Source organism: Girardinichthys multiradiatus, chromosome Y, assembly GCF_021462225.1.
Source record: "Girardinichthys multiradiatus isolate DD_20200921_A chromosome Y, DD_fGirMul_XY1, whole genome shotgun sequence".
Classification (NCBI taxonomy): Eukaryota; Metazoa; Chordata; class Actinopteri; order Cyprinodontiformes; family Goodeidae; genus Girardinichthys; species Girardinichthys multiradiatus.
Window position 1 is genome coordinate 16,490,350 of NC_061818.1, and position 72,089 is coordinate 16,562,438.

The 72,089-nt window shown below is 40.6% G+C and overlaps 3 protein-coding genes across 3 annotated transcripts; 2 read left to right on the top strand and 1 right to left on the bottom strand.

The window, feature by feature from the left end:
* The first annotated feature begins 6,033 nt into the window (after positions 1-6,033).
* Positions 6,034-9,187, top strand: LOC124863824 (cyclic AMP-dependent transcription factor ATF-4-like). Its single transcript, XM_047358327.1, has 3 exons — positions 6,034-6,199; positions 7,371-7,829; positions 7,901-9,187. Exons 2-3 carry the CDS (start codon positions 7,475-7,477, stop codon positions 8,878-8,880), a joined length of 1,335 nt encoding a protein of 444 aa, XP_047214283.1. The 5' UTR covers positions 6,034-6,199; positions 7,371-7,474; the 3' UTR covers positions 8,881-9,187.
* Positions 9,188-12,713: 3,526 nt separating this feature from the next.
* On the bottom strand, positions 12,714-24,267 carry LOC124863699 (GTPase IMAP family member 8-like). Its single transcript, XM_047358134.1, has 6 exons — positions 23,760-24,267; positions 20,606-21,161; positions 19,024-19,121; positions 18,697-18,828; positions 17,925-18,515; positions 12,714-14,532 (listed from the first exon to the last, which is right to left on the bottom strand). The coding sequence occupies exons 1-6, from the start codon at positions 23,788-23,790 to the stop codon at positions 14,459-14,461; spliced, it is 1,482 nt and encodes a 493-aa protein (XP_047214090.1). The 5' UTR covers positions 23,791-24,267; the 3' UTR covers positions 12,714-14,458.
* Positions 24,268-25,333: 1,066 nt separating this feature from the next.
* Positions 25,334-39,320, top strand: adsl (adenylosuccinate lyase). The gene is made up of 12 exons (XM_047358527.1): positions 25,334-25,597; positions 31,635-31,838; positions 31,945-31,989; positions 32,203-32,282; positions 32,391-32,562; positions 32,657-32,703; positions 35,930-36,020; positions 37,376-37,445; positions 37,561-37,708; positions 37,847-38,027; positions 38,860-39,036; positions 39,149-39,320. The coding sequence occupies exons 1-12, from the start codon at positions 25,454-25,456 to the stop codon at positions 39,233-39,235; spliced, it is 1,446 nt and encodes a 481-aa protein (XP_047214483.1). The 5' UTR covers positions 25,334-25,453; the 3' UTR covers positions 39,236-39,320.
* Positions 39,321-72,089: the final 32,769 nt, after the last annotated feature.

Genomic DNA, 72,089 nt, shown 5'->3' on the forward strand with positions numbered 1-72,089 from the left:
GCCTATAGGTGTATTTTTTACCTCTTCTTTATTGTTTTGGTCCGATTACTCTTTCACCAATAACTCCTGAAATCAGAAGTCTTGAAATCAGTCTGTTTGTCAAACACAATAACTGTCTTTTTAAAATCTAGACCAGAGACATCACAAGCAGACCTAGAGCTCCACCTTTACCTCCACCTCGTATCTATCAAAGTAGATCAATGCTGGACCAGCCAAGCTCAGAGGTAACACATCCTTTGCAGAGCAGACAGCCCTTTCCTAGACAGATACAATAGGAACTGGTTCAGAAATGCTTTCTCTGCATCCAAACAGTAGTTGAATGTTTATTTTAAAAGGTATAGCTTCTGAACCTAAACTCACCACCTGAGTGAAGCTTGACTTTTTGATTGGCCAACACAAATAAATAATTGTAAAATGCAATTACAGCTCCAGGCCCTTTAGGGTATATCTTTGTCAGATTTATACATCCAGAGACTGTAACTTATTTCCATTTTTCTTTGCAGAAAAACTCAAAATCAGTCAGACAGTATTGTCTGTGTACATCAATTTTCACCTGTGAGCACAGATTTCTTAGTAAATTTAAATTTGGATTTGACTGAGCTATACACACACAAGACAATGTTTAAATCTAAACCATTCCTATGTAGCGCTGGCTGTATATTTAGGACCGTTGCTGGAAGGTGATCCTCTGCCCCAGTCTCAAGTCTTTAGCAGCCTCCAGCTGGTATTCTACCAGGATTACCTTAACTTCATATTCCCATCAACTCTGCCCAGCTTCCTTGACCCTTAAAGAAAAGCATTACCAAACTCTGATGCTGCCACCATTACATTTTACATTGGGGGTGGTGTGTTCATGGTGTCAAGTCTTCCATAACAGCATTTATGCCAAAAGGTTGAAATTTGACCAGAGCATCTTTTATCACATTTATGCATCCTGTATTGGTTTATGACAAACTGCCAATGGGACTACAAGGGCTTTCTGCCATCCGTAAAGACTCTTTGGAGTCAATGACTTATACTTCTCTTGTCGACAGATTTTTCCCACTTGAGTTGTGGGTCTCTGCAGCTCCTCCAGTGTTACCATTGGCCTCTTGGCTTCTTCTCTGATTAATGATCTTCTAGCCTGTCCAGCCTGGCAGTTTGTGTGGGCTGATATGTCTTATTAGGTTTGCAGTTGTGCCATACGCTAACCATTTTCACATTATGAATTGCTCTGTTATCCTTGACCTGTCTTCCTTGGTCTTTATGATGCTGTTTGTTCACTCATGTTCTCTAACAAACCTCTGAGGCCATCACAGAAGAAAGATATTTATACTGAGATTAAATCACACACAAGTGGACTCTATTTACTTGTTGGGTGACTTTTATTTATTAAAGTTTATTTGATAGGGACAGACACACATTGACATAGACCAACTGAACAAAACAGCAGTCCCATGTTTGCGTCATAGTGCAATAGCAACAGCTAATTTGCAGTACTTGTCCCTAGATGGGCTTTTTTATTCTGAATGTTTATTTTTTTTTTAAATCTTTGAAAACCATGGATAATTTTTCTTCCATTCCACAACTACAGTGTGTGCTACTTTTGGTTGATGTATCACAACAAATCCCAATAAAATGTACTGAGGATTGTGGTGTGAAAAATGTTGAAAACATTTAAAGGGCATGAATTCTTTGACATGGTACCGTAATGCCGAAAGAGTTAAAATTATTATTACCTTTTCTTTTCTTTTCATGTCAAGTAGAGGTTGAGGAATAAACATGAGCCAAGCTTCTTGTCCTTAAAACTCATTAGCATGTAAACATATTACAGAATATCCAGTGGTTCTGATTTGGTCATATTTCCTGAACATAACAACAATATCATTACTAACCTACAGTTGCTTTACGAACAATCAAATAAATACCATTTACTTTGTACAATGAAATCACATTTCAAATACCTATAATCCCTTGAGTTTAAAATATTGTATAGTGTACACGGCTTTATAAACATTACTGGGAACAGAATACTAATTACTTTGACAAATGTAGAAGTTTTTATCTCACAATCAAGACATTTGCATTGGTCTATTACAGAGCAGAGGAACATCACCAGAATTCAACTCTGAAGAGGAACATTATTATAGCCCAGGTTCATTTCAGTACACCAACAATGTGAACCCTCGACACCTTGACATTGTACCTGATAATGATTTTTACCAGGTAAGACGCTGTTTTCACTGGACTCACAAAGGCGTTGGTTGTAAAACTCGGACAGAAACATATTTTAGTACCAATTTGTCATCCACTTGTTAATATAAAAACGCTTTCAGGCACAGGCACATGGTTATGAAGCAGATGACCAGAGCACCAATGGCAGCATGTATCAGCTCTCTCAAGATGTAAGGTTTTTTTAAGTAGATTATTGTGCTGCAGCTGAACTGAGACATGATTTAATCAGCTATCACTCATCATTGTTTTTGACTTAAATGATAATCGGTTTCTTTTAGGACATCTCATAGCTGCTACAGTGGTTAAAAAGAGTATCTAGTAAGTACATTTTTACAGACAATTGTTATGTCATGCTGCAGCAACAGGAGGCAAACTGTGTTGTTTCCCTAATTGATTTAAATATACATCTGCATTTGTGTTTGGCATGATGATGTTACAGAAAACTTTATCATTATAAACCAATAAATCTCACACTATATTAAAATTAATTATTAGTGTTGTCAACCTGTTCCTCATTCTGGATTTAGAACGACTCCCTTGAAAAAAGTTAGGCCTGTCATTCTTTCCTTTTGAACAAAGCCAAGGCATGGAGAAAAAATCAACAACCTTTACAAAATATTGCATAAACGCTACTTAGCATACAATCCAAACAAACAAAACAAATACAATTAATACAACCAAATCTGAAAGGGCGATCAGTCCTGCTTCTGACCCAGTTGCTGGGAATCTTTACTGTGTTTTTTATTGCTGAGTTGTAGTCACAACACAGCTCATGGTCCTCGGCAGCCTGTGCTTCTGTGGGAGGAGACGTGAAGGGCTGATCAGCCAATCAGAGGGTAACTTGGGGTAACATAAGTCAAATTAAACAACAATCATAAATCAGATTGCTGTTATTTTTCTAAACATGTTGTTTAGTCTAGAGAGAGAGACCATATAATCACAAGTAATAAGTCCACATTCCAGAATGATTGCACATACATAGATGTGCCAACTGGGACCATCAGTTGTGTTGTGCAGGAGGTGGATACAGTACACAGATGATAGTCCTACTGAATAGACTGTTAGAATTTGCATTATGGCAAGAAAAAAGCAGCTAAGTAAAGAAAAACGAGTGGCCATCATTACTTTAAGAAATGAAGGTCAGTCAGTCCGAACAATTGGGAAAACTTTGAAAGTGTCCTCAAGTGCAGTCGCAAAAACCATCAAGCGCTACAAAGAAACTGGCTCACATGAGGACCGCCCCAGGAAAGGAAGACCAAGAGTCACCTCTGCTGCGGACGATAAGTTCATCCGAGTCACCAGCCTCAGAAATCGCAGGTTAACAGCAGCTCAGACTAGAGAACTGGTCAATGCCACACAGAGACACCAGCAGACACATCTCTAGAACAACTGTTAAGAGGAGACTGTGTGAATCAGGCCTTCAAGGTAAAATAGCCACTAGGAAACCACTGCTGAGGACAGGCAACAAGCAGAAGAGACTTGTTTGGGCTAAAGAACACAAGGAATGGACATTAGACCAGTGGAAATCTGTACTGTGGTCTGATGAGTCCAAGTTTGAGATCTTTGGTTCCAACCACCGTGTCTTTGTGCGGTGCAGAAGAGGTGAACGGATGGACTCTACATGCCTGGTTCCCACCGTGAAGCATGGAGGAGGTGTGATGGTGTGGGGGTGCTTTGCTGGTGACACTGTGGATTTATTCAAAATTGAAGGCATACTGAACCAGCATGGCTACCACAGCATCTTGCAGCAGCATGCTATTCCATCCAGTTTGCGTTTAGTTGGACCATCATTTATTTTTCAACAGGACAATGACCCCAAACACACCTCCAGGCTGTGTAAGGGCTATTTGACCAAGAAGGAGAGTGATGGGGTGCTGCGCCAGATGACCTGGCCTCCACAGTCACCGGACCTGAACCCAATCGAGATGGTTTGGGTTGAGCTGGACCGCAGAGTGCTAAACATCTCTGGGAACTCCTTCAAGACTGTTGGATAACCATTTCAGGTGACTACCTCTTGAAGCTCATCAACAGAATGCCAAGAGTGTGCGGAGCAGTAATCAAAGCAAAAGGTGGCTACTTTGAAGAACCTAGAATATAAGACATATTTTCAGTTGTTTTACACTTTTTTGTTCAGTATATAATTCAACATGTGTTAATTCATAGTTTTGATGCCTTCAGTGTGAAGCTACAATATTCATAGTCATGAAAATAAAGAAAACCCTTTGAATGAGAAGGTGTGTCCAAACTTTTGGTCTTTACTGTACATAAACGTTTTGTATATTTTTTTAAATCACCCCACTTATTTGCACATTTCTTTTAATATGAGTGTGCAATTTTGAATAGCTATACAGTATTTTTCCTTATGTGGTAATTTTTCCCTTACTGTACAATCATATTCTTTAGTTTTTTTTCATCTTCTTCTTAGTTTGTCTCTACCTTTTGCCATTTGCCTTCCTCTTTGCTGCTAATATACACTACCAGTCAAAGGATTTAGAACGCCTGTCTCATTTAATGGTTTTCTTCATGTTTATGACTGTTTACACTGCACGTAGACTCTCACTGAAGGCATCAAAACTGAATGAACACATATGCAATTATGTAGCAAACAAAAAATTGTAAAATAACTTTAAATATGTTTTATATTTTAGAATCCTTACAGTGGCCGCTCTTTGCAGTGATGACTGAAATATTAACCTCTGACCGTCTTTCAATGAACCTCTGGGAAGTTCCTTCAAGACTCTTTGGAAAACCATTTCAGGTGACCACCTCATGAAGCTCATGGAGAGAACGCTTAGAGAGCAAAGCAGTCATCAAAGCAAAGGGTGGCTATTTGGAAAAATCTAGAATATAAATATGTTTAGAGTTATTTCACACTTTTTTGTTTACTACATAATTTCACGTGTGTTCATTCACAGTTTTGTTGCCTTTGGTGAGAATCTACAATTTAAATAGTCATGAAAATAAAGAGACCCATTAAGTGAGAAAGTCTATCTAAAGGTTTTGACCGGTAGTGTACCTGAATTTTCCAACTGTGGGACAATAATGGATATTTCTATTTCTACTTTCTCTATTTTGGGCTGTCAAGGCAGGTATATACTGTTCCTCTGGAAGTTACAAATTGATGAATGGTTGGTATTAAACGTTCAGTGGAAGAAGACTACTTTCATACCAGAAAAACTCTTGTTTTATCTTTCATGATAAAATGGTTATCCATGGCATGCAAAAGAACATCATAAAGGAGGTTCTAAAACCCAAGACTGAAAAATAAAAACAATCTGTGTTTTGAACACTGAGAATCTTCAAAGACTCTTCTCCATAAGCCCGAAGAAGAGCTGTTGCTCATTACCATTTGATGGGTTTTAGTCTTCGGATTATTGTCCATGAGGTTCATTATTTTTTAAGCAGATACGTCGGGCTCTATTTTTACACCTGTTGCCAAACGATTAAAAACCTTCCTAACAGTAACAAATTGCTTCAAATTTGATCAATTTCATACCAATTGGTTGGTGATAGAAACTTGAAAGCCTAGTCTTGCAACTATTTCCAGAATTATTAAGCACTGAAAAAAAGTATGGTCAGTAGTTTTAATTACAGTTTGGCAAACATTGCAGTGGTTGTATGAAATCTCAATCTCTGGAATCGTAAACATAACATAACAAACAAAAAAATAATAATTAAGTTAATTTCATTGGATAAATAGGACAAGTTTTCATTTTTCCACTAGAGCTACTGAGTGGCGTAGGGATATGGGGATGGTCTGCGGAAGGATATCACCACCCCCTCCATGCTTCAGCTCTATATCCCCACCGCCCTACAGCCGGTGCCATTTTCCATTGTGAAGAACTACACCCTAAAGCAACGTCGTTGTTAGACATCAGTGTCTTTGCCGAAATGGCAGTGTAAAAGTGTGCCGCCACCCAGCAGCAACCAACAAAACAGTGCATCCAGCCAGTGCACTGAGTCGCTTCTAACTCAGCAACATGTCGTAAGTATTATTTTTTGTTACTTTTGTCGATGACAGCTGTTCCTGCCTACAGTGGCCGCCTGTCTGATAAGGCTGCCGGGGTTTTATAGGAACAGTAGAATCATTTAAAGGGCAAATTTATGATTATTTGTTACACTTTAAGATAAATTATAAAAAGCTTAGCGTCATAAATGATGACTTTGTAACATTCATTTTCTAAAAATTGTATTAACTCGACTGGTATTATTATTATCATTATTATTATAGGGAAAGCACATCATTACTTCCGTTATATCCGATATAGTTTTCCCCTTTCAAATGTCTGCCATGGTCGAGTGCCAGCGTGGCAGAAAATGGGTCATGTGCTGTTTTTTGTTTTTTTTAAATCAAAATGGCGGCTTTCTGTGGGTGGATTTGGAACAAACGTCGCTGCTGTTGGTAAAGGGAGTCTTTTTTTTTTTTTTTTTTTTTTTTTTTTTTGAGACCTTGTTAATGCGCATTGACGTCAGAATCACACGTCCGGTATTCAGGAAGAGACAGGTGACGTAAGGAAAGTCCAACTCATAGGGGGCAGTGTTGTTACAAAATTTATATGTTTTTTCATACACATAATGAAAGAAAATAATGTAATCTAATGAACAGTTTTAAAGTAGAATTACATTCAAAACTATATTTATGTATAAAAATAGATGATTAACTACTAAAATAAGAGAATCAGGGTTTTATCTCCTTAGGGTTGACTCCCTAATAAATTCTGACAATTTTAATGTCGCATTATGCAGTTTATTATGAAAAATGTTGAAAAGCAAGATTTTTATGGGTGGTCTGGTATAGTTTGGGGAAATTGAAGTGTTTTAAATACATTTTGTTTCATATTTTTTAATTTGCATATTAGTTTTTCATTAGTAACAACCTTTTTTAAAATAAACAATCAGGATTTGAAAATGGGTCAAATTAGTAAAATCTAAAATGTTTTTTTCAAACATTTAACCCCTGTTCCCAAGTATGTTTCTGTTGCTTACCACATAAAGTTGCCACTCCCAGTACTGCAGACAAGCATAGTTTCTAAGAAGAAATAAAGTCAATGCAGTGTCTACTGTTTTAACAAAATAAACTTTTTTCACATTAAACATTTATATTATATGTTTATAAAGTATACAATGTTTGACAAATCTTGCATTCCACTTTTCAGGTCCTACGTGGAAACCTTCAGCACTGCTGCATTTGACAGCATAAGAGAGTTGATCGCCACCCTAACTTTGTCACACACCCTACTTGTGACTGACAACGACCACTATGACCATGATAATGAAAAGCTCACAGTTTGGCCTGGAAGACATGGAGGACCTTCTCTGGGGGCCTTCTTCTCCCATGGTTGATGCCATGGACCCCCTTTTTCTTCACCCTGACAAAGACGGACAACAGGAAGGAGGAGAAGGCTCGTTGCCGGGGCATATGTCGCCCCTCGCCGCCTTGGTTCTTTCTTCTTTATCCTCTCCTCCGCCTTTCTACTCTCCTCCTCCCTCACCACCAGCTGTTAACCTCAGTGGTCGGGACAAAGCTGGGACAGAGTCTGACCTGCTCCCCTTCTCTTGGTTGGACCACCCTGTTCAGCTGAGTTCGAGTCGGATGGTTTCGGGGGACAGCAAAGGTGATTGTAAGAAATGTAAACATTTTATTTGTGTGAGGATTAAGGCTTACAATGTGTTTGTGTGTCTCCAGATGATGCACTCTGTGATCTGGACTGGATGGTTGAGAGGGTGGATCTAAGTGATTTTGACCTGGGCTCCCTGATTGATCCCTGCAGCCCTGTTGAAGATTCCCCCAGCTCTCCAGAAGATCTCCTTGCTTCTCTGGATTGTCCCATGGAGCTTGACTCCATCCCACTGCCAACCCTCTCAGCTCCTGTGTGCTCAAGTCCTCCTCCTGCTTCCTTTCCCCACATCCCATCTCTCTCCAGTTCCACTGTTGGTTCAGATCCCTCTGTCATTGCAGTAGATGAGCCTGAATCTTTCCCCGGTGGGCAAGAGGTTCCCTCCTCCCCACTTTTGGTCCCAGAGCCACAAGAGGAGCTTGAAATCAAGTCTGAACCTGCTTCTCCTGGCTCTTCTCCTGCTGTTGTTGATTCTCCATCCTCTCCAGCCTTCACGCTGGACCTGGGCAGTGAAGTGGATATCTCTGAGAGCGAGTTAAAGCCTGTTGTAGCTTCTGTGGTGCCTGAGGTCCCAAAGATCTTGCTGTCCCTTGCCCCGACACGCATTGTCCTTGTGCTGACTCCTAAAAATGATGTCAGGGTCACTCCCACAGCTGAGGTAATCCACTGCTCCCCACCGACTTCTCCTGCACAGACGTCCCCCAGAAGCAGACCCTACCCTGAGCCCAAACACAAATCCAGTCCACCCACCTCCAGCTCCACCTCCCCAGATGGAACTGAAAGGTCAACTCTGAAAGCACCAAAGGACAGGAAACGGAAGATGGAACAGAATAAGACAGCTGCCACACGCTACAGGCAGAAGAAAAGAGTCGAACAAGATTCACTTCTGGTGGAGCATGCTCAGCTGGAGAGGAAGAATGTGGAGCTGATGGAGAAGGCTGAATCTATGGCCAGGGAGATCAAGTATCTAAAAGATCTGATGGAGGAAGTTCGCCAGACTAGGATTAGAAAAGGCCTAAGTGCTGTGGTCAGGCCTGGAGATGGCTGATTGTGATTAGCAAATTAAATGGATCGTGCAGGTTTTTTTATTTTATTTTTTAATTCAAGCTATCAGTATAGCATGTCTTGGAACCTTATTCTACATGTATTCAACACTGGTATTAAATAAATGTATTAATCATATATTTCCAACAAGGAATATGTAACCTTGTCTGAAGCTACTGGCATGTACTTTCTTCCTAGCTATGGACCTCAATATAACTTAAATATAAAATGTATTTTTAAAGTTTGTGTGTAACAAAGTATAACCTGACTATATGTAGAATGAATCTCTTAATAAAGAGTCTTAAACCAAATCAGATCTCGATTTATTGTAATAACTGGTGAACAGAAGCAAAATGTTCTTTCAAATGGAGTGAAAACAACAAAAGGTCATTTAACCAGTGAATGCTGCTTTAGGATGATGATCTGGTGGAAACTCCCGGCATGTATTTTCTTTGATTTGACAATTATATTTAATATATCCCTTTAAAACTAGACTATTCCTGTATAAAACTAACTGGTGATTATTCATAAGGACATTTTCATGAATAACAATCAAGCAGCCAAAAAAATAGTCAACATGAGAATTATTAGTAATGCACTCCACAACTATGCTATGCAAGAGTGACAAGAAGAAAGCAGTTGAAACCCAAAAGAAGTTGGGTTTAAGGTTTTCCACAAGACACATAGGGGACACAGCAAGCATGTGGAAGAAGTTGCTCCAGTCATATGAGACCAAAACTGAACTTTTTGGCATATATGCAATATGCATATTGCTGTGTGGAGGAAAACTAAGAATGGCCATCACTCTGACAAATCTTCCTTCTCATTGAAACAGTGGTGGCAGCATCATGCTATGGGTATTATTTTCTTTAGCAGGGACAAGGAAGCTGATCAGAGTTGATGGGAAGGATGGAGCTAAATATCATACAAGAAGAAAACCTGTTAGGGTATACAACACTTAAAATGTGGTTTATGCCCCAGTCAAAGTCCAAACCTAAATACAATTGAGAACCTGTGGCAAGACTTGATAATTGATGCCTTAAGAAGCTTTCTATCCAATCTGGCTTTACTTGATCTATCTTGAAAAAAGAGGAATAAGCAAACATGACTTAAGTTGCAGCAAAAAATTGGTTCTTCAAAACTCATGGGGGATTCATGGGGGGCTAAATACAAATGTATCCTGCACTTTTTGTTAAAAAAAAATTAAATAACATACCCTTTGTTTTTCCACTTCAAAATCTTGCCCTAGTTCGTATTGGTCTATCAGATACAATTTCAATGAAAGACATTACACTTTCTGGTTGATCTTTTCAAACATCTTGGACCATCTTGTCTTTCAACTTATAAGACAACATGTTCCAAAAGATCAAGGGGTATGAATACTTTTCCGAGATGCTGTACATTTCTGGATATGGAATTGACCTGTTTGTCTTGTAAAGTGCCTTAAAGTAACACATGCTGTTAATTTCTGCTAAATAAATATCCTGAACTGAATTAGGTGATTGTAAATGTTAAGAAGCCATGTTGTCACACATGGCAGACATTTTGAGAAAATACCATGTTTTTGTTTGAACTGTCATTGGTGTTACCTTATGAGCCACAGGCTGGGTCAAAGTAGTTCAAATAAATGTGTACTGAATGTATAAACTAATCTTTACCTTCATATTATTGTTTGTGACCTGAAACAAAAGCCTAATGATGTCCATCTGTTATAGACCTGGGTAATGAAAAAAGGGAGGAAGATAATAAAGCCCGCCTGACCTGCAGCAAACCGAACTCACATGACATTTAAATCAAATGACGGTCATGTGAAGTAAATATTACACTTGCACAAAACTAAAAACAATTTGAATGTTTTGCTTTGGGTGGATTTAATTCTTATAATAACAAAATTAACAGTCTTCCTGTAACTAAAGACCTGCATCTAAACCTTAAGTGCACATTTGTCACAATGTCCGCCGGGAATTGGGTTTGGATGCTGACGTAGGCGAAGTCCAAACAACATTACCCACAAAAATGCTTGCATTCATCCTACAACTGGCCCTCGGTGGACATGCAGTAATTGGCCCGGGCTGCGGTCCAGAAAGCTTAAGGGGAGATCTATACACAAGTGGAAATGTGCCAGGGAGAAATGGTGCAGAGCAAGTATGCAGATCATTTTCTCCTGGGAAAAAATGGGAGGGGAAGGAAGAAAAATGTCACTTTCTGGTATCTGCATGTTACTAATTTATAGAAGTTAAGATGCAACCGCAATCAGCAAACGTTTTCAAATTCTATTTCTGGTGGCGGTAATTATTAGGTAATACACTATTGTAGTATCCAGCTTGCTCAGCCGCCATCTAGTGGTTATTTATACCCCCTATTACTGTCTCCTCCAAAGTAAAATTAAATACGATTTTTAATTAATTATACGGGGGTATCTTTTCAAAATGTGATAATTTAGAGGTCGAATGATCTCCTTACTGCCTCTGAAGAGGATCTAGTTTTATGTTCTAGACCTGATGAGTCTGGGTGCTGCTGCTAAACACAATGTCATTAGAAAAAGAGTTGAACATGTTGGCATTAGAGGGGCAACTTTAAACTGTTTCTGATATATTTCAGGTTGTAAATGTTCAGAATGAACTATCAGTTCATACCAAAGTCATGTGTTCCACACGGTTCTGGACTTTCTTGGGGAAATCTTACATTATGATATTGATACTATACAGTATCTACTGTATAAACCCAAACAAATTCTACAGCCTTCAGAGGCAATAGGCTCTGGATGTCCTGCAGCTTACTACATCTGACCCTCAGCAAAACAGATTCATTTGTCTCTTTAACGCTCAGAGATTCACTTTTGACACAAATGTTACAATCAGAAACTTTTTTTTATATTTGCTTAGACCTGCCTTTAATTCTCTATCAGAAAAGTAATTCATCCTTCCATCTACAGAACATTGCCAAAGTCCCAAACATATTTTCAACGAGTGATGCTGAAAAACGTTTCCATGCATTTTCTTTCAGGATGAATAATTGTAACGCAATTTCGGCTGACTGTCCAAACAACTCCCTCCAAAATGCTACAGCCAAGGCTTCCTCAAACAGTTATTCTGCACTGCTGGTCTCTCTACATTTATGCCCTGTGAAATTGAACTTTTAAAGATCTCATTATCATATAAAATACTACAAGACGTATTATCCCTCAAGGCAAAAGGGTCTAAACTGTTTCCAGAATTTCCCAGTCCAGAACTGAAGGCGAGGCCTTTCGCTTTTAAGACTCCTTCTTCAAACTTTATTATTGAGGAGTAATATTTTTAAAGCACTGTTATGGCCTGCTGCCTATCTCCAGGCAGTTCATTGGGCGGGAGGCGGGTCACCAATCAAAGGACAACATAGAGACACGCCGGACAAGCCACTATGCAGGTACGAGGACAAGAAATTGCTCTTTATATGTTAAAGGTTGTTGGCCCCTAACCTACGGTGCCAGGCTGAGAAGAAAAAGCATTAAACAGAAGAACATCTAAGAAGCCCATGGTAACTCTGGAGGAGCAGCCTGGAGATCCACCGCTCAGGTGGAAGTATCTGTTGACTGGTCAACTATAAGTTGTGCACTCTTCAAACTTGGCCTTTATGAGAACATTGGTAAGAAGAAAGCTATTGCTGAAAAAAAGTCATATGCTGTGGGAATGCTTTTCTTCAACAAGGACGTGAGAATGTAACAAAATGAATCATTATCCTGCTACTAATGCATCACTTTGTGATGGTCTGTTACATAAAATTCCAATAGAATACATCAAAACCTAAATATATGAGCAAAGTTAAACACTACAATCAAAGCAAACAAATACCCACTAGTATATTTGAACCTTTTATTGTTGTCGGAGGATGAACAAAGTACTGATGATGATACAAGATTTACCACAGTCAGTAACGTCACTTTGGCTGCAGTAAAGTCGTAGAACTTACACAGTGCAAAATGCTTTGCTAAGAGCTTTCACTTTAACGTATTTTCACGTTGCAAAATATACACAGCATATACAACATATTCACAATTAAGAGCAAGACTCAGAGTGAAAGTTTGCCACATCCTGGTAGGAAATGTTAAAGGCATGCTCGTCACACTAAGTGCTGCGGTAGCCTACGTCACTAGGAGAAGCACGGAGTCAGTAAAACACAGAGAAGGCTGGGTCAGGGTTTTCTTTTGTTCCTCGCTTCATGTATAGAAAAGGAGATTTGGCTGCCTGGCAGTGGTGTCCGTCACATGTTGAACAGGCTTCCTTCCCCTTCCTCTTCCACTGTGCCTCAACATTTCTTGCGTTAGTACAGATGAGGTGGAAGGACGTGAATGCCACACCAGAGAAGTCACAGGTTTATTTTCAAGCAAGATTCAGAAGAATAAGAAGTGAGGTTGCCTTCAACTCTTTAGGCACTCGTTTGTTCGCATGCAGTGTCTTTACGTGCCGCGGACGGCTGAATATACGTTTACATATTACTTTTTATTCAAATTGTTCCTTGTTAAGAAAAAAATCGTACGTCAGGAGCTGATGTCTCATGGATGTAGAAAAAGGTTAGCAGGTAGTAAAAGCCCCCGCGCGAGCTCTGAATGGTTCATGAGGTTATTTAGTTTGTGTAACATGCGAAAGCTTGCCGTAGCGTTTTAAGGATACAGCTTCCAGGCTCCCGCTCTCACGCTGTGATGCTGAGGCACGGAGATGAATCTACCTTGTCGATATTTGCGCTGGATGCATGACGGTTGCAGAGCCAGCCCGAACTGCTCTGCTGGGATCTGAGGCTGCACGGTTTCAAGGCAGCCTTCCCTTTACTCTTTTGTTCTCCTTGAGAAAGAAGGCTAAGCAACGGTGCAACAGAATATGCACTATTTTACAAAATGTATGTTTGTTTTTTTTTAGCACGGGAGAGCTGCTTCTTGTTGTCTAAACACACAGAATCTCTCCGGCTGGATTCATGATGTGACTCACGTCTGCAGTTTAGCAAACAGCATCGATCAGCTTTTTCCTAAATTGCCATATTTTCCCCTGAAGGGATCAGTTCAACCCGACTCCCTGAGCAGACCCTATTCGAACTTTAATGAAGGCAATTTTGATATCCAGAATGTGAATGTGGATCACACACGGTGAAAACTACGCTTGTGTCTCCGCCCTGTGGAGCTCAGTTTTTGTTTTACGCTGGAGCTGCTTTACCTCTTCAAAGCTGCTGCAGCAGGAGACAACCTCACCAAGGCACCCGCTTATCTTCCATAAAACAGAAATCACCGATTGTAGCTTCATTTGAAAGTCAAAGTGAACATGGATTTGCAATGATGTCGCTTTAACAGCAGCAGAGTTGGAGTCTATTCCCAGTGGTATTTGGATCCGGTTAGTAAAGGCTGAGCTTTGCTGAGTGAACAGTGGGTATGGTCTTTATAAGAAAGAGCTACATGTCCCAACTCTTGCTTCTAACCCTTTTGTTCTTCCCTGAATCTTTTTGGATTTACTGAGGGAGATTTTAGATGAGGCGAAGGTTACATGAGGTGATGTTTGGGGTCTACCGAAGACAAAGCCAGGGAACACTGGCTCCCCCCCAGCTCTGGGGCGTTCTTGTCACTGCAGCTGGCATCCCCGGCAGTCGTCCTCCGGTTCGGTGTTGTCCGAGGAGTAAGAGCTCTCCTCGCTCACTGTCAAACGAAACACCAAAGCGTTAGTGTTAATTGGCTCTAAAAACATGTAAAACAAACTCCATCTACTTAGGGTCTGATCGATGTGTTGGCAGCCCTGGTTAGACTTTTAAAAATGTTTTACTGTGAGGTTATACTAGTTGCAGTAAAAGATGTTTGGTTTTAAACTTTAGATCATGACTCAAAACCTGAATAGATGTTTCTATGGGAATTTCCCATCAGTTTAGATTTAATGGCTGCAGTTCAGCTTCTTATCGACGCACAACGTGAAAGCAGCAGCCGGCTGACTTGTGCATGCAGCTGGTGCACGTTTGGGAAAAATGATTGCTGAATGACAGATGCAGGCCCTCAGATCACATCTCTTTTATGGAAGGGCCGGCTTGTATAACGTAAGCATTGCACTGTAGTAAACAAGGTGGCGGGTTTAAATATTCTGCCTCCAGTCCAGATCTGTCTCTTCCCCTTTACAGATTTCTTCTGTTTCTGCTTTTTTTTTTGTCACACTTAAATGTTTCAGATCATCCAACACATTTTAATATAAGACACATATAACCAGTCCATCTACTGGAAGATGATTTCAGAAGATTATTATTACATAGGGAAAAAAGTAACTGCCTGCCATACTAGCTGCTTGTGCCATCCTTGGCTGCATCATCTGCCATCAAGCTCTTGCCATAACAGGCAGTGAATCTTTTACATCACTGTGAAAGACTCTTCTTTGCAGAGTTATTTTTAATTCGGCATCATCTCAGAGCTTTTAAGCATGAGCAGAATGTTTAATGTCATGCCATAGTATGTTAATAGGATTTAAGTAGAGACTTTAACTAGGCCCTCCAAAAACCTTTGTTTTGTGTTGTTGTGCCATTCAGAGATGGGGGTTACTAGTGCGGTTTCGTTTTTTTATCCTTTTTAAGGGTGCTTGAGCTTAAGGGGTAAAACTGATGGCTGGACAATCTCCTCCAATTATTCCAAGTTGTCCAGTTCCTGATAAAAAAAGAAATCAAATCAGCCCCACACCATCACGCTACCACTTCCAGGTCTGATTGTTGTTCTGATTGCTTTTTCTGATGCTCTGTTAGTTTTACACCATATCTAACAAGAGAAACGTCGTCAAATTATTTTACCAAAGGTTGTGGGGAACATGGAGATGGTAAATATGAGACGGGCCTTTGTGATGTTTTTGGTCAGCAGTGGTTTTCATCTCGAAACTCTCAAGGAGGACAGTTTTCTTCCAGTCTCTTTCTTACAGCTGAATCATGAACTCTACATTAACTGAACCAAGAGAGGCATGTAGTGCTTTAGATGTTGTTCTCGTTTCTACTGAGACTTCCTGGATGCTTTGCTAATGTGATCTTGAAGTACATTTAGCAGGCCAGTCACTCCTGTCAAGGTTTCAGCCACGTGTGAATAATGTCTCTCACTGTGGATCACTAGTCCCAAATCCTTAAAAAAGGTTTAGAGAGACTCTTCTGTCGTTGTTTTTTATCTGATTGCTTTAGGTCACATCATCATCTAATTCATCAGGGGCCTCATGTACAAAGTGTAACTATGCACAAAAACCTCGCGGCTCAGTTATGCACAATTCGGCATGTACAAAAATTAACGCGGCGTAAGAATATGCGGAAGCCACGCAAACTTTTTTTGTTTGTTGACAATAATAAACTACAGAGAACTAAAACTCACATGAACACACTGAAATATGACCCAGTTCAGTTTTTTGGAATTCACGGACCATCAGTCTGATGTTTTTTCACGAGTTTGAGCTTTTATGGTTTAAACCCGAGTGATCAAACTGAATTACATTTGGCCTCATACAAAACGTAACACAGCTCAGGAAATGATGGAAACAACCATACAGATGTAAACTGTAAAACTTCCTCTGTTTTTGTCTGTACGCTGAGGAGCATAGACTGCATGTGAATCAACTCGGGGGCACTTTCATTCTCACTGAAAAAGAAAACTGTGTCGGATAAGCAGAATACCTCCTAACATGTCAGGTTTGATGATTCCTAAGGTGGACAAGCTGGAGACAATCACACATGTCCATAAATAGCTGCATAAGGTTGCGCGTAATTGTAGAAAAATGGCAGCTTTGGCACAGCTGGAGGACATCGCCAATAAAGAAGCTGGAGGAAGCGTTTTTTTTCAGAGATCATACTGATCAGCTGGTACATGATGATGCATGGCTTATCAGCCGGTTAAAATTGCCCAGGGCAAATATTTTGGAGCTCTGCATAGAGCTGGCCTCAGTGTGATGGCAGGAGGAGCCATGTGTCACCTATGGTTCAAGTTCTCATTACGCTGTGGACCTTTCAGCCGGAGCTTTTAAGATGGAGCTGAGAGGCAGGTTGAGAATTTAACAGTTACCTCTGAGCCAGGCCATGCCAGCCATAGGGGACGGCCTCATCCGTATGTCGCTCAGATATGTATTAAATTCCCCTAACCTGTGGCTAAAATGGTAAACATTATATTGCAATTTGCCACTTTCTAAATGTAATCATAGCTATGGACTGCTTCAACGACACCATCTGTAAATTAATTTTCTTTTGTGAATAGAAATCATCTTCATACAATATGTGCAACCTATGTGATGCACAGATGTGTCCCATGAACGCAACGGCACGTTGGCCTCCTCAACTCAAGATTCCTTTCTACTGTAATAATATTATAATAATAGTTATAATATTCTATTCTATTCTAGGCAGTTTCACACATCTAAATTTTTTTGTGCACCGTAAGTTTTATAATTTCTCCCTACCGCCAACTTTTAGTATGAAAGCTGCACACTCTTTTGTACATGAGGCCCCAGGTCAATGGACTTGTTTTAGTTTTGCTTACAGTTTAGTGGCCTTTGGTGTTTTGTAATGTGTTATATTTTTTTGCATGTGGTTAACTTTAATTCTTTCTTGAGCTGCTGTTACTTTAGAACAAAATTGTAAATGAGATTTAGTTATCTTTCCTGGTTAAATAAAGTATTAATAAATGATGTGGTCCTTTTTGAGACCTTTTGCCCTACTTCGTGTTGTCAGACAGGATTTAATCGAGTGATTTCTTGATTCTACAGGTATGGCAATAATCAGGGTTGGATGTAGCTCCTTAAATTAAACTGAAAGATGTGGCGAATCACAGTTATTAAGATTTATAAAGTAGGCAGATATATTTTTACATAAGGTCAGGGTGGTTTAGATTGCTTTTTGTGTTTAATGAATGAAATCATTTGAAAGCTGATTTTTGTATTTACTCAGGCTGTCTTTGTCCTTTATATAGATTTATTAGATGGTCATAAACACTAAATTGTGACAAAGAAGCAAAAGGAGAAGAAATTTGGGCTTTTATTTTTTTGGTCAAGAACACAAGAGAAATTAACTCTGAGAATAAAAAGTGTGACTTACACCACTCTGTCTGGATGGGGAGGAAGGCCTGGTCACCGTTTTCCCTGATCATCTCCTCTATCCTATCCAGAAGCAGCGACACACTCCTGTCCTTGCCGGGTGTCTTACTGTCCAGGACATGGTAATAGTTCCCACAGTACTCAAGTAGTCTCTGCAGCTCCCGCCCTCCCCTGAGGATGTGCTCCTCGATGGGCGTGTGTCCCAGCCAGTCACCACAGCTGAACAGCACCATGGTGTGGAGGCACGCATTGTCTCCAAACAAAGTCTCGATGTGCGCCAGGAGCGTCCTCCTCTTCCTGGCCGTAAGGGATGAGACGACGGGAAGAACCAGGAGCAGGGTGTGGGGTCCCGGCCTTAGGAGGGCGGCGCCGCGCTGGGACTCCTGTCGGATTCGCTTTGGGGTCCGGCTCACCGAGAACCAGTCCCAGCCCGGGGTGTCGACGATCGTGATCCGGCGGCCACACACAAGCGCTTGCCTCCTAAGGCACAGCTCTGTCTCCTGACCCGACTCGAAGAATCGACGGCCCAGAATAGAGTTCCCCACCGAGCTCTTCCCGACGCCCTTCCAACCCAGCAGCAGCAACCTCAACTCTGGAGGTCGAAGCAGAAAAAAGAAACAATCTAAGCAGAATCAAATATCAAGGGTTCCTTCAAGCACCCATCTGGTCTGTTATTTTCGCCTGAACAGCTTTACAACACCTGTTCACTTTACCCTCTCCTTCGCTGCATGACTCCCTTTTACACACACACACACCCACACACTCCCTCATACCTCGGGGAGGTCCTCCGATCATCTGCTCCCTCTGCCTGGCGTGCTCCTCCATCCTCATCCTCTCTTCCTCCAGCGCTCTCCGGGCCTGCTCTTCCTCCAGCAAAATCAATTCATTCACCTCAAAGTACCAGCCTGTGTGAAGTCAGCAATAAATGATTTAGCCAGTCATTTTAGGGCAGCTTTGTAACACAAATGGTGGCTAGATTAATAATGCAACAGTCATGGAGGCTACATGAATACTGTATAAGCAGCGTTACTATTTATAACAGCATTATACCTCTATGCTTAAAACTTTAAAGAAGTTGGGACATAAATTATATTGCAAACCTTGGTTGTCGGTGACAATTTCTTCCACCTTTTCCATCAGTTCAGGTACTTGAGTGTTTTCCTCTGAGTCTTTAAGGGTGTTATCAAAGGCATGATATCTGTCGAAAAATAAAAAATACCAATATTTGGTTTTCAAAACCTTGTACATAAAAAAAACTGAAATGATTAGTGTCCATTTGTATTCAGGGTTCAGGGTTATTGGAAGATGAGTCTTATGTCTTCTGCAGCCCCTAACAGGTTTTCTTCCAGGGGATGCCCTGTGTTTAGTGCCATTCATCTTCTCATCATACTCAGATCAGCTTCCCTGGCCCTGCTGAAGAAAAGCACCCCACAGCATGATGCTGATAGTTTGCAAAAAGGATTACATCATCTACACATGGTTCTGTTGAGCTGCAAGCTGGACTTTCTGGGTTCTCTCTCACAGAGGCTAGATTTGTGGAAAGCATAGATGATGTTTATACTATTAACAGATTCTCCCATCGGAGTCATGAATCTTTGCAGCTCCTCCAGAGTTATGATTTTAGGTAGAGGTTAAGGTGTTCTGTACTAGTGCTGTGGTTCTCAAGATCCCTTAAAACCTGGAAACTCCTTGAAACTCCTGGTTTTCTTCAAATGTAACAACGTTTTTAGCTCTGAAAGCGTTGAACATCTAGAGGTTCTTCAAAGTTTGCTGGAATTACATTTTTATGATTAAAGCAATGGTCTTGAAGAGGGTCTCACATTGGTTTGGCCTTGGTCTTGGGCATTGTCTACAACAACAATGTATACAAATACACACCAAAACAAAGATAAATATACAAATCATTTTCTTTCCATCTCACAGCTTTGTTTGTGTTGGTCAATCAGATAAAAGCCCAATGAAATACATTAAAGTTTGTGAAAGTAATGTGACAGATATGAATAAAGTGAAGCACTGTACATATTTAAAAGACCCTGTTAAATGACTGAAATCATCCCCATGATTCAGAGTGCCGCTGTGAAAGCTAAGCTTCCTCAACAGTGAGAAGGCGTACTGCTGATACTACCGGCACCATTTTTACTCACACAAATGACAAGAAGGCCTTGTGCCATTTCATCATAAAATTATTAAATAGGACCGTGATTAGATACAGAAAAAATACATACAATGCATTTTTCTTTTAGGTGCAGTGGTGACCTGAAATATGAATGAAACATATAGCTTCATAATTCTTGCTTTTTCTGATTTGGTGTTTTGACAGACCTACTGTTGCACATAATAGGTTCTTTGGCAATTTGAAATGGTGCAGAACAAAAACAATGTCAGTCAGTCATTTTCTACCGCTTATTCCATAGTGTTTGTGGTATAGCTGACCATTTGACCTTGAACTTTGGGTTAAATGGGATCGGGTCAAAGAGCCTCAGAATATTTCTTTGGTCTTACATAAGATCACCTTAAGCTTCACAAAAAATACTCCTTGACTCATAAGAGAAAGGTTAAGGTGTTTCTACAAGACCTGAAAAACGTTGATGGGTTTTTGTTTTCCTGTTCACTCTTGTGCCATCATGTTCTCAACAGTCAGAGATCTCTTACAACTCCATGCAATGCAGATTATTGTCGTACCTGCTTCCACATCTCTCCACCAGCCACTGCAGCGTCTCTCCAGTGTTGGCTATGTGCTCCTCGATGAACACGCCTTTGGGCAGCTTGTCCACTCCAGTAAAGAGGACCATGCAGTATCTCCAGGTGCCTCCACCCAGAGCCCCCAGCTGCTCCTCTGCAGCCTTCCTCTCTCTGTCACTGAAGGGCTGGGTGATCGACACCACCAGGAGAATGGCGTGTGGTCCAGGAGGGCACAGAATGGCCCCCATGCAGGGGCCCTCACTGTCCAGGCTCGGCGGGGGCCGAGCTGGGCTGTCTGATTCGGCGCCAGCATTATCGTCTGTATCGGGTTCTTCATCGTCCTCTGGGTCTGCTGGGATGGCCCAGCATGGAGTGTCGACTACTGTGACTCGTCGCCCGTAGATCTCCGTCTGACCCACATTGCTGTGGGTCGTCTCTGTCCCGGCATCAAACATCTCATCTCCTAGGATGGTATTGGCGGAGGAGGTCTTGCCCGACCGGGGTCCGCCGAGGATCAGCAGCCGCCGCTCAGGGGGGTGGCGACCCCGGTGGTCCCCTATTAATTAAAAAATAAGAAAACAAGATTTATTGATTGCATTGATTAATTGGCTTTGATTTGAGAGGAAAAACATGAAGTGAGCAACTTTAAATGTACCTCCAAACTAACACTGGAAGTACAAAACAAATTTAACTAACAGAACTGCAAACATTTCAGTAACAGGATGTGACTGGAAGCACATTGCAGATATTAACATGTTTTTAAACTTGCAGCCTTATCACTCATATATATATAGAAAGCCTTACAATAAATCCATCTTTTTTTGCAGCAGGATATTCTTTAACTGATGATTAGAAAAATCTGACTGTTAAATTTACTATGTTGCTTCAATGAGGAATATTAGGAAATAATTATTGGTACCCTCAACAATCCACTAAAAACTCAATAAAACTGTTTCCGTTTGCACCTTTTTAAAATCATCAGTTTTAAAGAACTTCTAATTATTAATCCATCTGTTTCTGTTTCCCTTGGATTTAGATCTAAAGGCCAATTATCTTAGTCACTCTTAAAAATGGAAAAGACGAGAGAACACGCCATAAAAGTAAAGCAGGTGTTAATTGATTTTTTCAGTCAAGAAATATCTACTTGTATAAAATTGCTCATATCCACAGTCATATTGAGAACAGTGGCAAACAAGTCTGATAAGGACCAATACATACTAGTGAGCAGGATGGCAAGGGAGGTAAACGAAAATCTTTAACGCTCATTGTAAGAGAACTGCAGCAAATGGGTCATAAGGTCTTCATAACAACTATTAAATGCCGTTTACATACCTACCAGCAGCGTGGGATTGACGCCAGGAGAAAGCCTTTTCTTTCCTACCGTCACATATGTGAAAATGTGAAGATTGCTAAACTCTACTGGGACTTTAACTGGAACTGTGTGCTTTGTTTAGATGAGCCTAAGGCTGATCCCTTGGCATGTAATTGAGGTGGCGGTTACCATATCCCACAGAGAAAAGGGTCACTCCTCCAAGAAGCTGATACATCACCAGTTCTTATTGATTCCTATCAGGTAAACATACGTGACTTAATATCGCCTGTACCAGTTATAGGAACAGTTATCAATCCTGCAGCAGACATTATTTTTATGCCTGATGGAAATACCTAATGGCAAATGTACCCTGTCGAAAAATAAATCTACTCTAATGTATTTAAAATATATTAAGACTTTTAAAAATGTACTACTCAAAAATATAACATAGGGCATATAATTGTTAAAAGAATTGAAGACGTTCAGTACACAAATATGTAAAACTTTAAGGGAATTCTGATGATTAGTCCGACTATAGTCAAGTATTTCAAATGTAATATGAATATTACATTTTATTACGTATATCTAACTTAACATTACAGTGTTTTTTCAATCTTTGTTCTTGCAGTGATGTATTTTGAAGAGTCATTTTTGTTGCTTGTTGAGAAAAACTGAATATGAATAAAATAGATTGATATCCATGAGAGCTGCTGATTAATGTTAATTATGAATGATACAGAACGTAATAATTACAATGGGTAAAATACCATTGAAAATGTGTCAACTGAGAAAGTTTCCAAGTCTGCCCATGAACAATTTCTGTTTTTAAGGCAAGCCGTTTTCTTCCCACTGCTCCACAGGAACAACTGGGATACCCTTTCCCATAAAAATGAATGGTTTGGGGCTAAGAATTAAAAGCACAGGGGTGAAATGGGATTTAACCTAACATTGACCTTTTTGGCCACAAGCACTTCTAGTGGGTCTGAAGTAAATCAAAGGAAGAATATGTGGGAAAGTACCTCATGCCCACTTGGTAAGTATAGAGGAGGATCTGTGATGTTGTGGGCCAGTTTTTTTTTTCAAAGGTTCCTGGGAGTCTTGCTACAGTGCATGGCATCATAAAATACAAACCTTGTAGACTCTACCGTTTACTGAAAATGATTCGTCATTGGGTATTTCAACAGGACAGTGACCTATTGCCATATTACAACAGAAATGGTTCACAGGACATAAAATCAACCTTCTTCCATGACCATCTCAGTCCTGAAACCTAAATCGTATAAAAAAACAACTTTGGGGGGGAATAGGGAACTGAAGGGAAGAGAGCATAAGGCAGGACCATCTAGAGAGATGCAGGGGGGGATGGTCAAAGATCTCTCTCTGTGTCAACCTAGTGAAACCTCACAGGAGAAGTGCTGTCCTATTGACATAGATGGTTGTACAAAGTGAATGTGACTGGCACCTGTGGAAAAGAGAGGAATGGGCTAATTATCATGTGTCCTGACTAAAAAGTTATAAGGCAATGAGACATTTTGATGAAATGGCAACAGGGCTGAATTTGGATGCTCAGCAGCTGGCAGGAGAAGCGGCGAATGCCCTGAGAGGAAGAGGAGATGAGGAGAATATGAGGAGCTGAGAGAACTTCATTGATTTCCTCCTGTGGAGGACTGCTGATGAGACTTTCTGTGTTTGTAGCTAATTCCAAGTAGAGCAACAGTTTGCCTATTTACAGAAAACCGAGAAAGAAACAGAGCCGAGAGTTTCCTAGGGGTGGTGTGGTCAAATGAAGGTTGATGATGCAGAACCTGTTCCAGCAGACAATAATAAAAAAAAAAGACTTACCAGTGTCAGAGGCAGAGGACATAGCAGCCATCTTGAGCGTTGAACCTCTGGCTTCCTCCTCCTCGGGCCCCCTCCTTCGTCTCCTTCTTGCCTCCACGGTGAATTCCTTTCCTCTGGCTCCTTCAGAAAGTGAAGTGGCGTACACACGGCTGCTTCTCAGCTTCTACTTTCACTTCAACCCTCATGCTACTGCAGTGTTAGTCACTCCATCTTCAGTTTGTTGTCTCCCACTCTTTCCTCATTCCTCCCACTCCCTCAGCTCTCTTCTGCAATCTGCTGTATCTCCCTTCTTCCCCTCTTGAGCAACTCTAGACCTCTTCTCTGTCCTCTTTAGTGTATCACCTTCTCCTTCTCCCTCCTTGTCTGCCAAAGCTTTCTCCTTTGCCTTTTTTTTTTTTTATATCTCCAAGCAGACGAGAAATATTGTGCAATGCAGGAAACTGGAAGCCAAATCCAACTCTGCCTTTGCAGCTCCAGAAAGATGTCTTCTCATTTCTCTGTTTTTCTGAGTCAAAGCGGGGAAAATGTTCCTCCCACTCACTCCTATCACCCAGCAGCAGCAGCAGCAGCAGAATGGACCTGTATGCAGACTGCAGTTCGGAGGACTGATGGAAGGAAGGATAGACGGAGAGAGGGAGGGTCAGAAGTAAGAACAAGAGAGGGTGGACTCTTCTGCTTACAGCTGGCTGTGGTCCCCAGGTGCTGCATAACACACAAACACAATTAATTATATAACCCCTACAGACAGAAATAACACAAGGCAAAAAGAGCCATTCACACATTTAAATATTAACACAGGACGGGTTCTTATATAACACATCAAAGCTCCTGAAAATAGCAGATAGCTATAAGGCGATATTAGCTTAAAATGTAGATATTTCTAAAGGAAATACAGAAATAAGCATATCTATGCACCAATTAAGACATCGCAAATTCACAGACAATAAAAGCCCAAACAAAACATATTCTGTGTGCACTTCCTAAAAGATAAATACTGCTGATATATTTAACACATATAATGGTTGACACACTTTTACGTGTTTTAGCCGCAGTAGCGCTTAAGCGTTGCTAGGGAGTTCGTTTTGTTCGAGACATCTCTGCCGTACAGCGTCATAGGTGTCGCAATGCGACTTCTCCACGAACGGTACGTCGGCTCGTCTGCCATATTGTGAGTGGCAAGTTCTTAAAGGGAAACTATGAAAAAAAATGTTAATATAATGAATGGTATTGCCACGTCAAATTTCACTTTAGGATAGTTAAAAGTATTACTGAATATTTTTTTTTCAAATAAAATAATTATTCATGTGATTTATTTAATAAATACCTTCAGCATTAAGTTTTAGATTACATATTTTATTTTTATTTTTATTTCTTCACTTACTTAATAGGAAACAAAAACAGACCATGCCGCCAGACGGCCTACAACCATAAGCACAGATCTGTTTTGCACAACTTCTATGCTTCACCAAAATGCCACTCAAAAAATGGCGGGGACGTTGACGTACGCTCAAGTGGCGACTACTAGTGTCGCAATGAGACCTCAGCGCCGTTTTGAAACTTCAAATGCCGTAAAAAAATTCTCTAGCGGGCCATGTGATGCTAGGAGTCATAGGCGGCTTCTGTGTGCGGGCCAGTGTGATTCTCCAAGAAGCTCCGAGGTAGACCTTTTACTTTTACAGCGTCATCCCGCACACATGGAGGGAGCCGACGAGTTCACGAAGTACCGCTCTCCGCTGGTGTCCAGATATGCAAGCAAGGAAATGTCCTATAACTTCAGCGACAAGAAGAAATTCACAACCTGGAGGAAGCTTTGGATCATTCTGGCCAAAGCTGAGAAGGTCTGACACGCATGCAGCTACTGCTCTGAGAATTTCAACCATTTTTACTCATTAATTGTCAAACTTTGCGCGTTTTGTGAACTTTTGACGTTTGCGACCTTCAGAGACTCCTCAAGTTTCCTGGTCTAAAAATAGTTTTAAAGGAGGACCATGGCACACACAGAAAGAGTGCGGCACATTCAAAACGTCTGTTTAACTTAGAAGACAATTGAGCTTCTATATAAAATAGTAACTGACTAAATTGAGTTATTATTCATAATGTAATGACTGTACTCAAGCTAGGGAGAAATACTACAACATATTTTGTACAGATTTAGATTATTAGTTTTTTTAACATGTAAGTTTTAATAGGTGCCTCCATGCAATGCATGGAGGCACCTATTACACAATATATACATCAAAACGACCGGCTCGGTCCCGTGAGGTGTGCTATTACTTTTATTGGCGTTTCGAGTTACCATGGCGACGTAATTAACGAAAAACCACCCCCCAAAATCCCCATAGGAATGAATGGAGTCAGGGGCGAAGAAATCCTCAATATTCACTGTTTTTGAGGCTACACTGTATCGCCATACTTTCACCTAGAAACACAGTTTGACTTTCAGTTTGTAGAGAAATCCGCCGGCTTTTCAGAAGTGAAAACGGTTTGTTGATAACTGCTACGGTTTCTCTAAAATTAGACTCCAAGCGACACAAAGTTTGCGAGAAAATCACACTCTTAACAGTGGAGATGGCAGTTACTAGAGTGTAGAAAGGGGGGGTTTTTTCAGGAAAAAGTATTTTTAACTGGCACTCACGGCCACAAATGTTGCTCTAAAGTCACCATTTTTGGTCAGTTTGTAGGGCTGGGCCTTTGCTTTCACACAATAACTTCAAAATTGTTCTAGGCCTCATGGTTTTCTGTCAAAACCCCCTCGATCGCCAAGAGTCAGTAGATTTCTGTAGGCCTTCTCCCATGTATTTTCAATGAGAGCTTGACCTGTAATCCATGAGTGACACCATTTATTTCCATAATCTTATTTTATACTGTGAATGACATAGAGCTATGAAAATCTCCATGATTGGGGACGAGAGATAGCTGTCGTCCATAATTTAAAAACATTTCAAATACCATGTACGGTTTCCGAGATATTAGACTTTGTTCGGGAGCATGTTCAGGCATTTTTGTCTTTTTCTCCATTTTCCCTCTCTTTTCATTTAGTGTTGTGTCTTTATTATTATATTTTCAACAAAAAAGAATGGACATTAATGTTCCCCTGTCCATTCTGAGAGAAACGGTCCAAGAATGACATCAATCGCCCCTACGGTTTCCAAGTTATGGCCAGTCGTTCGGGAGCATGCGCCTCCATGTTAAAAGCCCAGGCCAGGGGGAGACAATAGTGAGGTGCTGCATTAGAAATGCTGCAGGTGTCAAGTTACACTGATGCTCTTTGCTGATTGGCTGATTCATTCCTCACTGTTCTATTTATATCTAATGATTATTTAAAGTTGATTACAGCATACACAATGGTTTTAGAAGAGCAAGCAGGTTCTATGGCCCTGTCTCAATCCACACTTCGGGGAAGCCCGCATCTAAGCGGACTTCGCCGAAGTATATTACCCACAATTCGCTGCTGCAGATGACGTTCTGAGCAAAAACCAATCACAACCATCAACGTCACCAGCCATCAAATCAGAATAATAAGAACTGCATAAACTTTAGACAGCAAGCTGACAAATATAGATTTTTTTACTGGTTTTCCAGGCTCAACATTGTAAGATACCAATGGGTTCAGAGTGAGTCTGGGCAGTCAGTAGGCCATAACACTGAAGTTACCTTTCAAACAAACACTGAGTCTGTTGTATAAACCTCCTTCACTTCCTGCACTTTCTTCTCCTCAAAATAATTGCTTGTTGCAGTTTTAAATAGTTTTTTTTAGCAGCTTGACTGTGAAAACAGCGCTGGTTCCCGCCCTTTTTGATGTTGCAGTTACGGTGCAGAGGTGCAAGTCGATGACATAACCCCTACTGTCCCAATTCTCCTATTTTGCACGCTTGTAACCTGCGCACTTCAACCCTTACATGCACTTGTACAAAGTACACACTTCATAGAGGGGCGTAGGGTGTATTGTGGGTATTGGGACAGGGCCTATATAACTAATAGAAATAACCCAGACTTGAAAGGACAACCAAGCTAGATTTTCAAAATAAGACAAAACATGCTCAGGAAAATAAAAGCCTTTACATTTTAAGCAATAGATGATTGCAGGAGTGGGCTTCACACTACTGTTGGAGGTCCCCCAGTGTTGGAAATGGGACTCTGCTGGTCCTTTGAAAAAAGGCTTACTGAAACTTTCAAAATAAAAGCCTCAACGTTCCATAGTTACTAAGGACTTTTTGAGCTGACAAGAGCATAGACAATGATTTTTAAATAGCAAGCAGGTTCTATGTAACTAATGGAACTAACCCAGACTTGAAAGTACAACCGTGCTGGACTTTCCAAATAAGACAAAACATGCTTTACAAAATAAAAGCCTTTACATTTTAAACTATAGATCATTGCAAGACTGGCCTTTACACTTTTTTTGGAGTCCATCAAGTGTTGGAAATGGGATTATGTTGGCTCTTTTAAAATAAAGCCTACTGAAATTTTCAAAATAAAAGCCTGAATCTTTCATAATACCTAGTGATTTTTAGAGCTGATAATGGCATACATAATGATTTTTAAATAGCAACCAAGAGGCAGGCCCCATCTAAATTTCTTCAGAAATTTTCTAGTTTCAAATTATTGTCTGTTAAATAGCCCATTAGTTCCCAGTTTATGATTTATGATTATTCATAAGAAAGTAGAAATTATTCTCTTTGAAAAACTTTACAGATATTTTTTTTTAATTGTTTTTACACTTCTTTCACACTAAAAGGTTTGGGTTCATACATTAAATTTTAATAAAAGACCACAATAACTGATTATTAAACTGCTGTAATGGTCGCTCATGCTCAAAAACCTTCCAATGTTTCAATGGGTCAAAATTCCTCCACAGTGACTTAAAAGACTCATTGCCATCTATTGCTAACACAGAGGGGGGCACAACCAGTTATTAGGTTTCAGGTTTAATAACTTCAAAAATGGTGAGGTTGGTTTGGATAGTAGTTATGAAATATTTATTTGTAAACTGCGTTTTGTATTTGCTCAGGTTACCTTTTGATATTTAAAATTTGTTGGTAGGACAAATCAAATACTTCTTCATGGAACTGTATTCGATTCATTTATGTGATTCAACAGGTCACTTTTAACACAGACCCTAGGTGTTTATGTCAGTATTTCCAGTATTTGAATCTTCATTTATATCAGTAGTTTTTTTTAACTAGGATAGCCATTCATAAATGTTATTGGCCCTGAATGCATCAATTTCAGTGCATAAAATGTCCTTCAAATTTTTGCAATTCTTTTATTAATATAGAGATAACAGAAAAAAATGCATCAAATCACAATGACACGTTTGTTCGGTTTGAATGTCACTTGCATTTTAAGGCGTTCAGTCACATGATGGCAGGGTTTGTGTGAAACAACACACCATGGTCCAGTTTTTCCTGAACATGTGCTGACACTCAGTAACGACCCCAACCCCGATATCCTTGCGTTTCTGTGGTGCATGAAGATGTGCTGCTCTACATTGGTCCACAGTTGATCTCAAGCGCAGCACGTTGATTTTAAGTTTTTTTTTGTTGGACCTGTTCAAAAATTCTTCAGCATGAAAGTCACATCTTGAAGACAACACATAAACCACACACAGCCACCACTGACGTTTGTGCATTAAGCCTTGAACATTCAGTCCATGATGGTCAGGCAATCATAAAGTGTAGGAAAAAATGGCACAAAGTAACTTACTCTATTTTTACGGACTGTAAGTTTTGCACATTTCATCACAAAACGCACAAAATATAGTTGGGCACATCAACAATAGACATACTTCATTAATGTAACTCAACTCGATGTTTCACAAAACTCGCTTCTTTGCTTTACATTGAGATCTACGTAAAAAAATATTTAACAACATAAATAGTGTGACAGCAACTTATTTCTTATAATTTTACCAGTTGCCAAAGGAGTAGAAGTGACAGTTAACTGATGGCAGACCCTCGCATTACATGCTACGTGCTTATTCACATTCACTATTTGAACTTACTGTACTGTTGCTAGGGTGGGCACTGGTTGAATATAGCACAGTATTTTCCTGTAACCAGAGACAGCCCTCAAGGAGCTTGTATTCCAAAAGGCTTAACTTGTAGCTCAGTCTAAGTTCCTTTACTGTACGTTTTTTGGCCTTTAACTTTAAACCACTTTGCTCAGTCAATATATGTGTAGAACTGCCCTGTCTACCCTCTGACCTTTGGTCCAAACTGGTTACAGCAGTGTGCTCTTGGGACCAAGTTCCTCAGTCGTCTCTGTATTCCTGCAGTTACCAGATTCCCTCTGACTCTCCATGAAAAGACACATTCCATTCTAATCAAGACATTCGGAGACCTCATGAGGTCGGCACGTGTTTGTGCAAACTTCAGTGAACTGTCGACAGCTGCTTGTGTTTCTGGTGTGAAAATGAAAACATGAAACAGTTAAAAGAGCTGCTAAAAGTTGGTATACATATCTAGATGTATTTAAATGGAGGAATGTAAACTGTGAAAAAAGAGTTTATGTATTTTCTTTCATTGATTTCCATTAATAGTAAAGGTTTAGGGTCTGGGTGTTTAACCAGCTTACAGATTATCATATTTTTTTTTTTTTTTACATCTTATTGTTTTCAGTTGCATTCAGGCTTATAATAGTTGTCTTTATGTTGTTGTCTGAAATCGGGAAAATATGTCTGGTGGGAAGTCTAAGTTCTGCCCTGGTTCTGATCAGCTTTTATTTCTGATTTGCACAAGCATTTGTCAGCAAGTTCCTCCCAACCACTCTGTCACCAAAGCAGTCAACGTAATATCAGCGAGCCATGCAGTGGTTGTGCACGTCTTATTTTCCATCTCCATCTTCCATCTCTGTGTTTTACTCTGAGGCTTTAAATGCCCTTCATGCAGCTGTCTAAATGTGTCCACTCAAACTCTTTCATTTTGAAATTGTTTGGGTCTATAAAGTCACTTCAAGCTAACGCTGCACAGCTGGTGGATAGAAAGGAAGCTTACATATCTGATATACAATCTGACTGCAGCTGCAGTCAAACACTTTCTCCTTCATTTGGCTCAGACACAGAGAAAAGAACTGCTGCAATTAAACAACTAAACATGCAGAAAAGTTAATTTGTGGAGAGTGCTTATTGACATCTGCAAATATCAGCAGATTGTTTGTATTGACATAAAAAGATATCTGTTATACTTCATGCTTACAAGTGATGGCTGTGTTTGCCTGAGTGGTCTGTTTTCTCCTGAAGAAAACAGTTTCTGCCTTGTGTACGCCTGTAGTACATCACATACTCCAGATTCAGATGACACGTCATCGTTCGTATGTTATTCACTGCAGTTGAACAGCAGTTGTGTATTTAATTCTAGCTTCATCCGGCCACATAGCAACGTTCCCCTGGTTTGAGGCGTTTAAACCCAAGTTGCCTACTAGTCTGTGTAAACGTGTATGAAAATGTACAAATTTGTGAGTGCAAGTGGGTAAATGTCGCATTTATTGCCAGTAAGAGAGGCATGGCTGCAATGTTAAAAAGTACTTTAAAGGTTACTTATCTGAAAAACGGCAGCTTTATGATTTGATAATGCTTCATACTTTTAACATGTGTTTAATATGGTTCTATGAGTTTAAAAAGTGTTAACCCTGGATTCAGAGACATCTAGTTGCAAAGCTGCAGATTACCCCCTCCTCCCTTTTTTTTTTTTTTTTTAAATCCTGAAAAAACACCTGTAATCATAAAACCGATGAGAACGAAACTCTGAATGGTGTTTTGGCTTTTATGGCACCAGTTCTATCTAAAAGTTACACACTGGAACCTGCATTGGGACATCTCACTGCTAGGACATGATGATGGCCGCTGTGGAAACTCTGTTTTGTCATCACCCTCAGGCTTTAGGTCTGCCGATTACGGACGCTCAGATCCAGGAGATGGAGAGCCACGCCGAGGACATCGACTTCGCCATGGCGGCCGAAGAGGAGCGGAAGCTCAGGCATGACGTGATGGCTCACGTCCACACCTTTGCTCACTACTGCCCCACTGCCGCTCCCATCATTCACCTGGGAGCCACGTCTTGTTATGTCGGAGACAACACTGTAAATACGCTTTACTATTTGATTACCAAAATGCTGCCTGATTAGTGAGAAAATACTGCAGTGTTTACATTTCCACCTCTCTTTTTGTTTTGCATCTCTTCCTCAGGATCTCATCATGCTGCGTGATGGCTTTGACATCCTTCTGCCTAAGGTGAGGCTCAGCCGTTGGTCAGAAAACAAGTGCACCCACTCAGCTGTGGTGAACCTCAGCTGTTCGGTAACAAATCAGCGAGCTGGAATGAAGAGTTGCAGTCATTTAACTGGCACAGTTTTGACGCTACATGTAGCCTCCAAGCCAGATATGAATTGTCCGGGACATGGCAGCGTGTTATATAATAACTCTGTGTTACTGCTCTTTCTCCAGCTGGCGAGAGTCATCGACAGGCTGGCAAACTTTGCAGAGAAATATGCCGACCTTCCTACGCTCGGCTTCACACACTACCAGTCAGTCTGTCCACAGCTTAATCTTTCATGTCTTATATGTATTCCCTCACCTTTTCCTCTGTTTCTGTGTGGCAAACCTTGTTTTTCCCAACTCGCCTCTCTGCACAGGCCCGCCCAGCTGACCACCGTAGGGAAGAGAGCATGTCTTTGGCTGCAGGACTTAGCGATGGACATGCGGAACCTGCAGCGAGCACGTGACGACCTGCGTTTCCGGGGGGTCAAGGGGACGACAGGGACGCAGGCCAGCTTCCTGCAGCTTTTTCAGGGGGACCACGACAAGGTGGGATAGATGAGAATCATTAATCTGGCATGTGATGTTAGAAAATGTGTTCTGCTTCATAGATTATAATACTTGTGGTGTTTTCTGCAAACAGGTGGAGGATCTGGACAGGATGGTGACAGACATGGCTGGATTCAAAAAGTAAGATATTTAGCATTAGTATGATAAGGTAAATTATATATATTATATTTGCAGCTGTGAAAGCACAGGGCTAAAGGGTTAAATACTGAACTTGGAGCAGTGCTCTCCCTTTAGTTTTTATAACATTTTGTCCTGCTACTACTACAATTTCAGTATATAACTATTAAGATTTAAGGTGACATGCCAACATAAAGTAGCGTGATGGTTTTGCAACATACAGGTCCTTCTCAAAATATTAGCATATTGTGATAAAGTTAATTATTTTCCATAATGTCATGATGAAAATTTAACATTCATATATTTTAGATTCATTGCACACTAACTGAAATATTTCAGGTCTTTTATTGTCTTAATACGGATGATTGTGGCATACAGCTCATGAAAACCCAAAATTCCTATCTCACAAAATTAGCATATTTCATCCGACCAAAAAAAGAAAAGTGTTTTTAATACAAAAAATGTCAACCTTCAAATAATCATGTACAGTTATGCACTCAATACTTGGTCGGGAATCCTTTTGCAGAAATGACTGCTTCAATGCGGCGTGGCATGGAGGCAATCAGCCTGTGACACTGCTGAGGTCTTATGGAGGCCCAGGATGCTTCGATAGCGGCCTTTAGCTCATCCAGAGTGTTGGGTCTTGAGTCTCTCAACGTTCTCTTCACAATATCCCACAGATTCTCTATGGGGTTCAGGTCAGGAGAGTTGGCAGGCCAATTGAGCACAGTGATACCATGGTCAGTAAACCATTTACCAGTGGTTTTGGCACTGTGAGCAGGTGTCAGGTCGTGCTGAAAAATGAAATCTTCATCTCCATAAAGCTTTTCAGCAGATGGAAGCATGAAGTGCTCCAAAATCTCCTGATAGCTAGCTGCATTGACCCTGCCCTTGATAAAACACAGTGAACCAACACCAGCAGCTGACACGGCACCCCAGACCATCACTGACTGTGGGTACTTGACACTGGACTTCTGGCATTTTGGCATTTCCTTCTCCCCAGTCTTCCTCCAGACTCTGGCACCGTGATTTCCGAATGACATGCAGAATTTGCTTTCATCCGAAAAAAGTACTTTGGACCACTGAGCAACAGTCCAGTGCTGCTTCTCTGTAGCCCAGGTCAGGCGCTTCTGCCGCTGTTTCTGGTTCAAAAGTGGCTTGACCTGGGGAATGCGGCACCTGTAGCCCATTTCCTGCACACGCCTGTGCACGGTGGCTCTGGATGTTTCTACTCCAGACTCAGTCCACTGCTTCCGCAGGTCCCCCAAGGTCTGGAATCGGCCCTTCTCCACAATCTTCCTCAGGGTCCGGTCACCTCTTCTCGTTGTGCAGCGTTTTCTGCCACACTTTTTCCTTCCCACAGACTTCCCACTGAGGTGCCTTGATACAGCACTCTGGGAACAGCCTATTCGTTCAGAAATGTCTTTCTGTGTCTTACCCTCTTGCTTGAGGGTGTCAATAGTGGCCTTCTGGACAGCAGTCAGGTCGGCAGTCTTACCCATGATTGGGGTTTTGAGTGATGAACCAGGCTGGGAGTTTTAAAGGCCTCAGGAATCTTTTGCAGGTGTTTAGAGTTAACTCGTTGATTCAGATGATTAGGTTCATAGCTCGTTTAGAGACCCTTTTAATGATATGCTAATTTTGTGAGATAGGAATTTTGGGTTTTCATGAGCTGTATGCCAAAATCATCTGTATTAAGACAATAAAAGACCTGAAATATTTCAGTTAGTGTGCAATGAATCTAAAATATATGAATGTTAAATTTTCATCATTACATTATGGAAAATAATGAACTTTATCACAATATGCTAATATTTTGAGAAGGACCTGTATATTACAAGTGAAAGTGGCGTGCATCTGTATTCTGCTGCTTGAGTTGAACCACCTTTCACTGCAATTATGCTGCAAGTTTTCTGGGTCACGTCTTTACCAGTTTTGCACCTTTTTTCCCCTCTTCCTTGCAAATAGCTCAAGCTGAGTCAGATTGAATGAAGAGCATCTACAAACATAACTTTTTCAAGTCTTTCCTCAGATCCTCCATTGTATTTAGGTCTGGTATTTGACTGGGCCACTCTAACACATTACTCGGCTTAAATCTAAACCGAACCATTGTACCTCATGCTGTATGTGAAAAGCTTCTTATAGGTTTTCTTCCGGGATGTCTTGTATTTAGCTCCATCCCTCTTCTAATCAACTCTGACCAGCTTCCCTGTCCCTACTGAAAAACGCATCCCCACAACATGATGCTGCCACCACCATGTTTTAACCCACAGGTGTTGCGTTTAGGGAGACGTGTGTCTGCAGATTTTCCCACCTGAGCTTTGGATCTCTTCAGCCCCCTTAGAGTCACCAAAGGCCTCTTTGGCTGCTTTTCTGAGCCAACCTCCTATTGTAGGTAAATATCGATCTGTTTTAGGTTTGCAGTTGTGCCAGGCTCTTTCCTACTTTAGATGATGGATCAAATGTTGCTCCTTGAGATGCTCAAAGATTCTGATATTGTTTAAGAACTTAACTCTGCTTTTAACGTCCCCACATCTTTCTCCCTGACCTGTCTGTTGTGTTCCTTGGTCTTCATGATGCTCTTTTATTTAATTAAATACTATCTAGGTGACCTTTGAAGGCAATTACTTGCACTGGATTCTATTTAGGGGTATAAGAGTAAGGGGGCTGGATACAAATGCATGCCATAATTTTCAATCGGTAGACAACTTGGGGTTGAGTGCCTTGCCACGGGGCTTATCGACATGTGACAGGAGGCAGCTGGAATTATAGGACTACCCACTGAGCCATGCAGTCACTCTGAAGTGTATTTGTGCATTTAGGATGTGATGATTTGGCCAGAAAGGCAGCACATTTTCCTTTTATTTTTGCAGTGTATAAAATGTAGTTGTGTTTGGGGCTCACTGGGCCACATTCAAAGGTCAAATGTTTAGCTCATCCTTCCAGCTGTTTGCTTTTTACGTTTCTGCTGTTCTGCAGCTTTTATTAACTGGACTGGTGACATCACAACAGCAGCTGGCAGGAACATGATACACTGATCTGAGTAGATAAATCATCTCTGCTTTTTGGTCCTATGTATTTCCAGAAAGTGCTACATGGATGTTAAGATAATTACTCAAAATGTACATTTAAACTGTCTGTGTGGTTTTTCAGGATTTACCAGTTCTGAACTAGAACTGGAAACATGCAGAAAAGCTGATGAAGTCTATCCCTCTGTCATTTTTCTCAGAGCTTACGTGGTGACTGGTCAGACATATAGTCGTAAAGTGGACATCGACTCTCTGTCCAGCCTGGCCAGTTTGGGAGCTACTGTTCACAAGGTATTATGCGGGATATACAGCGGTTGAACAATGAAACTGAAACACCTGGTTTTAGATCACAATAATTTATTAGTATGGTGTAGGGCCTCCTTTTGTGGCCAATACAGCGTCAATTCGTCTTAGAAATGACATATACAAGTCCTGCACAGTGGTCAGAGGGATTTTAAGCCATTCTTCTTGCAGGATAGTGGTCAGGTCACTACGTGATACTGGTGGAGGAAAACGTTTCCTGACTCGCTCCTCCAAAACACCCCAAAGTGGCTCAATAATATTTAGATCTGGTGACTGTGCAGGCCATGGGAGATGTTCAACTTCACTTTCATGTTCATCAAACCAATCTTTCACCAGTCTTGCTGTGTGTATTGGTGCATTGTCATCCTGATACACGGCACCGCCTTCAGGATACAATGTTTGAACCATTGGATGCACATGGTCCTCAAGAATGGTTCAGTAGTCCTTGGCAGTGACGCACCCATCTAGCACAAGTATTGGGCCAAGGGAATGCCATGATATGGCAGCCCAAACCATCACTGATCCACCCCCATGCTTCACTCTGGGCATGCAACAGTCTGGGTGGTACGCTTCTTTGGGGCTTCTCCACACCGTAACTCTCCTGGATGTGGGGAAAACAGTAAAGGTGGACTCATCAGAGAACAATACATGTTTCACATTGTCCACAGCCCAAGATTTGTGCTCCTTGCACCATTGAAACCGACGTTTGGCATTGGCATGAGTGACCAAAGGTTTGGCTATAGCAGCCCAGCCGTGTATATTGACCCTGTGGAGCTCCCGGCGGACAGTTCTGGTGGAAACAGGAGAGTTGAGGTGCACATTTAATTCTGCCATGATTTGGGCAGCCGTGGTTTTATGTTTTTTGGATACAATCCGGGTTAGCACCCGAACATCCCTTTCAGACAGCTTCCTCTAGCGTCCACAGTTAATCCTGTTGGATGTGGTTCGTCCTTCTTGGTGGTATGCTGACATTACCCTGGATACCGTGGCTCTTGATACATCACAAAGATTTGCTGTCTTGGTCACAGATGCGCCAGCAAGACGTGCACCAACAATTTGTCCTCTTTTGAACTCTGGTATGTCACCTATAATGTTGTGTGCATTTCAATATTTTGAGCAAAACTGTGCTCTTACCCTGCTAATTGAACCTTCATACTCTGCTCTTACTGGTGCAATGTGCAGTCAATGAAGACTGGCTACCAGGCTGGTCCAATTTAGCCATGAAACCTCCCACACTAAAATGACAGGTGGTTCAGTTTCATTGTCCAACCCCTGTATATGTCACCATCTAGTGGACATTATGTGAAAATGAGTCTGTTGATGCTCTTCTTTAAACTATTTAGATTTGTACAGACATCCGCCTGCTGGCCAACCTAAAGGAAATAGAGGAGCCTTTTGAGAAGGAGCAGATTGGTATGTTAGCACATTAGGGGCCCCCAGACAGTGGGTTGCTATTCAGAAATGCAAATGCATGATGATGTGAGAATGTAAATAGTGCCTCAGCAGGAAGTTGACACTTCCCCTGCAGGTTCCAGTGCCATGCCGTACAAGAGGAACCCAATGCGTGCAGAGCGCTGCTGCAGCCTGGCTCGGCACCTGGTGGCGCTGATGGCCGACCCCCTGCAGACAGCTTCGGTCCAGTGGCTGGAGAGGACGCTGGACGACAGCGCCAACAGGTCTGCCAATACCAGCATATACAACAGATCTCACATTTAGCTTACTCCAATTTAAAATTTAATCAGCCAGTGATTTTAGACAAGTTAAAACATAATAATTGCCTCTATATCTTTATCCACTATTTTGCTCATATGCAGGAGGATCTCCCTCCCAGAGTCCTTCCTGACAGCAGACATCGTCCTCAGCACTCTGCAGAACATCACAGAGGGTCTGGTGGTCTACCCAAACGTCATCGAGAGGCACATCCGCCACGAGCTGCCCTTCATGGCCACGGAAAACATCATTATGGCGATGGTTAAGGCTGGAGGGAACAGACAGGTAGACAGATTGCTTCTTTTTTTTTTGTCACATGGAAACATTTTAGATCCTCAAAGATTTTTAACAACAGACAGAGATAACTTGAGTAAATTCAGAAAGCAGTTTTTACATTTAGATTTTATTTAATAAGATAAATAGGTTCAAAACAACATGTCCTTATGTGAAAAGTAATCACCCCCTAAACCTACTATGTTGTTTTACCACCCTGGACTGCAAAAACTGGCGACAAACCTTTGCTATAACTGGCAACGAGTCTTTTACATCACAGTGGATGAATTTAGGCCTACTCTTTTTGTGGAATTGTTGAAATTCAGCCAGATTGTAGCCTCATGATTTCTATTGCATTTACATCCAGACTTTGACTAGGCCACTCCACTCCAAACAGTTTTTTTTCCCAAGGCATTCAGAAGTGGGCTTGCTGGTGTACTTTGAGTCTTTCATTGAATTTCTTCAGATCAGGACATCATGTGTTTCTTTGTAACCTCTTTTAGCCTACTTCACGTTTTCATAAAGGTTCTTTCTTACTGATTTCTTCATTCTACAGGTGTAGAACTAGTCAGTGAGTGTGGCTGGTGAAACTGAACTCGGCGGTTGTGGTTAATCACAACATGATTGTACATGATTTACAAGGACAATAATATTTTATCCATAGGCTGAGGCTGATTTAGACTCTCAGGTTATCTTTGTTTGATTATTATTACTGATTAATAAGGTCAGTTTAATTTTAAAAGAAGCAAAAATAGAAAACATCAGTATGGGGACAGAATATTTTCACAGCACTGTATTTGAGACTTTATAGGTTACCATGCAAACATTTGTTATTGCCCTCTAGGACTGCCACGAGAAGATCCGGGTTCTGTCCCAGGAGGCAGCAGCTGTAGTTAAACAAGAAGGTGGTGATAACGACCTGCTGGCCAGGGTCCAGAGGGATCCCTACTTCATCCCCATCCTGGGGCAGCTGGATGCCCTACTGGACCCCAAGACCTTTATTGGTCGTGCTCCACAGCAAGTGTGTTAGACATCAAACTTGATGCTCTGCTGGTTTGTCTTGGATGTTAATGGTCCAGAAACTTTGCTTTTTAACATATTCAACAATATTTTCTTCTTATTCTCACCTTCAGGTAGCCAGGTTCCTGTCTGAAGAAATACGCCCCCTGCTGGAGCCCTATAAGTCCAAGATGGACGTTAAGATTGAACTGGAGCTGTAATAATAACATGCACAATTATAGATGGGAGAAAAACAGTTGATCACTGTATTTGTGCATACATCAATAAAGAGATCTGTGAAATCAATGTGTTTCTAATTCTAACTGCAGCTGCTGTTATATTTGCCTCCAGGTTTAGGAGATTAAACGGTTTTCGTGAGGAAGCCTAAGACACTTTTAAGTGTTGTATTAAGAACTGATTAGTTCAGATGAATGGTTTATTAACCAGTAAGGGCTGAAAATAGTTGTTGGAACTATTAGAGAAGCTTATTTAAATAAAAAAACTGAAAGACAAAAACCCCAAAGTATTGTGGAGTATATCATTCGTTTGTTTTATTATAACAGTCAAAGAACAAAAGATGCCTCTGACATGAGTTGATGTGGAATATAGACATTTGCTGCCGACATCTGATTGCAAGCTCAAATTGAAATATTTTCCACTGCTTCAGTCCTTTCAAGTTGTTTCTGTTTGAAGTAAAAAAACATTTTCATTTGCTTGAACAACTTATGTTTTGGACCTGTGGCTTTTAACTTAATATCAGTTTTGCTTTGTACAGTGACCTGCAAAAGTTCTCATACCCCATGTTTTGTCATGTTACAACAAATCTCAGTTTGTTTTATTGGGAGTCTGTGGCAGACTGACACAAAGTCGTTAGAAATTGAAAGCAGGGTTGTTAAAAATATATATATTTCCCTAGCTATCAACTGAAAATTACATTTATATTTACCTAAATTGAAAGACCGGTCAGAAAGCAGTCAAGAGGAAATTCTGGAGAAGCTGCTGAGATGCACAGCTCAGGTTGGAAAACCTGTCTACAGGACAACTATAAGTCACACTCCAACATATTGATTTTGTTTAATGAAAGCAAGAAGTACAGTTTGCAGGTTTCCACAAGCTATGTACTGTAGGTGATAGAAAACATGGAAGAAGGTGATCAGATGAGACCAAAATTGAACTATTTGTCCTAACACTGCTCATAAACCTGATCACATAATCACAAAAGTGAAACATGGTGGAGGCAGCATCATGCTGTGGAGATGCTTTTCTTTTGGTCAGGCAGGGGAGATGGATGAAGCTAAATACAGGGCAATATGGGAAGGAAACCTGTAAGAGGTGGCCAAACATTTCAGGCTGGATGGAAGTGAACCTTGCAACAGGACAACAATCCTAAACCCCCAGAGCTACAATGGATTGGTTTAGATCAGTGGTGTCCCAACTTTTTACAACGGGCCAAACTTGGCAAGTTGAAAGTAACAACATAAAAAACTTAATTACATTAGAAACATGAAAATGTGTTTGATTTTTTTGCTGTTGTGCCAGTTGTAGACAGTCATCAACAATAAACTACACTTTCATGAAACTAACAAAGTTGGCAGATTTTATGAAGAAGAATCTGTAAATCACAGTAGTTCCAAAACATAAAAAGGGCCTCATATGTTTGCCTTTTTAAAAGAAAGGCATATGATTTCCAAAGTGTTTAGAAATTGTATGGCTTAGGTCAAAGCATACTGGTAAGTTAAAAACTGAGGCAAAACTGGAAAATTGTCGGTAACAGACTCAAATTGAGCATGAGCTTTTTTTGCAAATGAGAAATCTTTTGCAAAAATTTTATGCTTTAGACATGTTAAGCTGGTAGAGAGATATTCCAAAAGACATGCAGCTGTGATTGCATCAAAAAGTGGTTCCATAAACTCTTGACGTTGTTTCTGTATACCTGCATAGCTCCGTTTTGTAAATTCTGAAATGATATAGCAGTATGTGCTTGGAAACACACGGGGGCACCATTTATCTTTTTTATAATTCAAATCAAAATTCACTCTTTAAATCCACTAAAAGTTTGGATTTAAGAGTTTTAGGAATCCGTCATATCCTTCCCGGCCAGGTCTTTAAATCCATGCTGCAGAATAACTCTCTATAACAGGACAACTCTGGTCAGATTCTGCATTAATCTTCATCAGCTGGCTAATACAATAAAGGATGGGAGCTAGAGATGCTGGCTCGGAGCAAGAGAAAAAAGATCGTTTTTGATGGAGATTCTCAGGACAACTTTGGCCAGCAGGGGCGCTGTGGGGCAACTTTGGCTCAGGATGGATACACTGATGGGAAAATGAAGATCTGTCCCTGAGCCAGCATGTTGGAAGACGCCTCCGGTTTAGTCAGAGGTTTTACACTGAGGAAAAAATTTGTCAGGGCTATTTAAGACGAGTAAAACAAAGGAGCTCCCACAATAGGCTGACAGTGGGAGAGGCTTCACTCTTGGCTCAAACCTACAAACTTTCTCTCCAATCCAACATCTCTGTTTACCCAAAGATAATGTCTTGGGACCTGTTGTTACAATTGAGTGACACTTTGTGCTAATCCGCATTTCAGCTTGGATTTTATGTTTTATTTATATCTGTAAAATTTGCTGTGTGTGTGCTGGTGATGGGAATGCTGAGCCCTCGGTGTCCTCCTATGCCCTGACAGCATTCTTTCACATACTTCATGCTGTGTGATGACCAGAGGGAGGCTTTGATGCATGGTCATATGGACCAGACAGGCAGCTTGGAAGTCTATGGGAATTTCTCAAGTCCTGACCCTTTCAGCTGGGGGTTTCGAACCCCGTCTTGTATCCTCCTTCAGCTATCAGGGGTTCATATTGAACTGCAGCTTAGTCAACCACTTGAACTTGAACTTTATTTCAAACATTTTTCAACCATAACCCTCATTGCGTATTTTAGAATTTGTATGTGATCGACCAACGCTTAGTGTTACATGCTTGTTAGGTGGATGGTTTCCAAATTGTTTTACAAATAAATAATCTGAAAAGTGTGGTGAGCACTTTCATTTAACTCTCTAGATATTTAGCTGCATAGCCACCTTTTGCTGCAATCACAGCTGCAAGTGTGGGTGGGGTATGTCTGTATGAGCTTTGTATAGCTGTAGAATTTTTAACAGTTCTTTGCTAAATAGATTAAGCTCCATGAAACTCTAGAGAAAACAGTGATTTTAAAAGTCTTGCCACAGATTCCTGAACCTGGACCTAGATCTTCCAGAGCTACCATTCCATTGTGACTCTGGCTGAATGTTCAGGTACATTGTTCTGCTGGAAGGTGTCTTTTGCAGCTTTCAGGTTTGCCCTGTTTTCAGGTTAATCCATCTTTCAATTAACTCTGACCTGCTTTCCTTTCTTTGATGGAGAAATTGGTCCCCACAGAATGATGCTGCCACCACTAATGTGTGTGTTTCACTGTTGGTTTGGGGTGATTCCTGTCAACAGATTCTCCCACCTGCGCGGTTAATGACCATCTTGGGTGCGTCCCTGATTAATGGTTTGGGTATCAGAGTAATCGAGGCTGAATTGCAAATTTAAGCCATACTTTTTTGATTTTTGTTTTTTTATAGTTTTCCTCCCATTTTACAATTATGTGTTACTTTGTTTGTAACACACAGTCATTATAAAATACATTGCACTTTGTGGTTGTATGATTACTTTTGCAAAGCCCTCTAATTTTTAAATCCAAATCTGTATATAGCTGCTTTGCATCAGCAATGCTACACAAACATGCTGCTGAATTCAGCAGGAGCTTATGCAGAGGAATTCAGAAGGAGAGCTTGGCGCCAAAATACCATTAAGCCTGCTGTTTTCATTAGTGAGAAGAAAAGGCTTCATAAAATCCCCAGTAGCGATGTGCAATGATTTGGGAGGCCCTTGATGTAAATGTCAGAAAAAGGTCTGGATCTTCTATTGAAGTGTGAGAGAACATGGTTTGTGTGACACAAGCCTTGTTGCTTTTGACTTGGACTCAAGTGTGAAGGCAATAGGAGGCATGCTGTTGGAGTCTGCAGTGTAATCTCTCCTAACACCTGCTCATGATCTGGTCTTTCTTATCCACGCAGTGGCTCAAGCTCCGAAACAAAAGCAATGTCTTCCTATCCTGCAGCAGGAGCAGCTGCCTCCAGGAGCATTATCAGATGTGGAAGCGGCAGCCCTCAGCGGCTTGGGTTCTCCGTAACAGTGTGATCTGTCAAGCTCTTATTTTCCTGCACATTCCACATCCAGAAGGGCTTCTCTATCCGCAAGACAGCAGAATCTGCTGGAGCTGGAAGCATGCAGAGGACAGGGAGGTACAGTAAGTGTTGGAGGGGGAGCATGATTGACAGAAAAGAGAGATGCAAAAGAGAGATGGTTCTGTCCAGATGTCCGAGAGCTAGATCCATGGACAGATAGGGAAACTGCAGACAGGCAAGAAAGTCACAGAGAAGAAAAAACCCTACAAAAAAACAGAGGAGTGGGCACCAGCAGCCGTGATCTCACCCTCCGCTCCTCTCTTTGGCACTGCCTTCCTGAAAGCTGCCCTTTTGCTGAAAAATGCCAAGTGCACCACATTCCTCCAGCCACACAAAGGCCCTCCCTCGTCTCAGCAGCATAGGGCAATCAGACAAGGGGTAATTATATAATTAGGCTGCCTGCTGCAGTCTCACTGTGTTGGTGGGTCACATTGATGTTGTCAGACAATAAAGCAAGTTGAACCTTAAAATAGGAGCGATATTCAACCTTCATGGATTCATGACTTTGGAATTTAGGTGTCGTTAAAAGTTATAAGCAGTTAATATCTTACCTGCATAAGATAACTCAGTTAATATAAATCATGATTCTGACGGTAAAATCGAGTCACACAAGGGCCAACACCAAAGTATGGATCAATTCCATGTCAGTTTGCCCCTTTGCAAATTCATACTTCCATTTCATACCCACATGTCGCCCTTTTGATCCTGTAAACAAATAATTTTGGGGACCCATGTACATACTACAGCCACTTACCATAAATATGGAGAGTCATTGTAATAAAAATATTTTCATGAACTATGGGATATAGGAATGATCATAAAAACACTCAAATCTCATGTATAATTTTATTAAATTGTGTATTATTACTGAAAACTTTGTATGACACCTATTCCCATTTATTTTGTTTTAAATATGAATATGAAGCAAAAGATTGAAGTCTGTGGACTAAAATGCAAACACCCATTTAAGGTACCTAGCATGAAAGATAAAGGCTGTGGACTTTTAAGCAATAGTCAGTATGGGTTTTGTTCTAATCACTCTAGTACTACAGCAATTATGGAGCTGAGAGAAGATTTCAGATTCTATTGACAAGAAACATTATTTCGTAGACCTTCAAAAAGCATTTGACACGCGGCACCAAAATATTATTCTATAAATTGTACAAATATGGCATTAGAGGTGTGGCACATCAGTGGGTAACCAGCTATTAATAGATAGAAACCATTTTGTTGAAGTTGGCAACACAAAGTCAGTCCTTGGACCAGTACTTTTTCTGCTTTATATAAACGATATTGTGTTTGTGTCACAGTTACCAAAGTGCATTTTGTTTGTAGATGACAATACTATGTTGTGTGCTGGAGAAAATATAAAAGATTTTATGCTAATCATAGAAAATAAATTCCAAAAAAAATGAAATGGTTTAATGCTAATAGATTGTCTTCAAACATTAGCAAAACTAAATTTATAATCTTCTATAGAAAAAAGAAATGATGACAGTCATTAAATATTAGTGGAGTTGTTAGTGGAGGTGATCACAGAGACACAACAAATCCCATTTTTATACATTTATAAACTCTGAAATTAAATGAATTGGTGGAATATAACATTCTAAAAACTATGTATACATCTCATCAGAAAAATGTACCTGATAACCTGGGAAACAGCTTCAATAAGAGAGAAAGTAAATATGACTTAAAAGGAAGTGCAGTTTTTACCAAATCTATGTTGAGAACAACTTTAAAGGAAAGATGTATCTCAGTCAGAGGGGTCAGTCTATGGAACAGTCTTTTTATATGTTTAAAAATTTTTTATATTTTCAATGTTACAAAAATATAATTCTGCAGAGTAGCGGGTCGACTTTTGTTTTCAATTGTTGCTATTATGATATTATGATTTGATAGTACAGCTGCGTTGAACAGCTCCAAAACCTGGAATTGTAAATAATTTTGTTTGGTTAGGGGGCAGATATTATAAGCCATTGCTTCTTTCTGCTCCCTTTCATTCATGACAAATGCTGTTGTTGCTTTTGATTTTAAATGAATGAAAATAAATAAATGAAAAAGATTATGAAATGACTAAAGTAGCTTCAACAAGCTTAACAAACATAATTTAATAATAGTCTTCCTCTTATTATAATTGTCTTCCCCCTCTCTCCACCTGCTTACTGTCAAAAAAATTAGAAAAATATAGGCCATATATTGCTGTAAAAAAGTTGTGTTTTATTAAACCTCATTTTGAATTTCTGAGTTTTACATAGCTTTAGTTTCATAACACATAGTTACTCCGACCAGAAATAATTCACATGGTCCGTTCTCAGTTTGTGTTTCACTCAGGAAGATCATTGGTAGTGCACAGCCTCCAGTCTCCATTTCTCATGTAAGTTATCATAGACACTTAATTAAATATCTGCCCATTGTAAACATGAAAATGTTCATTTAACAGCGTTCTCATAATCCGCCTAGACACTTTTGAGATCCGGGTTGTTGAAAGAGAGTAGAAGTCCACTTTGGTCTTAGGCTCTCTTATGCTAGCTGTTAGCTTCAGCCTCCAAGACAATTAATCTGGATTTATACCAAATGAAGATGGCGAGAGACTTTTCTGCTGCAGGTAAAATATTTCCACCTTTTTTACAGAACCTTCAAATTAACTAAAGGATCCCTTTAACTCTCTGCTTCTGGTGTTCAGTTATAGCTGACTCTGTACATATGATAGTAAGGAAGAATTTCTCTATTTTTGTTTTACAAATTACTGAGAAATTTGTAAAGCTTGACATTTTCTCATAGGGAGAGCTGTCAGGGAATCACTGCACCAAATGACAGCTATAGTTTGCAGCTAAACAGATAAGACCCCTGCTGCTCCCCAGTCGACTAGGGATCTGCTCCTCCAGACGAGAATTGAGCCAGTGTCTCTCTTTGCTGGCCTTCGGCCAACAGTCTCCCCTCCCACCATGGCCTTGGCTTTGGGTGTGCCTCCAGTCGCACGGGACAACACAGAATAGACTATTGTTGCTCGCACAAGACAGAGGGGCACGGGGGATGGAGTAGAGGTGCTGATTCTTATGGTGGGGAACTCAACATGGCGAGAGGAGAAATAAGCTTTCAGCAAGCAGGGCAAAAAGCATGCTTTCCCTCAGCTGTTCACATACGCGTGCACCTTTGCAGAACCACTGGATATTTATCCCCTCACACACACACACACACACACACACACGCACGCACGCACGCACGCACGCACGCACGCACGCACGCACGCACGCACGCACGCACGCACGCACGCACGCACACACACACACACACACACACACACACACAATCTCCTTTGCAATGCCTTTAGCTGGTTTGCTATGTGTTCTGGGATCGACATGGTAATTATTTTGCAAGAGTTTGTTAACACCTAAAAGGACCTGGATACCAGCTAATGAGAGATGGTCCTGTTCTGCTCGGGTCCTGTTCTACTTTTCTGATTTTTCTCTTATATTCTTTTCACTTTTCAATTCTATGCATCTTTGTGTTGGTCTGACACAGAGAATCTAAGAAAAAATAAAATAAAATGTAAAAATGTTTAAAGGTAGTGCCTTACTTTTGGTAAGGCACTACCTTTAAACAGACTGCACTGAATCCTTATCTTCTTCCTGGTTGCCTACCTTAACTAGTTATTGAGATGCAACAGAAACATCCAGTGTAATGCTTTGAAGAGGTTGTCATTTCGTCTTTTGGTACCTTTGGCCTTGTGGGCACGTACCAAGTCCTGATGGAAAATAAAATAAGCATCTCCATAAAGCTTGTTAGAAGAAGGAAGCATGAAGTGCTCTAAAATTTCCTGGTAGATGACTGTATTGACTGTTGACTTCAGAAAACACAGTGGACCAACACCAGGAGATGACATGGCATGCCGAATCATCACAGCCTGTGGTAACTTCACACTGGACTTCAAGCAACATGGATTTTGTGCCTCTCCACCCCTCTTCTGGAATCTGGGACCTTTGTTTCCAAATAAAATGCAAAGTTTTATTTTATCTGAAAGAGGACTTTGGTCCTCTGTGCAACTCTTTAGTTCTTATTCTCCCTAACCCAGGACGGGCTTAAAAGGAGAAATGCAACATTTGGAGCCCCTGTGTAGGATACGTCTGTCTATAGTGATGCATTGACTCAGGGTTCAGTCCGCTCCTTGTGAAGCTCTCCAAATGGATTTTGCTTGACAAACCTCTCAAGGCTGCGGTTATCCCTGTTACTGGTGCCCTTTTTCTCTCCACTTTTTCCTTACACTCTACTTTCTATGAATATGCTATAACTTTTTAACCATCTCCAAATTCTCTGAGACAAAACATTTTGGGTTTCCATTATCTGTAAGCCATAATGATCAAAGCCACAAGAATAAAAGGTTGAAATATTTCACTCTATGTTTAATAAATGGTCATGACATATTAGTTTCGCTTTCGGAAAATATGTGACAAAAACTACTGAACTTTTTAACAGTTTTCTAATTCTTTAGGCTGTACTTGTAAATCGGAAAATAACTGAACTATTATTAGTTGAGTTGAACTCCTACTGTAAGACAAAGTATTAAACTATGTCTATTAATTCTGTAGTTCAAACTCACTTTTATCTGGTAAATCTTTGGCTTGCCATAACATTAACTGTAAAGTTATGTGTTGAATTGTATTATGAATTAAGTACACGGCTCCAACTTGATCTAGTTATTGTTCATTTATCATAATTTGTGAGAATTAATATTTAAAACATATGTATATAGGTTATTATGTCAATCACTAATTAGCATATAGGTTAACCCTTTGCCTGTAGTATCTGAATTATTCTCTGTTTCTTTGCTTTCATAATCTATATTTTATAATAGCACAACTGCTGTCATTAAAATATTTTAATTGTTCATCAATAGAAAAGAACATTTTGACTGTAAGGCTCTCCAATTCAGTTAGATTTGTAACTGCGGTCTCTTTAACCCTCGTATTACAATCGAGTCAGAGCAGATGAGATTTGAGATGAGTTTTTTATTTGGCCCTTTAAACTGTTATAGTGCAGTCCAAAATCCAAAATAATACTGAAAAATGGCCAAAAATTAAAAGCTGAAGTTGTCTTGGACAAAAGCACACACTCAAAATTTAGATTATCTTTAAGCACATTGGTTGACACAATCTTTAATTAAGTAAATTAAACAGATCTGTTGATATGGGCGTGGCGCTGATGGTGTAGGGGTTAAGCGGAGGCTACAGTCCTCGAAGCAGCCGTCCCGGGTTCGAGTCCCGGACCCGGTGACCTTTGCCGAATGTCTCCCCCTCTCTCTACCCTTCTTTCCTGTGTGCCTACTGTCAAAAAAAAACAACAATAAAAATAAAGGCCACTAGTGCTGAAAAAAAAAAACAGATCTGTTGTTATTACTAATTAGCAGGATGGTCGGAGAAAAGAGTTTAAAGCTGCAGCTTCTCTGTGTTTCTTTGTTCTATCCCCCCATCCATTAACAACAACAAAATAAATCAGGCAGGTAAAAACATCATTACATATAAACAAAGTTGAAGGCGACATAGTCAAGTTTAAAGCAAGCAGAGAAACAAAAGCCTAAATTATTAATATAGGTCCAGATAAAGCTGAACTACCTCTGCTGCCAGCGCATACAGACACTGAGTACAAATGTTGAAAAAATGCTGCAGCATTTTCTCCATAAAATATCCAACGTTTTCTCATAAAAACAAAGTGTGTCAATCTTTCATTCACCCCCAAACAGAGCACTGTGAAATGACTTCAAAATTATCTATTTTCTCTCTCACCTAAAAAAACGGCATCATTTAGTTCAAAGTTCTCAAAAATGTGAGCTCTACCCATGAATGTGTTTGTGCACAACTCTACCTGTAATGTACCTGTATGTAAGTGTGTGAGCGTGGTGAGCCTTCTTTATAACTTGATCACACTGTTTACACTTGACTACACTGATAATGACTTATTTGGGTAGATCTTGACTGATGGTGACCTATTTTTTTTGTACTTTTTATTGTTTGGATATGAACACAGTTTGTTGTTCATTTTAACTTCAGACAAACAAATTCTCAAATGCCCAAAGCCATCAGGAGGAGGATTCATCTTAGAAGGCAGATATTCATCAGTCTTGTGCTGTTCATACTTCTTGTATTTTTCACTAGGTCTTTGTAAACATGTTTTTGCCTCACTGTGCTTGCAGATGCACTCACACCCACCTAAAGCCAATGTTGATCAAACTCTGCACTGGTACCATTCCAATTCTGGAGCTTCTTGATCCTAAAGCCTTCTTCAATTCAACCAAGCCTCTTTTAACGATCTGGTAGACTGTTCGGGGCATTTATTCCAACTGTTTATTTCCATTAGTCTGCTAATTAGATTAACACTGTGATTTCAGGTGGAGTCTTTCACAGCTTCACCTGTTAGTGATGCTGAAATTTACTTGATAATATTATTGTGCCAGATACTTTGAAGGTTATTGTAAAAGTTACTGTTCCTTTCTAATCAAAAGATCAAAGATAAACACATGATATAACTTGTTAAGTCATGGATTTGTTGACAAAAAATAGAAGAAAAGTCAGCTGTGATCGAAAGAAGAAGAAGAAGAAGAAGAAAGTTCTTCTATAACCTTTAGAAACTAAAATTGAGTTTAGGCAAAACATTGCTTCAGAGTTTTCAGAGAAAGGGTGGTCTTACCAAAGGGTCTTTGAAACAACAAATTATTTTGTTTTCTTTTAAAATGAAAACAAATCGATGTTCTCACATCCCCCAGTAAATTGTTGAACCAGTATCACATTAACCAAGGTGAGTTTGAAGAAAAGCATTGTGATTCAAGACTTTTGCACAGTGCCTGACTTATTCTGACGTCAAAAAACCTGATGAATAACCTGAAAAGAATTTCATTGTCTCTTCTGAATTGAGATGAGTGTTTGCATAAAACATCAGCAAACAGTCATTAGCACTTATAGGGCTCCAGTTGTCTGTCTGTATGGGGAGATTACAGCTTTTGCAGAGTTAAAAGACTTCATATGGAAGAAAATATCACCCTCATAGCTGCAAAAACAACTCTTTCCAATTACAGACTCGCACTCAGCTCACAGGAGATGCTCCTGATGCACAACTCTAAATATGGCTTTAGTTTTTTTTAAGATGGTGAGAAACTACATACTAGCATTAACAATGGCTGCCATCAGCAGTTTTTAGATGTTGGCAACAAAATCCCAGGCTTTGTTTGTCTCCAGAGGTTTGCATTGCTTTAAATCTTAATCATTTTCTTTAAAAAAAAAGAAACGCTTGCAGAGGTTATATTTTTGGATTTGGTGGAGGAAATTCCCATCAAATAAGTGGAATGCCACATTAATTTCAATGCAGACTAAAACTCTAATAGTTAGTTTGCATTCTGACTTTTATGGCCATTAAGGTCAATAATAGAGTAACAAACCAATTTAAGACATCACAGGCTACTTGCAAACTGACTAAAAGAAAGAAAAAACACCCTATTTCATTGGGTGAACGTTTTGCTTGATGCTTGATGACCTTGCCAACACCAGTCCCTGCTTTCGAATGTCTTGACCTTTTTATCCTATTGGACGACTTCAGTATAGGGAGAGGGGAAAGATGGTGTTGTATTGTAGAAAATAGTTGGAGGGATTATGTAAGAACACTGCTATTTGGTGGTGGGCAGCGACCTGCTTTGCTCTTTCTTTATTGCTTTGAGGATCAGTGAGACATTTCCTCAGACGGACCTCTGAGGTCAGTGCCACCAGTGGCCTGAGTTGATGTCTTAAAGTGACATCAGTGGGAAGGCTCGCTGTGGGCACATTGTCTATGAAGTGAAAGAGAACACCATTATGATTATTATCAAAAGAGAAAAGGATATGAAATCTAGCCTAACATTCAGCTTGTTTGGTCAAAAACACCCCAGTTAAAAACGTCTGTCACTATTTGAACTCACATGGCTTTTTTTTTGCATCCATCTACTTCATTTAATTTAGAAATGTTATTATCATGGAGAATGTTATGGACTCCTCATCACAAACATCAGCATCAAACATTTGAGCAAAACCATCTCCTAAAGACATCTAAGATGGCCAAAGAACATCAGAGAAATTTAAAGTTAGCTTAATCACCTGAACCATAACAGTGTCAAGTGAGCAGGAAATATTTATTGTTTCTGGCTTTTTGCTTATTGAACATACATTATAAGAAGTTTTTAGTTTACAGCAGCAGACATTTTGACCAAACTTCAACATTCAGCTGTATACCTTTAAACAGCAGAGTGGACGGCACAAAATATTGTGTTGCACTTTAATAAGATACAATTTTTCCAATCAGTATACTATTCTTGATTTTCACTACATGAAATGCTTAAAAGCTATCTTTTTCTAATTGTAATTTTGATTAAGGTAAAAATATGTTATAAACAAAATAGCATTTTTCTACCCTAGCAACTACCCTGCACTTCCCTGCCCCCTATACTGAACTATGTCTTTCTGCACCTCCCTTCATGCCTGCTCTTTAGTTCTACTCTATTCTACCTGTCACCTCTGACAGAACCTCACTAGTGGTCTTCCTTTTAAATAGTTTATTGTTAGCTTTGGTGTTACTCTGGATTGTTACATCCCTGTTTGTAAATCACTTTGGATAAAAGGGTCTGCCAAATGCATAAACATAAAAATGATATGTCTCTCCACCAGCCTTCCTCCAGTCTCCATGGTACTTTTGTGGCCATTTTCTAAACTTTTTGACTTAACTATACTGATTTTGGCAGATTTAGAATTCTAGTTAAGAACTATGATTAATAAAGCTATAGAACAATGTTCACAATTTTTTTCTGATTTTGCATTACAATAATCACAATCTGATTGTTTAGTACAAGACTGCAGAAAAAAAACAAGTTCTGTAATTTCAGTGGTACTGACAATCATACTGTGTCAGTGATTTTATTTAGAAAAGCAGATAGCATCCGTTTGGCTCGACATTCTCAAGAGAGTTGTGTTTTATCATGACATTATTAAAAATATTATTGAGATAACTCAAGTCACTGAGGCAAAATGTATTATCTATAAGGACCAAAAACGCAAAACCCTTTTATAATAAGATCAGGTTTTCATTTATTTTTCCTGTAAAAGTCTCTAAGAGTAGATGCTTGAGTACTTGTTTGCTAGTTCGTTGCATTGTTCCATATGGAGCACATTCGATGACAAATGGTATTCAAACTCCCAAAATATTTGGTCTAATGGTGATTTTGAAGTTGTTTTGTCTGTCAAGTGGCCACAGTAAGAAGTCTGTTAGTCTGGCACCTCAACAGAGATCTCTGATGAGCCTCCAGTACAGTCCCACCCACAGCCGGACCCATCCATGGGAAACCTGACGTCAAAGACGTTTACCTCCCAATATAACCTTTCTCCCCCTTCTCTCATCTTGAGCTTGCATTTTCATATTTTGCTGGTATTTCCGGATGGCTCCCAGATTTGCAAAATAAAGGCCATCAGAGTAGTCATTATAACGCTGAACAATAATAACTGGAGGAACTGAATAAAAGCCTGGAGAAGCTTGTTGACCTTTCTGAGCTAAACTGGTCCTGGCTTCTGTCTGTGTACCACTGAGCCCATTGTGTTCCCAGACCTTATCATTGTGTTGCAGTTTCCTCTCTTTGCTGCATGTGCGTACGTGTGCATGTGTTGGAGTCTACGCGCATATCCCGTCCTGTGTAAATGAATACAGTATGTGTGGCCTGATCCAACATACTACAAAGGTACAAAGGCTTGAAGTGATGTGTGCCACTTCACACTTTCTGGATGCACACCAACACACAGCTCTGTGGAAAAATGTCATCTTGGAAAATGACGGAGATGACTTTCTTCAATGAATTCAAATTAACTTTTGACCTACAAGCAAAATGCTGTGTGTGGCATAAAAGTACCGGAATACTGACACCCTGAATGCACCATTGCCATAATGAAATATGGCGGTGGCAGGATGGTTGCTAATTACAATCCTGGTTAAAAACTTGTTAAAGGCTGCAAAAGACTAGAGACTGGGACTTTATGCCTTCCAGCAGGACAACAAGCCTAAATGTACAGCCAAAGCTACAATGAAAGGCTTTAGATTATAAGATATTCATGTGCTAGAATGTATTAGAATGGCCCAGTGAAAGTCCAAAGCAAAATTTAATTGAGAATTTGTGAACAACTTAAATTGTATGTAAACAGCTCTCAATCAAATCTGACTATTTAATAGAGAGCAATTAAAGGAGAATGAGCAAACATTTCTGACCCAAAAAGTTGGAGATGTAATTGAAGTTAAAAAATATTTTCACAAAGTAGTCTTTGCAGGCTCAGGAGGACTGGACACAAATGCATGCCACACTTTTCATGTATATTTTCCATATATAATCCTCTCTCCATTTTTAGATGATGCACTACTGTGTCTTGAGCTATCCCATGGCATCAAAACAAAGTAGTTAACAGTTTGGTCTTAAGATGTGACAGATTGTGAAAAGGGGCTTATTTATACGTTATATGTAGTTACACAAAGACACACATACAAGCACATTTCTACCATGCAGCTACACAAAGGTAGGGATTTTATTTCTCTGACTTTACATCTCAGTCAGTACTGCTGCTTAATACCACAGAGGATGAGAGACTTTTAACACAGAGACCCATTCATGGAAGTTAAGAGCTGACGATAGCTGAAAAGTATTACTACAACTCAGGAATGAGTGATGGTCTCTGCTTTCTCCTAGACTCTCGCTAGTTGTCATCTAGAGACGAAAGAGGCAGAAGAAAAGGGAGAGAGGAAGAAAACCAAAAAGCCCCGAATGAGAAACCCTGCTGTCTCCACCTGCTGCCTCTCTCCCCCTCCTCAATGAATGGGGGTAGGAGAAAGGAGCCTTATGATGTCACCGGAGGCTCTGTTCTCTAGGACAATGCACCCACACCTCCGGGACTTTCCCTGCCCTGGCAACAGGGGGTGCTGTTGTGTTCTGGAGGCATTTGTGAAGTGACTCATACCCTTCTTTAGCCCACGCAGCACACTCACACACACACACACACACACACACACACACACACACACACACACACACACACACACACACACACACACACACACACACACACACACGTGGTATTGGTATCCTTTGTTAAAATGTATCTTTTATTGAAGCGGCATAGTCTCCCAGTTGAAAAATTCAGAAGACACATAACCCCTAATTTGAACATGTTTAGTGAGTGGGAAGAAAATCCAACAGCAAGAAACAAAATCCCAGTTGCCACATTTAAAAGCAGAGTGTCTAACATTTTAATATGTGCTCTATAGCTTTCTGTTTCCAAAAGACATAAATATGGCATGACACTAATTCATCTTAGCCACTCTTCAAAACGGGAAAGACAAAAGTAGATGGCATTGAAATAAGCAGGTGTGTGATGATCTTCATCAGTTAAAAAATGTCTACTTTTTTAAAAATGTTCATATCTACAGTCAGAAATATGTAGGAATCAGAAAGTTAGGAATCTGAAGTTAGTCAGGAACAAGGCTGGGTTTTTGGCTCATGTTTATCTTGCCTCCACACATATTGAGGGGATGATAAGGGGGGTTAAGACAAATCTCCAAAGCTCAGTGCTAAAAAACTGCAGCAAAGAGTGGCATCTTGAGATCACCAGTGTTCCCAGCAACCATCAGATACTGTCTACATGCCAACTAGTTGATGCATACCAGTCCAACCATCGCAATTCAACTTAAGTGGAATCTCTCTAATTTGGTCAGATGAGACTTAAATTGACATTTTCAGCAACAACCCCTCCTGGTGGGCCAAATTCTCCTTCAAATGGCTAGTGTCAATGTAAGGGCTTTATACACATCTTTACCAGGGATTCTAATAAAGGCCAATGCACATTCTGCAAGAACTGAGACTTTTGTTCCCTTTCCCAGGGAGGCAGGAAGAAAATGACATTATTACTGCTATTAATGTTCTTGAAGGCCTGGTTTGGGTGTTCTTGCAGCTTGTTCTTGACACATATTCTGGGCGACAAATATTGTGTGATTGGTCAGAAATTTGAAGAGGGCGTGCTTAGTACAGTTATACATTCTGCAGTGGGAGGGACCAACGAGGACTTCCCAGGAGTTCTTCACTTAAGTTCTTGTGAAGTATGAAATGAAGGAACTTTGCTCGTGCCACCTGGAGTGAAAGAACACATTTTTCTATTCTTACGGAGTATATATAGACCATAAGCGTTAAGGGTTTGGTAGTTAAATAGCTCACATGTTTACAGATGATTTCTTCAAAAAAGCAATTTGGTACTTTTGAGTGAAATTAAGAGCAATGAGTTGCTAATACATCTTATTCAAAACCAAAAAACTGGATATTCATAAGCACTGTATTAGTTTTAACAGATGAGTTCTGTTGCATGCTTTTTCTTTGCTTTCTGTCTATTAGCCATACCTGCATACATATTTTCCACAAATCTTGACATTCTGGACCTTGTTAGGGATAGAACTGCTGCCTACGGTGGGACACTGCCAAGATCTATGGCTGATGTGGACTGATAAGGGAGTTTCCACAACAAACTACCTCTGGCCATCAAAGCTATCCTACCATTGTTCCCTCAGGCAGAGGAAGCCAGGTTTGTTGAGTTATTGTTGGAAGTGGGAGAAAGAAGGAGGGACCTGGAATAAGGCGGTAAGTGTGCATCCATGGTCGTGCAAGGCACTGTGACGTACTATCAACCTCGGTTATTTGTATCTAATTTTTGGAGTGTTTGTATGTCTGTGTACTCATTGGACTGTGTGCATGATGGCTCTGTCTGAGCTTCAAGTGTGTCACAGGTTACCGTCACGCTGTGTGTTGCAGTGAGGGAAAGCCATCAGCGTGAGCACTACCTGAGTCAGAGCGGAACAGGAGCTTAAGCCGCGCTGTCCTCGGTGAAACATGGAGCAAAGCAGGAAAACACCTGGGAGCTGAAGGAGAACAAACAAATCCAGAGGAGGGAAGAGGAAGAAGAGGCAGGATGAGGAGGGGAGTTAAACAGAAGGAGAGAGAGAGAGGAAGAGCACCAAACGTTTTAAGCCGTGTGGAGTCCAGGAAGAAGGCCGGGGGAAAGATCCGGTTTAACATCATTGTAACAACATTGCAGTTTAGCAGAACATTTGTAAAAACTGAGTTGTTTTGAAAAAGCATAAAGGTTTATTATATATTTTTTTAGTACAATCATTAATATCCTGTAACAAATTAGGTAGTGACTAATCTTTTCAACTCTCCTAACCCCTGATATGCTGTTGGGTCTCAATTTTATGTTTAAGCTTCATGAAACTGTAAAGATTTAATTCTGTGATTTTATTCTTTGTAGGGCAAATTTAAATAGTCAAAGTCAACTCTGGATTATCAGCACTCTGTTGGGTGTGGTGCTTTATTAAGGTGGAGGCTTTGCCAAATTTTGTAAAGAATTAATGGATTAACAAATTCTTGTTGATACTTTTGAGTGTTATAGACAGCTCAGGTTAGTGAAGCAAGTTTAACATAAAAATGGACTTAGGAGGTGTTTACCAAGAACAGAGCCCCCGCTTTAAAATCAACATCTTCAAATTTGATTAAAATTTGCAGTTGCCCACATGGACAAGCCAGGTGCATTCTGGAGAAGATATTATAATCAAAAGAGACAAAGATTAAACTATTTAAAGAAGTATGTTTAGAGGAGCCAAGGCGAGGTGTTCAAAACTAAGAACACTGTACCAGCTATCAAGAATGGTGGTGGCAGCATCATGCTGTGGGCCTGTCTTGATGGGTTTTGGTGAATGGAATAAAGAAATGAGTGGAATAAACTATGACTCAATCAACCTAACCCCAAAACAACAGCTACAGGGATCAGAACTTCAACACAATTGGGGTTTTAGGTGTATGTGGAGGTGTGTGAGGGAGCACCTCCGTTGCTCCTGTCCCCCTGCAGCTGTCATGCTGTTTAACAACAGCAGAACTCAAGGACACCATACTTACATTGTGGCTACATAGTCATTAACTGTGAACACTTTTCCTGTTTATATGCAGGAGTTGGACAATGAAACTGAAACACCTGGTTTTAGACAACAATAATTTATTAGTATGGTGTAGGGCCTCCTTTTGTGGCCAATACAGCATCAATTCGTCTTGGGAATGACATATACAAGTCCTGCACAGTGGTCAGAGGGATTTTAAGCCATTCTTCTTGCAGGATAGTGGCCAGGTCACTACGTGATACTGGTGGAGAAAAACGTTTCCTGACTCGCTCCTCCAAAACACCCCAAAGTGGCTCAATAATATTTAGATCTGGTGACTGTGCAGGCCATGGGAGATGTTCAACTTCACTTTCATGTTCATCAAACCAATCTTTCACCAGTCTTGCTGTGTGTATTGGTGCATTGTCATCCTGATACACGGCACCACCTTCAGGATACAATGTTTGAACCATTGGATGCACATGGTCCTCAAGAATGGTTCGGTAGTCCTTGGCAGTGACGCGCCCATCTAGCACAAATATTGGGCCAAGGGAATGCCATGATATGGCAGCCCAAACCATCACTGATCCACCCCCATGCTTCACTCTGGGCATGCAACAGTCTGGGTGGTACGCTTCTTTGGGGCTTCTCCACACCGTAACTCTCCTGGATGTGGGGAAAACAGTAAAGGTGGACTCATCAGAGAACAATACATATTTCACATTGTCCACAGCTCAAGATTTGCGCTCCTTGCACCATTGAAACCGACGTTTGTCATTGGCATGAATGACCAAAGGTTTGGCTATAGCAGCCCGGCCGTGTATATTGACCCTGTGGAGCTCCCGGCGGACAGTTCTGGTGGAAACAGGAGAGTTGAGGTGCACATTTAATTCTGCCGTGATTTGGGCAGCCGTGGTTTTATGTTTTTTGGATACAATCCGGGTTAGCACCCGAACATCCCTTTCAGACAGCTTCCTCTTGCGTCCACAGTTAATCCTGTTGGATGTGGTTCGTCCTTCTTGGTGGTATGCTGACATTACCCTGGATACCGTGGCTCTTGATACATCACAAAGACTTGCTGTCTTGGTCACAAATGCGCCAGCAAGACTTGCACCAACAATTTGTCCTCTTTTGAACTCTGGTATGTCACCCATAATGTTGTGTGCATTTCAATATTTTGAGCAAAACTGTGCTCTTACCCTGCTAATTGAACCTTCACACTCTGCTCTTACTGGTGCAATGTGCAATCAATGCAGACTGGCTACCAGGCTGGTCCAATTTAGCCATGAAACCTCCCACACTAAAATGACAGGTGTTTCAGTTTCATTGTCCAACCCCTGTTTGTATATATATTCAATTCAGTTTTATTTATATAGCGCCAATTCACAACACATGTTGTCTCAAGGCACTTCACAACAGTCAGGTACATACATTCCAATTAATCGTAACCATTGAACAATGCAGTCAGAGTTAGTTATTTATTCAAATTGGATAAAAAGTTTTTCTATCTAAGGAAACCCAGCAGATTGCATCCAGTCAGTGACTTGCAGCATTCACTCCTCCTGGATGAGCGTGTAGAGACAGTGGACAGTCACTGGCGTTGACTTTACAGCAATCCCTCATACTGAGCATGCATGTAGCGACAGCGGAGAGGAAAAACTCCCTTTTAACAGGAAGAAACCTCCAGCAGAACCAGGCTCAGTGTGAGCGGCCATCTGCCACAACCCACAGATATATATATATATATATATATATATATATATATATATATATATATATATATATATATATATATAGTATAGTATAGACTGGTTGACCCTGCTAAGAAATACATGCATTGATAATGTGTCTTATGTTGAATAGATTCTCCAACTGTATGGCTGCACCTAAATTTTATCTTATTTGTTTTTTACCACTCCTGTAACACTGAACTTTCTCTTTGTCGGACAAATAATGGAATTTTCCAACAGACCAATGATCCCAAAAGCATCCACGCATTGATCCTCTATGGGGTATGAAATTCAGAGCATGCACACAAGACAAAGAAACACACAAACACACACATTGACCCAGTAATTCTTTATTGAAGAATAGTTAATAGCTAATGGCAGAAGTAGCTCCTTTAGTGGCTTCATCTAGGAGAGACACACAGCAAAACAGGTGGGCTCTGAGCCAGTTTTCAAGTCTATAAGATGAAAGAAAGCACATGCAGCTAGTTTGAGTAGAAGATCAGCCAATAGCTACTGTATGTCTAAAAGATTAAACACTGAAAGACAATGCCAAGTGTATCATCTATAGACGAAGCACATTATGTTAGAAGCAGTAGCTCAGCTGATGACCCCTCCAGGAAGGTGTACTGAACTGTAGTTTAAATGGGTGAATACCATTAAGAAAGTTTTTTCACAATTTCATTCACACTGTGAATGCCCCTTCCTCAAGGCATGGAAGGCCTGAGCTGCAGCAGCTGCTCAGACAAAACATCCCCGACACAGAACTGGGCCAATCCAAAGTTTCTACCCACTGTGTCTCTACAGATGGCATTGTTTCCAGACACAATTTTCATTGTATCTAGAGTAGGAGGTGATGGAAATCACTAGTGCCACAGACGCCAAGCAGTTTTGTCCTCAGCGACCCTCAGAAGCAGCAGCTGAAAATCAGCTGCAGGTCTTCTTGCATGCATGCCAGCCTTCTCGTCCTCCTACCCCATCCCCAACCCCTCCCACTCTCGTCTTCTGGGAGGTAAATCCTGGATTTCCCCCTTTCCACTCTCTCTAGCTCTTTAATAGCTAACGCCTTGCTCTCACCCTCTCATTTAACACCACTCCTCTCATTTCCTCTCCTTCTCCTGTAAAACTATTAGGCCCCATTTCAACATGCTTCTTCCCTTTTCCTCTACCTGTGCCACAACCTGACTCCATAGAACATGCAATATTTTTATTTTATCAACCATTTTTTTGTTATTTTTAAATTGTGCTCAATAAATAAAAACAAATCTTAGAAAAATTCCCAATAATGTAATAACAAAGCATAGTTATATCTGTATAAGTGCAGATATAAAGCATTTTGTAGCATAGCTGAGAGTTTCCTTTGCATCACTTTTGTGCAACCTGGACCAGCCTTATTCTTCATTTAGAGTACAGGGTGCACTAAATGAATACATGCATTTGCTGTAGAATAGCTAAAACTGATGCAGTGATGGTTGATTGAAGCTGCATGTGTGTTTGTGTGCATACACTGCAGGTTGTTAAAACATACACACATCTTTGTATGTGCAGAATGATCCCAGAATGTTGGGGTGGGACTTCTTTCGAAATCTCCGTGATTCTGTGCAGAGAAGTTGACATCTGTGTATTTTATTGGACTTCAAACTTTTACTGAGCAGCTGCATGGCAAGGCAACAAAGAGGAGAGCTACCAAATTACACAGCAGTCAGGTGGGGGTTTGTTAAATTACCTGCGACATCCTGACCTTACATTGAATTATTTGACTATATTTTGTCCTGACAGCTAAGACAGACTTTCCATTCAATAATTATTGAACTACTCTTTCAAAAAAAAAAAAAAAAAAAAAAAAAAAAAAAAAGACAACAAGTTAAAGCAAATTTAACAATAAACCTGTAGGGTTACAGCTTTGCACGAACCTCTTTGGCCAGTTTGGCCAGAACTTCATCTTCTCCAATATTTTACAAGTTTGCAGGATTCAGAACCAAGGATCTTTGACCATTCCTCTTTGCAAAGTCTCTGTAAATACAGAATCCTGGATCTTTCTTTATGCTTTCTTCTCTTCAGCTCACCCCACAGGTTTTCTATAGGATTTAGGCCTGGGATTGAGAGGACTCAATCACGACCCATTTTCAGTTTATTGGTACAAGTCACCAGATTTTTTTTAAAATCTGGTATTTCAAAAGTTTTGATGCCAAGCAGTCAAACAAAGTTTCCAGGCTTATCCGAGAGAAACGAGTCCACAGCGTCAAGGACCCTCCACCATGTCATTTTCGGTATAGATTTGACCCACATACAGAGAACACTCAGAAGGAAGTGTTTTATGGTTTTTATTGTCAATAAAGTAATTTAGGACAAGAACTGGGAACACCAACTGTAAGGGAAGGAAGCAGAATGGATAGGTGAACAAGCGAATGATATGAAGCAACTGATCACTTAGATTTGAGAAATGACTTACTAAATTGTTGTAGCAAGAACTGCCAGGGGTAGAGAGATTCAGAGTCTTAACTTGCGAAGGGGGATTGTCCAATTGTCTTTTCTGTTGTGAGCTTGGTGACAGCAAAAGGGAGCTCAGGTGCCGATGTTCGAGAAGGAGGAAGAAGCAGGGTGTGCTGATGCCTGGGTCCTGGAGTTAAAGGAAACGGGAAGCCGCCAGCTTGGTCCGTGTCCTAAAGGTTCAGATGGAAGTGAGAGAAATCCACAAGAAGGTAGTTCCTCAACTCAGTAGTTAATAATCCAGAAGCTCAGAGATACTCTGGAAACGAAGCTGGAATTCAGCAAGGTAAACAAAGCCTCAGGTAGAAACCACTAAGGCAAACACTCTGGCATCGAAGTGCTGGCAGCCTCCCGCTTAAGTACTCCTCCAAGCAATCAGCAGATAGGAAACACCTGTCGTCCAGCGCACCTGAGAACTCCAGCACCAACTGGAACACTGAGTGGTTAGTTAAACAAGTATACAAAACACACACGCACACACACACATACACTCTCAGACTCTGACACACCATAGCTAAAAGTAGGTAAGAGTTGCTTTTCCATGTAATCATCTTCAGGGACATGCAGATACGTTTAATGTGTTGGTTCAAGAAGGTTGGAAACCATTTAACTTAATGGATAACAGTAGAACAGTTACAAGTATAACACCTTCCATATTTGTTTATTTTTATTTTTACATTATTAAACCAAATCAAAATGGAGCAGTTTGGGAAAAATTCTCTTTGGGCATCGCAGGTAAAGAGACAGCAGCTCCCCCATTTTGCATGTGTAGCAGTCCTAAACAATCTGCTTTAGGCATTGCTTTCCCTCCTTTACCATCCTCCTCACTCATCCATCCTTGTTTGTCACTATTGCAGTTACTATAAACCTTTTGAAATTATTGCTCTGACTGTAGATCTAACATCTTTAAGGGGGTAGATGTTCCCTGTTTTATGAAAGTGCATGTACTTTTGTTTTTCCAGTTTTGAAGATTGGCCAAGAGAAACAGGCCCACAGTATGCACAGTATAGCCAAGGAAATCACAATGAATCACTAATTTAAAGTTCCTAGACACATTGATCAACTTTTAATTAAATGAAAATTACAAAAATGCTTCAGATACATTTCTTTTCCATAATATTGTTGCACTACTCAGTTTGTTAAAAACGATTAATTAACATGGGATTTTTCTTCTCAAGTAATAAATGTACTGATATAAAACTTGCGATGATGCTACTGCAATAACAGATGAATTTATTTTCAGACTTTTGAAATGTCGTTACCAGTGGCACCAGTTTGATTAACTGATGAATTTGCACACTACTGAACCATAAAATAAACTACATGGATTTTTCTTCTTTGCATCGCTTCAATGTGCTAATGTGCACCACTGCTGCAAATGACAATCATATATTTTCCTATTTTCTTAATTTTTTGTAAGCACTTTGAATTACTTCAAAGAGGAAAATGTGCCTGTTCCCACACTGATTTTTGTAATGGCCTCGTGGGCCAATTTTATGACAACATATGAACTATTTCAATTTGCTCCTTTCAGAAACAATGTCCTGTTCTCTGTGTCAGGATGTGAACATACACACAATGGGCAGCTGTGGCCCAGAGATGGAGAAAAGAGCACTTATTACATAGTGTGATAGGAATATTCCATTGGAGTCTGTTCGAAATCTTAATTAACATATTTAGTTGTGTAAGTTTGTTCTGTCATGAAATAATTAAATTTGCACATACACTGAATAATACCTACATAATGCAACTTATGCCATCTAAAATATAATATAAAACATAACTTAAAACAGGTCTTTAACCTAAAAGGACTTAAACCGTGTTAAAAAGGGACCTGGGGTCTCACAATGTCACTTTGTATTCCCACATTGTAAGTGAATCATTACACATCCTTGGAGCACACACTGGGATCCTGAATTTGAAAGGAATAACAGATGATGGACTGTGTCACATGCACAACATCTTCAGGAAGTAACCTTGTAAACAGGAATAACTGGGAGGAGGTTCAGTGTGCTCTGCGCCATGAAAACACATACTGCATTCAATTTTAGACTGACTGTTACAAATACACCTGTATTCCAGCCCTGCCGTCCTTTCTGTTTCCTCTTTCTATTTCTGTAATAAGGTGGATCTTAGCCACAGTTGTTCTGAAAAGACTCAGTGGTTTTACTTACAAACTCTACTTTGTTTTTCTTTTTAGGTGTTCATGACTTGGCTTCTGATCTTACATTGAAAACAACAACACTTTTTGAACTTTTTCAGATTTTGTCACGATACAAGCACAACCTTGAATTTAGCAAGTTTAGGACTTTATGTGTTGAACCAACACAAAGTAATGCAACATTGTGAAGAGGATGAAAAATAATACATGGCTTTACATTTTCCAAAAGAAAAACTGAAAGTGTGCATACATTTGTGTTCAGCCCCCTTTAATATCGTTTTCGTACCCGTACTCGTACTCGTCGTCTTCCGCTTTATCCGGGACCGGGTCGCGGGGGCAGCAGACTCAGCAGACTCAGCAGACTCAGCAGAGACGCCCAGACGTCCCTCTCCCCAGACACCTCCTCCAGTTCCTCCAGGGGGAACCCAAGGCGTTCCCAGGCCAGCCGAGAGACATAGTCCCTCCAGCGTGTCCTGGGCCGTCCCCTGGGCCTCCTCCCAGTGGGACGTGCCTGGAACACCTCCCGAGGAAGGCGTCTAGGAGGCATCCGGTATCGATGCCCGAGCCACCTCAACTGGCACCTCTCGATGTGGAGAAGCAGTGGCTCTACTCCGAGCCCCTCCCAGATGGCCGAGCTCCTCACCCTATCTCTAAGGGAGTGCCCGGCCACCCTATGGAGGAAGCTCATTTAAGCCGCTTGTATCCAGGATCTCGTTCTTTCGGTCATGACCCAAAGTTCATGGCCATAGGTGAGGGTAGGAACGTAGACCGACCGGTAAATTGAGAGCTTCGCTTTTCAGCTCAGCTCTCTCTTCACCACAACGGACCGGCACAGCGCCCCCATTACTGTGGCAGCAGCACCGATCCATCTGTCAATCTCCCGCTCCATTCTTCCCTCACTCGTGAACAAGACCCCAAGATACTTAAACTCCTCCACTTGAGGCAGGAACTCCCCTCCAACCTGAAGAGGACAAGCCACCCTTTTCCGGTCGAGAACCATGGCCTCGGACTTGGAGGAGCTGATCTTCATCCCAGCCGCTTCACACTCGGCTGCGAACCGCCCCAGTGCATGCTGTAGGTCTTGGCTAGATGGGGGCAGCAGGACCACGTCATCTGCAAAAAGAAGAGACGAAATCCTCTGGTCCCCAAACCAGACCCCCTCCGGCCCTTGGCTGCGCCTAGAAATCCTGTCCATAAAAGTTATGAACAGGACCGGTGACAAAGGGCAGCCCTGCCGGAGTCCAACATGCACTGGGAACAGGTCTGACTTAGTGCCGGCAATGCGAACCAAACTCCTGCTCCGCTTGTACAGAGACCGGATAGCCCCTAGTAAAGAGCCACCGATTCCATACTCCTGGAGCATCCCCCACAGGGCATCATGAGGGACACAGTCGAATGCTTTCTCCAGGTCCACGAAACACATGTGGACCGGTTGGGCAAACTCCCATGAACCCTCGAGTACCCTGTAGAGGGTATAGAGCTGGTCCAGTGTCCCACGGCCGGGACGAAAACCACACTGCTCCTCCTGAAGCCGGGGTTCGACTATCGGCCGGACTCTCCAATATCCTGGCGTAGGCTTTACCAGGGAGGGTGAGGAGTGTGAGCCCCCTGTAGTTGGAGCACACCCTCCGGTCCCCCTTCTTACGAAGGGGGACCACAACCCCAGTTTGCCAATCCAAAGGCACTGTCCCCGTCCGCCACGCAATGCTGTCAACCATGACAGCCCCACAACATCCAAAGACTTGAGGTACTCAGGGCGGATCTCATCCAACCCCGAAGCCTTGCCACCGCGGAGCTTTTTAACCACCTCGGTGACTTCAGCCTGGGTGATGAAAGAGTCCAACCCCGAGTCCCCAGCCTAGGGAATGCGTGATGGCAGGATTGAGGAGATCCTCGAAGTACTCTTTCCACCGGCCGATAATGTCCCCAGTCGAGGTCAGCAGCTCCCCAACCCCACTGTAAACAATGTTGGCGAAGCACTGCTTCCCCCTCCTGAGGTGCCGGACGGTTTGCCAGAATCGCTTTGGGGCCAACTGGTAGTCCTTCTCCATGGCCTCACCGAACACCTCCCAGGTTCGAGTTTTTGCCTCTGCCACCGCCCGGGCCGCGGCACGCTTGGCCCCACAGTACCCGTCAGCCGCCTCAGGAGTCCCACAAGCCAACCACAGCCGATAGGACTCCTTCTTCAGCTTACTTCCCTTACTGCCGGTGTCCACCACCGGGTTCGGGGATTGCCGCCGCGACAGGCACCGCAGACCTTACGGCCGCAGTTACGGGCAGCAGCATCGACAATAGATGTGGAGAACATGGTCCATTCGGACTCTATGTCTCCAACATCCCTCGGAATCTGGTCAAAGCTCTCCCGGAGGTGAGAGTTGAATACATTCCTGGCCGAGGGCTCTGCCAGAAGTTCCCAGCAGACCCTTAATATCATACCCCTAAATAAACTGAGCACTGTTCAATCCATCACCCTGAAACAGATTAAAGAAGGCTCAGCTACAAACATCCACCCAAACTGTCAGGCTGGGCAACGAGAGATTTAATGACAAGCAGCCTAGAGGCAACTCTGGAGGAGCTGCAGAGATCCACAGCTCATAGAAGGTGAAACAAAGCAAACCATTGTTGTTAAAAAGCCATAACAGGACTTTAAGGTTTGCAACAAACCATTTAAAGGTAACAGCAAACTTGAAAATCGGTGAAAATTTTTACAAAAAGGTGCTCAGGTCACATGAGATCAAAATGGAACTATTTAGCCTGCATGTAAAATGCTATCTGTTACTTAATACTACACATCACACTGAATGCACCATTCCTACTGAGAAGCACAGTTGCAACAGCATCATGCTGTGGTGATGGTTTTCTTCAGCAGAGACAGGAAGGCTGGTCAGTTGATGGGAAAATGGATGGAGTTAAAAACACTGTTGGTCACCGCAGAAAATTTCAGACAAAATTTTAAAATTAATTTTCACAGATGCTCTCCATCCAGTCTGACTGTGAGCTATTTTGCAAAAATAAGATGCACAAAGCTGGTAGACACATTAACTAAAAGACTTGTAGTTTGCATTTTTATACGTAAAGATTCAGTCCACTTCACAGTTATGCACTAATTTGTGTAGGCCTGTCATAAAAACAAAAATAAATACATTAAGTATGTGGCTGTAACATGAAAAACATGAAAAGTTAAGGGGGTATTTTTACTGAAAGCCGCTGTATGGTCAATAATAAGTCATTGACTTATGAGAACGAGTACACTTTGTTGTAACCAAAGTGCTGAATGGTTGTTGAAATGTTTGTCAAGGGGCAAAACTCTTTAAATGGTTTATAAATAATCCCGTGACTTTTTAAGTAATTGTTCATAGAAGTTTAAAATTTTTACTTTTCTAACTTCCTGTAGCAGCTAGCTGTGCTGCTGGGCTAATGCTAGCCTCTCCAGAGGCAGAAACTACAAGTGAACATTCAAATTTAGTTAATATCTTTATTTCAATTTCACCATATAACAAGCATCAAACATTTTTGTAAATGCCTGGATAAAATCATTAAGCTTTGATGTCATTTAGCTAGCACAAACAATTAGAAATAAGAAAAACAAGCAAAAAAACCTTAGAGCTTAGATAGCACATTTTATAGCTCATGCAGTGGTATTAATTATAAAGCATCGATCAGTACAGTAAACCTGTGGTTTTCATTAGAGCCCCTTCAGAACAATCCCTTGTGAAGCAGGATAGGGAGGGGAGGCTGGTAGAGGAATGCTGCTGTATACAGATTCTTGGAGCTGAACAAAACCAGGCATTCCTCACAGAGGTGTTTACACTCTGCAGTGTGGTGTGGTCCATCCTCACACGATCTGGTGGTGTCATCACAATGTCATGGCCAGCAAATGGTCATCCAGCAGAATTTAAACAAGTCTGTAAAGCAAATACAGAGAGATAAGATTGTGATTAGCTTTGTTTTATTCTAAGTGGAAAAGATATTCAAGGAGCCACTTGGAAAACAAGAACAAATAAAGTAATTGTGTGGTAAGATTGTGGGCAATTTATCACACTCTTTTGATAAATAGAAATGGCAGAAATATAATTAGATGGTTCCATCACAGTTTCAGGTTCATATGTTAACGAGTTTGATAAAACTATTTTATAAAGAAATTTTGAAATCCTACACAAACTTTGTGTTTACTGTTCTTACAGAATTGTAAGAAACGTACACCAATGAAAGACCAAATTATTTTTTAATGCAAATTTCAAAGTTTTCAAACTTTTAGACTCAAACTGGAACTGAGAAGGTCACTTGAATCTCAGCTTTGGGAGCAATTAAGCATCTAAATTAGCCTCACAACACTGAGATTTCATATATCAGAAGAACAGGAGTTGGGTCTGATCCAGAGGCTCTCTAAACAATTTGGTAACGCAATAAATGCCTGACTGTGTCTTCATTAAAGGTAAGGAATTCTTTCTACTCTATAAAACAATCACCACATGTTCTGATCCCCCATGTCATCAGCAACTCAAATTTCCATGTCTTTTCTCTATGCTTCTTAATATCTTCCACTCCTCCCCTCCATTTGCTGTTTTGTTACACCTTTGTCTGAGTGGAGTGCATTCCAACAATTCTCTGCAGTCAGTTGCCCCACTCTGCCTTTCAGGCTCCTTGGTTAGCTGCTGCTGACAGACACTTACTGAGGCAAGAACTTCTTTGAGATGATTTAACTCTCAGCTCAGTTTTGCTTAAAAAGCACCTTAAAGAAAATTTCAGCATAATTGATTTTTAATAGATGTGAAACTGTTGGATTCAAACTAACACAGTGCCTTGCAAATGTCCTTGGGTTTTCAGTACAAATATTTTCATAGTTTGTCATATTTTAATTAATAACTTTAACTTTTTATTTGGTTTTAATGTGATAGTGTCACGGACGAGTTTTCTGGCGGACCAAAGCGCAGACAAGAGCTGGGTAGCAGCATGTTGTAAAAGTCTAAAGTTTTTATTCAAAGGCTTCTTCTGAAAACGTAGCAAAACGTTGCATAGTCCACATTCTAAATGTTCCCAAAAACATAGCAAAAACGTAGCAATAATCACTGCAGGGGTAAACAGGAGCTGAGCCAAAACTTACATGAAGTCACTGCAGGAACATAGCACAAAACTTAGGCATAAGCATAATAGTGGACGGAACGGACAAGAACGAGGGTGACAAGACAGAAGGAACCAGCGAAGAACAAAGAGAACAAGAGAGCTTATAAGCAGATGGGAGGGAGGTATGAACCAATGAGACACAGAGGCTGGAAATCAGAGCAGAATAGAAAACAGGTGTGAACCAGGCTGCAGAGAACTGAGGGAGTATGGATAGTTGCTAAGGAGACATAACTAGAAAACAAAGGGGACATAAGAGGAACTGGACTAAGACATAACCTAAAGGGAACTGACTATAAAAACAAAACTATAAGTAAGTACTGCATAAACAAGAATCAGGGAACCAGAACTAAAGGAAGCTAAGGACATAGATAAAGAACCAAAGAAACATAAGAACCTAGAATAATGATTAACTAAAGTAAACAGAGAAACTAGAGGGAACAAAAGAACAACATAACCTAAGATCTATCCAAAGAAAGCATGAAGAAACCCTAAGTACAAACGTAAACAAAACTAAACACTGACTGAACCAAACAGGGAATGAAGCAGAGGAAGAGAAGACTAAAATAAATACAAATTAAGATGTAGACAATAACTAAAGCTGACCTAACAGGAGGGAGAACTAGAACTATAGAAACTAAACATAAGGAAAAAAGCTAGAAAGAACAGAATAAAGGAACTAACACAGTATAGAATAAAACACAGAAAGGGAACCAAGACGAGGACGAACAGAACATAAACTAGTAAACAAGAAGAGTGCAAAGTGAACAAATACCAAACCATAAATAAACACAAAGATACTAAATGAGAAATTAAACTAGAGAATACAAGGAAGACAAGGGGACTAGAATAATACGAGGACAAGAGAACTAGAATAACAACAAATATAATAATGATCATAAGAAAACCATAATAAATAATAGAAAAGCAACCTCTAAAGGAGACTAGGAACGAGGGGAAAAAACAACAAAACACTAGGAGGCAGTAAAGAGAGCAAGAGAACTAAACAAACATGATACAAAAACCAAAATAGAAACATCTAAGCAAAAGGTAAACAAACACAAAGCCACAAAGTCCAAAATGTCGCACCCCGACAGATAGAGCAACTCAATGTACGTAGCTCATAATTGTGAAGTGGAGAAAAAATTATGTACTCTTTTCAATAATTTACAAATACAAATCTGAAAAAACTGTTAAATCAAACTTCTAAAAGCAGGAACAACTACTACTTACCAAGACATTACTCTGGACGAGCTGCAGGCTTAGGTTGATAGTGCAGTACTCAAAGCTGGCTCTTATGGAGGAGTTGCAAGAAGGCGGTCATTGTTGAAAGAGAACTAGACGAAGTCCAGTTTAAGACACAGCAAACATGTGGAACAAGGTGATCAGGATAACACTGCAAATCCCACCTGAAACATAAACACAGCCAGACCTCCAGTAAAATAATTTAGACTAAAGTGGATTCATGTGTTGTTTGATTAAGTGAAAAAAAGCTTGATCTCAAATGTATTACTGTACTCATGCATTTGAACTCTCCACATATATTTGCATATTATTCTACTCTATTTCACCTGGTTTTGTCACATTCTTGTTTCTGGTTTCAGAACAACCTGAAAACCTGAGTGAATGGTCATTCTGGAGGGCTCTAGGGAGTTGGTCAATGACTTTTCCATGATCCTGTCTTATCCCAGAGACACGCTTCGGAGTCAGACTATCCCTGCAAATAATCGAAGGGTCAACTGCCGACCTCCAGCCCCCTCCTGACCAAGATGTGTGTCCCAACGCTCTTTGTAAGCGGCATCTCAGCCAAGATCTGGCAACACAAACAGAGTAGATTCCTGTTCTTCAGATGGAAAATGACCAGATGGGTGGAGGTGGAGAAGGAGGTGGAGGGGGTTGACTTCAGCTATGTGATTGCTGCGTCAAATTAACCACTGAAGCTTTTCAGTGAAAGAGGAGAAAGAAGGATGAAATCAAATGCCATCATTGTTTAATGGAAGATTGGTTCAGGGTGCTGTGACCTTCACCGGATCTTCTGAAAAGCTCTTAAATATTTGAGCGAGTGCTGTCATTTCTCACTCAGTTGTTTAATAGAAGGCCTTCTGTCCCTGCTTCCATGGTTAATACGATGGCTGGCGCAGGATAGAGTGTGTGCTTCTGTCTGTGAGTCAGATAGACAATATTTGAGGGCGAGATCTCATTACTTTCTTTGAATTTAACATGTGAGCTTTTAATCAAAGCAGTTCAGTCATTGAATGTTGCATGCACTGTATGCAAATACAAGCAGAATTGAAGATAAAATGTAGGTTTTTGCTCAAGGTACAGGTGCCTCCACCATGTTTCTCTGTTTCTTGTTAAGTTGTCACCAGTAAAAAACAGTTGATGGATGGCTTTCCCTCAGCAGGATGGTGGTGAGATGTTACAGTCGCAGGTGTGTATGTGGGAAAAAGTCCACGTCAGTGAGATATGAATGCAGGTCCTGGTGGGAAAATCCCTGCCTCTAGTTGGGAACCTATTCTCCCCTCCTCAACACCCTCTTCACTCTGCCTCTTCCTTTCTCCTCTTCTTAGAAACCACACACAGTCAAATTTCAGTAATAGTTTCAACATAAACACAAAAATGCATTATTCAGTGTCATCATCTGTCTACTTTTCAGATTCCACTCTTAATTTGGTCTAATTTTACATGTTTAGAAGCTTAAAAACTTCCATTCTGTAAAAATAATAATCGTCAAAACTTACATGAAGGTTTTAAATTTAAAGTTTTATCCCTGTAAGTTTTATCTTCAAAATGTGTGTTAGCAATTAGGTCCACTTTTACATATTCAGGAGCAGTTACAGCCATGGTTTCCCTTAACGTCACCACTTTTCCTTTGTGTTGTGCTGCACTATAGTATCCTAAGCCACTAAACTGCTAGTGGCCTTGGCGAAACATACAAATGTGAAACCCTGTGTAAATATAGCTTCATAGCTCATGCTGTTTCCTCCATTCACTCTTGTTTGAAAAACAATGGCATCCTATTATTCACAGGACTGTGGCAAAACTGGAAGAAAGGCATGCAGAAACATTCCTTACACAGTGCAGGTCAGACGTTTACATACACTGATCATGGGTATCAATCTTTTACTGTATTTGAGTTTTTAATTTTTGATTTAGGACATTTTACAAAATGCAATTTTTATACAACAAATAGTTTTAATTCTAACAGCAAGAATTAAGTGCACCTGTTTCACGTTTTTGTGGATTTTCTCTTAGTCACACAGAGTAAAAACTATACATACAGTCTCATATTCATGCATCCCCACTGATATTTGGTTATCCTGCACTTCAACCACAGTTATTTTG

Bases quoted from the DNA above. Each gene is read 5' to 3' on its own strand.
- LOC124863824 (XM_047358327.1), top strand. From the start codon at position 7,475: ATGACCATGATAATGAAAAGCTCACAGTTTGGCCTGGAAGACATGGAG. The intron at 7,830-7,900 runs GTGATTGTAAGA...GTGTGTCTCCAG, and splicing joins GGTTTCGGGGGACAGCAAAG to ATGATGCACTCTGTGATCTG.
- LOC124863699 (XM_047358134.1), bottom strand. From the start codon at position 23,790: ATGGCTGCTATGTCCTCTGCCTCTGACACTG. The intron at 21,162-23,759 runs GTAAGTCTTTTT...TTTAATTAATAG, and splicing joins GTCCTCTGCCTCTGACACTG to GGGACCACCGGGGTCGCCAC. The intron at 18,829-19,023 runs GTTTGCAATATA...GACTTCACACAG, and splicing joins AATTGTCACCGACAACCAAG to GCTGGTACTTTGAGGTGAAT.
- adsl (XM_047358527.1), top strand. From the start codon at position 25,454: ATGGAGGGAGCCGACGAGTTCACGAAGTACCGCTCTCCGCTGGTGTCC. The intron at 25,598-31,634 runs GTCTGACACGCA...CATCACCCTCAG, and splicing joins TTCTGGCCAAAGCTGAGAAG to GCTTTAGGTCTGCCGATTAC. The intron at 32,283-32,390 runs GTCAGTCTGTCC...CTCTCTGCACAG, and splicing joins CTCGGCTTCACACACTACCA to GCCCGCCCAGCTGACCACCG.